General features: G+C 37.4%; 1 protein-coding gene across 1 annotated transcript; it reads left to right on the top strand.

Moving 5' to 3' along the window:
• Positions 1-12,454: 12,454 nt before the first annotated feature.
• vasna (vasorin a) lies at positions 12,455-35,312 on the top strand. Its single transcript, XM_051095074.1, has 2 exons — positions 12,455-12,674; positions 32,272-35,312. Exon 2 carries the CDS (start codon positions 32,440-32,442, stop codon positions 34,363-34,365), a length of 1,926 nt encoding a protein of 641 aa, XP_050951031.1. The 5' UTR covers positions 12,455-12,674; positions 32,272-32,439; the 3' UTR covers positions 34,366-35,312.
• The last annotated feature ends 35,243 nt before the right edge of the window (positions 35,313-70,555 follow it).

The raw sequence follows: 70,555 nt of genomic DNA, 5'->3' as shown, positions 1-70,555 counted from the left end.
TTAATAATCACCTAATGCCTTTCGTAAGGCGCGTTCATATCTGCTGGTATATCGTTTGACATCAGTAAGGTTTATATTGAATTTGGTCTTTATCATCTTAGTCTGTTTTGCCACATTAAGCGTTTGCTGGGCAAGTATAAAAGTGAAAGTTTGCGCATTGTGTTCATGGCCATATGCTTGCCTTGAAGTACATTAAATTAATAAACTATATTACAAATTTGATCGTTTAATGGCACTTATTGTATCTCAATACATTAAGCCATATCAAGTGTTAATGGTTTTCTATACGGGAGGAAAAAGCTTAACGAGAGACTTTGCACATTGCGTTCATATTCTGCTGCTCTGTGGCCACCGATTTGCGGGTCTTGTTTTTATCTGCTACAGATGACTTGCAGGACCCTGTATGTTATGCTAAATTAGTTTTAATCGTTTAAACACCACAGCATCTTGTCTCTACTGGCAACACGCACCATTTGTGTGGATTGCAAGTGACGTGCAGGTAGCTGAGAGTGCAGGTGGCTATTGTGAGTGACATTGTAATTTAGTTTCTTTTTTCTTGTCTTCACCACCTGGCTACTGTTGTAAAATGTTGAGAGATTCGATTAAAAAAATAATAAATATATAAAATAAAGTAAAAATAAAATCGACTGCAAGTGACGTCACTTCCGGAAGTGCAGGTGTCTGAGAGTGCAGGTGCATGTCTGCAGCCAGACCCTTCTCACTTCATCTGTGTCTGACAGAAGGTTTTGTCTTTCTAATGTGAGTCTTACAATTTATAACGAATAAATACCTTTGTAAAAGTGCAAAATAAAGTACTTGAACTCTGGAAAGATACTAAAACCGTTTTTTTTGTATTATTCTTGTGAATAGTACTGGTGGCGGGAATTACCATTAAAATTGCGCAGACATCAGCTGCTGGAGAGGAGGTGACTCGTCCAAAATTTCTCTCCATTTCTCGTCAGTTATACCAAAAAAGTTAGACAACTGCATCAGACTGGTTAAGTAACATTACCCACAGTCTACTTTTAAGTAAGTTTCTCAATATACAAACGGATATACAAGTGGATCTGAAAATCTTCACTCTGACGGGAAGTTCGGTTCCGGTGACCTGATACCGTGTGGATAAACGGCCAAACCGCACAGAAAAAGCCGCGGTTTTACAAATACCCGTGCACCTGAAACCTCGGACAAGTGCATAAGGACAGCCGCAAAAATAACTGTCCACACCTTTTCATTGCAATTTTTTTTTTCTGTTTTACAAAGGGCATTAATGTTGGGCGGGACTACACTTAATTAATTAGAAAATGATTTAATCATAAAAGCATGACCAGAATGAAAAGAACGTTTGTTCTTATGAAACGGCAGGCAGGACCTAGACCAGGAAGAATTCAAATGTTAAATTTACAAAACAAATTTGGGCTGGGCAATATGGTCAAAAAACATTATCACAATAAATTTCAGATTTTATTGTGCAGAGCAGATTTTTGCTCCTAAGTGAAAGCTGTAGAAATCAGATCATTATTGTGGTTTTAAACTACTCTGTATGGTCAGAACATGACAAGCACTTCATATTTTTTAATTCTTTACACTTTCCAGTCATTCCTTAACAAAATAAATATCTTAATAGAAAATGTTATTTCTTATTTTCTGCATGTTCTAATAAATGATATTGTTTCATATCAAGAAACAGGTTTGTGTTACCTGACCTCAGCATATTTTGCAGTGCAGGCTGCAATATTAATAATATTACATTTTCTTGTCTCTTAGAAAGGCACATTTGACAGTAGCTTGAGTTCACAGTAGTATAGCTTGAGTTAGGATGCAGATGAAAATATGTTCATTATCACAAAAAGTAACATCTGTAAAAAAAACTGTAACAATTACCTCTTTTTTATATGGTGAAATGTAATTAAGCTAACACAACATGCGATTCATAATGCACCAGTGTAACGATTTCTAGCCTGTTTTACTAAATATTTACATAGGAATTTGTCCTGCACACCCAGATGACATGAAATGCATAAAAAAAATGACCTTCGTTTGTTAAAGAGTTTTCTTTTTGTTTTGACTGAAAACATCATGTTTTTAGACATTCACGTTTATATGCTGCACCCTTCTGGTGACTGTTATGAATTACTTCAATTAAAGTTCAGACATGAATCATATAAGCGGTTCACATACTGGAGCTACATATAGGTAACGAATTAATGAATGGACCACAATAGAGCACTGATTGCTTTAAGCTTTTAACAGGTTTAACCAAAAGGTTTCCCAGATAGCACACATACATCTGCAAGATGTCTGTTAAAGATCACTTGATCTAGAAAGAATCTGCTGTGTTCAAACATCTAAAAATGGTCAGTTTTACATATTCAAAATCATAAACATCTTAAAGACATCTAATACACGTCTATTTGACATCTGATCCTATAGACGTATTGCAGATGAGCAAACACTCTAAAAAAAATACGTCTTCCAGATGTAAATGCAGATGTCAAATAGTATCAAGGTATTTCTGATACATGAAAAGATGGTGATGACAAGTTGTATACAGTATTTGAATGGAAAAGCCCAAAAACTCAGAAGCTGTGTGTCAAGATTAAGCATTTTAAATTACTAATAAAATATGACAACAGTGGTATCACACTTTTGGTTCTTATGCAAAAAAACAAAAAACAAAACAAAAAAACATATGAGTGGTCCATCTCCTCCGTTCATGCGGTCTTAAATTGGGACGAACCCTTGTTGGATAAGATCATCAACTTGATCTTAAAAAATCTTGGAAAATATTGTTTTCAAGAAACCAACTAGGAAAAAAAATCTTGTCTTAAAGACAAATAATTTTCATTTCTCCCACTGAGGCACACACTCTGCAGAAAAGTGCTAAAGTAGCATTCGTTTAGATATTTTAAGTATGAACCCTTTGAACTTTTCGGTATCGCTTTACATTTTACGTCTGCTAAAAGCTTCGCAATTTATGTTTTCATAAACAACCGGTGCCTCTGTTGTGACACCTCGTAAACTTTCTAAACACAAACAAGCGTCAGAACTGTTGTTTTTGAATCACACCCAAGCTTTTAAAAAACACACAAAGCTCTTCGTTAATTTCTTTAATTAAACCAGTTTGTCAACACACAGACTTCAAAGAAGGTGTGAAGTGCACACTTAAGTTTAAGTGGTAACATCTAAAACCTGTTTTTTATATGTCAAGCATGTTTACCCTGCTGAGACCTGAGTTGTTTTTTTAGCTACTCAGGATTTTCTTGCCAGATCTGAGGAGTGCACCTCTGTTTATTCATTGCATTGTGTCGTTAAATCCAAACCACAAGCAATAACAGCCGAGAACATTCCATTCACACACACCCAAACATTTATTTACAGAAAATTGTATACATATATATACATATATATATATACACTAGTCAACATTTGAAGTGGATCAAAAAAGTTCATCAAAGTTGTTCTAAAACAAGAAGGGGTATTGTTCAAAATTCATGTTTAACATGTAAGTCTGCTATTAATCAATGCTGTCATCAATGGAATTTCATGCCTTATTACTTTTTATGGTGCCCAGACATGAATGTTTGCCATTAGGTACCAACTGACCTGTCACGGGTGTTCGTAATTGGGAACTGCTCATCATTTAAGGCTCTGAAAACTTCACTTGAAGTCAGAAAACATTGAAAATGCCACATTTAGTGTGATTGCAGGATTCTGACCTTAACAGGGCTATTGGGATGCTGCAAGGAGGCATGACTAAGAGTGAAGTTGCAGATGCAGTGGGGACATCTCAAAGTGTCATTTCCAGAGCCTGGAACAGGTTCAGAAGGTTTGGTAGTGTGAGTAGGAAGCATGGTGGAGGCAGACAACAGGTCACAACACCAAATCAAGACCGATACTTGACCCTGCATGCCCGTAGAAATCATTTCATGACTGCTGTCAGCCTGCAAAATGACCTTCAGGATGCAACAGGGGTGCGAGTGTCCACTTAGACTGTGAGAAGACGACTTCATTAAGTTGGCTTGAGAGCCAGAAGACCAGCTGTGAGGGTGCCTCTTTCCAGAGCACACAAACTATCACGTCTGCAGTGGGCCAGAGAACACCGCAGGTGGATACTGAATCAGTGGGGTACAGTGCTTTTCACAGATGAGTCCCGGTTCTGTGTGAACTTCCTAGATAGGAGTGCGAGGGTCTGGCATCGTCCTGGGGAGAGAAATTTGCCGCAAAATGTTATACAAAATCCGCTATGACCGTATCAGCGGATCATCAGTCATGGTTTGGGGAGGCATCTTCATGGGTGGAAGGACAGAGCTTGTCATTACTGAAATAGGCAGCCTGACAGGCCAAAGGTATAGGGATGAAATCCTGAGACCAGTTGTGCAGCCATATGCTGGTGCAAGGTGGCCAGATTTCGTGCTTATGGATGACAACGCTGATGCACATCAAGCAAGACTGATGACTGAATTCTTGGAGGACATCTCAAGAATGGCCTTGAACCCCATTGAACACATTTGGGAGCAGCTAAAGTCAAGACTGCAAGCACGCTACGTCCCTCCAGGAACCCGTGTGGAGTTGCGAACAGCGTTGCTGGAGGAATGGCAAGCCATTCCTCAACAGAATATCCAAAACCTCATCTCAAGCATGCATAGGCGATGTGAGGCTGTGATCCATGTCAGAGGTGGTAACAGTGACTACTGACTGGCTATCTCGGCACATTACGTTTGTTGTTTCTTGTTCATGACTTGTTTGTTGCATTTGTTAAACCATTCAATTCATGTTTGTTTTACAGTATGAACTTTTTGATCTGCTGTAATGTGCAATAACATCTTTTTTTTTTCTTTCTTTCCTGTTTTGCATTCAATCTCTGACACTCCACACAGAGTGACTACAGTACAGTACAGTACAGTATCCAGTGCATCATCATTATGACCATTGTGCTGGCTCCTTAAGGCACTCCAAAGGCACCGCACTGCAGGAAATAATGTTTAAGAGGCATTTCTGGTCCATTGTGACTTCAGGTGAATGACAAAAGTACTGAACAACCAACAGTTTTTTGATGCACTGTTGTCATCATGAGTGTGTGACAAGCTTCTTCACACCTTGTGACAAACATTCATGTCTGGGCACCATCAAAAGTGATGAGGCATAAAATTCCATTGATGACAGCATTGATTAATAGCAGACTTACATGTTAAACATGAATTTTGAACAATACCACTTCTTGTTTCAGAACAACTTTGATGAACTTTTTTGATCCACTTCAAATGTTGACTACTGTATATAAAAAAATAGTATAACGTATACAATATAACATAATAAAACAATTAAAGGAGAACCAGTAGAGAGCCAAACTGAACTCAGACCTGCAGATAAAATATTTACTCAGGAGGCCTTTTCACTCTTTGCAACTGACAGGCAGCAGGAGGGGCTAGAGATTTCCGTAAAGCCTGTGGGTTCCCATGGCAAGCGATGAGGACATGTACATTGGATCTGTGGGAACGAAGGTAACCCTGAGGTCACAGACTGGGGTGGGAGGGGGCTGTACTCCTGGCCGTGTCATCATCATCATCAGCTGTGTGCTCACGGACAGTGCGTACAATCATTTAGCATTATCACACACACATATAGAATGCTGTATTGATAATCAGCCGTGCCGCTCTCACATGCTCTGAATGAGTGTGAACAAACACAGCTGTTCTCTGACGCCTCGGTAAAGTCCTGCTGCTGCCACACACACACACCTGCTGCAAACCTTTTACTGGAAAACTCCAAATCACTGCTGTAAGCAACAAAGTTCATGTTATATAATACACAACATAGTCCTCAATAAAATAGCATATACATTAGTTAAGCATTTCACCAAGCACATTTGACCAATTCCAAACCACAATTTTAACGCTTACTATTCATAATCATTTCTATGTGATCTGACGAGAGATATTCTGTTGGATCTGGTGTTACAGGAGCGGGGGAAACTCTCCAGAGATGTAACTAGCTGTGTTTAGATGCGTGGGAAACTCTGTGCGTGTGTTTGTGCAGATAAGGCACGGAGTAGTATGTGAAAAGCATGTGAGAGAGAGAGAGCGAGAGAGAGCATGTGAATGTGTTAGATCCGTTTGCTGTGTGTTAGCCAGGTGGTTCTATCATTACACATGCTCTTCTATTAATAAAGCAGAGGAGAGACGTTTACAGTCAAGATAGTTACACGTTGAACTGAACTGAACCCTGACAGATGAGCAAACAGAGATAGTGAGTCGGGTTCACACACATAAAGAGTGAAAATATGACTGAGAACAGAAATGGGAGACATTTGAGATCCATATACATGCCAAATAGGTGTACACTGATTAATATTATTATTGGTTTAGCCTCATTTGCCCTCTTTCCAGCATGCACCGGTGTATGAATAATTAATCTGGATTTACCCATCGCATTTAGTAACTTTCTGCCTTGTCATTCCAGTATGAGTTTGTTTCTCTATTTACAATAACTGGTTGGATTTAAGAAAACTAATTGAAATAATTGTTTTTAAAATGTTTTTGAAATGTTACCAGAATGATCCACAGCTGTGTTGTTTTTCTTGTTTAGTGATACTCTTGTTTGTCCTGAACAGTTAAACTACCCACTGTTTTTCAGAAAAATCCTTCAGGTCCCATAGATTCTTTGGTTTTGAAACATTTTCTTGTACTTGAACCCTTTCTAACAATGACTGTATGATTTTGAGATCCATCTTTTCACACTGAGGACAACTCAGGGACAGAAAGTTCAAACACTCATTGATGCTCCAGAAGAAAACACGATGCATTAAGAGCCGGGGGGTGAAAACTTTTGAATTTGAAGAATAGGGTAAATTTAACTTATTTTGTCTTCTGGGAAACATGTAAGGATCTTCTGTAGCTTCTGACGGGCAGTACTAAATGACAAAAATATGATATTTAGGCAAAATAAGATAAATGTACACATCTTCTTTCTGTTCAAAAGTTTTCACCCCCAGCTCTTAATGCATTGTTTTTTCCTTCTGGAGCATCAGTGAGTGTTTGAACCTTCTGTAATAGTTGCATATGAGTCTCTCAGTGTGAAAAGATGGATCTCAAAATCATACAGTCATTGTTTTAAAAGGTTTCAAATACACAAAAATGCTGAAAAACCAAAGTATTTGTTGGACCTGAAGAATAAACGGCAGGCAGTTTAAATGTTTAGGACAAATAAGGGACTCATGAACAACTATCACTAAACAAAAAACACAGCTGTGGATCATTCAGGTAACAACACAGTATTAAGAATCAAGTGCATGTAAACATTTGAACGGGTCATTTTTATAAATTCAGCTATTTTTATGAATTCAGTACTAAAAAAATAACATGCATTTTATATGATCCCTCATATTTTGATAAAATAATTAACATTGTGCAGATTCTGCAAGGTGTATGTAAACATTTGACCTCAACTGTACAACTTTCAAACTCAGAGTTTAGCATGGATGTAAATCTGACTTACGATCAATAGCCAGCTGTTCTGCTACTTTATGAAAAATACACATTGTAATCTACTGTATGTTAGATAAAAATGTTATCACAACCTTTTTACAATGTAGTAGAAAATGGAAGTGTGTGATAAAGCAAACACTATCACTCTCAGAGAAAGTGTGTGTGTGTGTGTGTGTGTGTGTGTACTGCAGCGTTCTGGCTGCCTGATCTTTTCTATCTGATAAGTGAGTAAAGTAAACATAAAGCAGAAAAGGGATAAAACAATTGTGGGGGAGGAATGAAAGGTAATAATGAGATTTAAAAGAGAGAAGGTAAAAAATCTGGTTGAATGAGAAAAATAAAACAGAAAGAGGGGAAGTGTGTGAGCTGATTTGTTGGTTTCTAACAGGCGGTATTTGGCCAAGGACCAGACGCTGTTTAACAGGCTCCCCTGGGGAACATGAACCAACACACACAAACACACACACAAACAGAGCTGCATGCTGCAGGCCAGATTCCATTCAGCAATTTCACTTTTTCCATGAGAAAAAAAACAAAAACAAAAAACAATGCAGCACCAAACAAAAGCTGGTGGTGTGAAATGACTTTAAGAGCAACTTACACTGTGTAAATACAGCTTTACACATTCCCGCAACTTGTGAAGACAAACATCTCACAAACATTTCAAACTAACCACACAGACAACAAGAACCACACAGCTCCAAAAATACAAGAGTTACTATAATATATACTATCTAAATCATGAAAACATGTTACGTTTCAAATTACAGAGTGCCAATCTATAATTCTGAAAAACGTTCGCATCAGTTCTGCTACAGCTGAGAGGACAGATGAGTCAGGATTTGAGTACAGGAGAGAAGGAGGGGAGAGAGAAAGATTACACAGAGTCAAGTCATTTCCGCTATGCTGAGGGGTCTGGCAGAGGTCAAAAACTGCAACACTGTTCTTGAACTTTTGATAATAACATTACAGAGCAAGAAAAAGAAAGAGGCATTTTGTTCCTAAACAAGCAGCCACGCTTTGAGTTTGAACCTCTGTTTCAGACATTTTACACTGTACAATCGATATCAGATCTGACCAGGTGATGGCGCTAAAACACATGTTTTTTTCAAAGGGTTGCATCCCCTGTCTCTCTATAAAATATAGACGGTATATGATTCTTGAGCAGCAAATGAGCATATTAGAATGATTTCTGAAAGAACATGTGACACTGAAACGGGAGTAATAGTGCTGGAAATTCATTATCTCATTACATGAATAAATTACATAATAGTGTATATATTTATAATTTATAATTGACATAACTTATGCTAGTCAGCTAAATTCAACTTGTTTTTACGATATTTTTTCACTGGAAAACGACAAAAATACTGGTTAAGAAATCACAAAATCCATTTTGATGCATATTTATTTCAATAACAAAAATTACTGTTAAAATGTGTTGAGCGTTATTTAAAAAATAAATTAGAGTTCGTGATGGTTAGAATGTTAGAAAGCTGGCAATACAGCACAACAGCTCACTGGTGTTTATACAGGTTTATTTTTTACTGAACCTTATTTATCTTGCTTTTTTGGGGAATGATTTCAATCATAGTAAGGGTTTCATGGCCTATTTTTGTTCTTTGGTTTGGTCATATTACTGGTTGCTCTACTGTACCTCTTCTTAATGCAATCCATTCCTACTCTGTCACAACTAACTCAACTCAAAAGAACTGGCTATATAGGATTTGGATTTCTTGGATGGCGTCTGCGAGTACTGCACGCTTACATGTGAGTGGGTTCATGACGTGCATGCATAAACTGTGAGGAAAATTTATAATCACTACGCTTTCGCCAAAGGCTAGTTGAAAAGTTCAGCACACTTATTCATTCAGTTACATAAAGCAGATCTGCTTTAAAGCATAACAATACACTCATACTACGGCTTAAGAGCTGAGTTTCATGTTTGGCCGACATTGTCAAAGTCATCTCATAAATATCCCAGAGGTACAAACAGAGAGCAAAACTGTTGACTTACAGGGCTAAAGCTAAAAATCCCCTTTAAGAATCAAAGCTTCGCTTACAAAGTCGAAAACTCACAAACCTAAAGTGTACACATACATTACTATGCGCTTATAAAAAAATTCAAAGGGAAGGTTAAACTTCATCTTTGAAAACAACTTATACGCATACCAACGGTCATATGCATCTCACATTACCAGCTAGCAGCGCTATACCAATTTAAATTAATTTGCCGTTTCTTACATCACTGTTTACAGCATTGTGATGTTGAGTTAAAAAATATTTGAGAAGTTCAAGTCCTGGTTGGGCATTTGGCACTGGTGCACCAGTCTCAGTGCAACTTTGAGGGAATGTCGGAAGTGTACTGTGACACCATTGATGATTTCTCAAGACACAAGCTATAAATAACTGTTTTCACACTAATACAACTAAGTGACAGATCTTTGAGCTTACAGGAGAAGTTCACTTTCAAAAACAAAGATTCACATATAATGTACTCACCCCCTTGTCGTCTGAGATGTTAATGTCTTTCTTTCTTCTGTCATAAAGAAATTATGTTTTTTGAGGAAAACATTTCTGCATTTTCTCCATATAATGGACTGGTATGGTGCCCCGATTTTGAACTTCCAAAAGGCAGTTTAAATGCGGCTTCAAACGATCCCCGTTTCATAAAACAAATACAATTTATATACTTTTTAATCACAAATGCTCATCTTACCTTTCTCTCCATGATCTCTGTGTATTCTTTATCAAGACAGTTAGGGTATGTCGAAAAACTCCAATCATATTTTCTCCCTCAACTTAAAAATAATTTCAAAATCAGAAGTTCCGACCCAGTCTTTACAAAGTGAACATGCAAAGAAGATCAAACACCCTTAACAAAAAAGGTAAAACAGCGATATAGGACGATTTTGATGTTGAGGGAGAACATGAGATGGGAGTTTTTCGACATACCCTAACTGTCATGAACCGGAACAAAAACAGTCCAAGTAGAGTAAGACAAGACGAGCGTGTGCCATTAAAAAGTATATAAATTGTATTCTTTTTTATTAAAATAGCCAATCGTTATGCTACATAAGACCCTTCATTCTCGGCTGGGACCGTTTACATCCGCATTTGGGATCGTTTGAAGCCGCATTTAAACTGTATTTTGGACATTCAAAATCGGGGCACCATAGCAGTCCATTATATGAAGAGAAAAATGCTGAAATGTTTTCCTTAAAAAACATAATTTCTTTACGACTGAAGAAAGAAAGACATAAACATCTTGGATGACATGGGAGTGAGTAAATTATTTGTAAATTGTTGTTCTGGAAGTGGACTTCCCCTTTAACATGACAAGCAAGCCTCCATGTAAGCGAAATATGCTACTCATAAAAACCCAGGAAAGAAAAATATATATGTTAACAATTTTCGCTAAAATACTGCTTACTGCTGTAAAAAAAAAAAAAAAAAAAGCAAATTCCCACATTTTTACTGTAAAAACTACAAGTGCACTAAAGGTGCGGTAAAATTGATCATTGTTCGGTTCATTTTCGCGGGAATTTAGAACATGCATTTAGCGTGAGGGCGAAAGACTTCCACACAGATTGAACAAAAAGCTGCTTGGTTTGAGAACCTTACGACAATTAAACATCGTTTTGCCACAAATAAACAAATAAAACATGGTTAATAGTTTAACCAAGGCATCTGTAGTAAAACTACGATTATACAAATGAAAATCAATACGCCAAAAAACATGGCTACTACACTTTTACTATAATAAAAATGATTTATTTTACTTACTTCTGTGTGAGTTCTGCTTCATCTACACTACTGACAATAAACAATACAAGTGTTGCCCGTGAAATGACCGCACCTTAACTATTGTATTCGTATAAAGAACTCTAATATTCCATTCTGCATACAGCACAATAGTGTACAATGTACACTACATTTCTAGTTTGGTATATTATTAGGAACTAGTGATGGGTCGTTCTTGAACGATTCGTTCATTTTGAACGAATCTTTAATGTGACTCGGGACGAACGAGTCGCCTCGGGGAGTGATTCGTTCAGTCGCGCATGCGCAACATCCTATTAGGTTCTGTACTGGAATTAGTTCACCTGTTTTAGAGTCGTTCGTTCACCTTATGGGGCTGTCACGTGATGAACGAACGACTCAAACCCGAGGACTCAAAAGATGAACTAATCAATTCTCCTTCCGGCTCAGACTGCATAGGTTAACATTACGGGGATGTCACGTGATGAACGAACGACTCAAACCCGAAGACTCAAAAGATGAACTAATCAATTCTCCTTCCGGCTCAGACTGCATAGGTTAACATACGGGGATGTCACGTGATGAACGAACGACTCAAACCCGAAGACTCAAAAGATGAACTAATCAATTCTCCTTCCGGCTCAGGCTGCATAGGTTAACATTACGGGGATGTCACGTGATGAACGAACGACTCAAACCCGAGGACTCGAGAGATGAACTAATCAATTCTCTTTCCGGCTCAGACTGCGTTGGTTAGCTAATTGGGCTGTCACGTGATGAACGAACAACTCAAACCCGAAAACTTGTCAGATAAGAGGCGAGGTGAGCGAATCATAGACTAAAGACCCAGGTAAACAATGAATGAATCTTTTCTGTTTCTTATAGCATTATAGTTTTATTTTGTTTGTAGTGTGATCAACGTTTGTGTAAGCAGTAGATGTGTTAGGGAGGTAAAACGTAACATTTTAATTATATTTTGCTAAAATGAACGAAATGAACGAAATGACTCGAAAAAAGATTCGTTCATTTTGCTGAACGAGACTCAAAGGACCGAGTCGGTAAAATGATCCGAACTTCCCATCACTATTAGGAACATACCCCTTATCACCACAGCCCGGCGACGGAGAGTTGTGTCAAGCCTGAGGAGTTTTGCTCCTCCTCCCTAAAACTCTGGAGGTGTTGCGCTCCTGCCATTCAGTAAAAACACCATAGTGCTCCTAAAGTTCAGACGTCTGGCTGGACGCAACCTGTGCGGATTGGGGAGGCTCTGTATGTGCACTGTATTGTGATGGTTGTCCAAGCTTCCCCTCAGAAGAAATTATTCCTGCTTAGGGTATGACCCTCCAAGAGTTTTGAAAGTCATTCTTTTGTGGTAACTTCTGGATAAAACAACGCACGTTTGCTTCACGTTTCGCATTTTTACAGGTAAGCAGTGCTGTGAACTGTTTCTAGACTGACAACGGCAGTGTAAACATTAATAAATCGCAGTCGTTAATAGACGAATTATGATGTGAACAAAACATTTCAGCGTGCTATACTGGAAATAACGTACTAATATGGAATTAATTTGTAATTCTGGAACGTTTGTTTACTCTTGTTGCGAAAACAAATTTTGACAGTTAACAACAACGTTAAAACGTTTCAACGTTTTACCTTGAGTTTCTTGCTGGTCTCCTGAGCTCTCAAAGTGGCTTCACTAAAGCATGTCTGTTTTAAAATTATGTTCTTCGTACCAGGTAACCCAAGCCAATATATCATATTGTGCAAGGACCGCTTGGTCAGTGATAAATTAAAGTACATTCCTCTGTTTATCTCATTGTCCCTTGCATAATGAACATAAACATAACAAAACATAACGAATGCACGCTAATGTGAAGGGATAAATCTTAATAGTGAGGTAGTAGGAAGTTATTAAGATGTGATTCTTAAAACACAACATCACTTTTATGTGTTAGGCTATATTATATTTTCATACATATACTACATTACATGTATTACATTAATTTATGTGTGCCAGTATGGTGGAGTGTTTTGTGGGCTGACATTCCTAATTACGGTTGAAGTGTTTTTACCTATGTACATGTGTGAACAGATTGTAACAGCTTTTAACCACAAAGTTAGATTAAACGTTAGTCTTGCTCTCCTGAGGAGATAACCTCAACAGTTCCATTCGTTGTCAGTTGCTATCTATCTACATCGCTTTTAGACAGCACAAATAGACTATTAATACGGTGCCACAGAACAGCTAGTGTTGCGTAAGACCAACATCAGCAGCACAATACTGAAAAAATACTAATTTTATAAAGTATTAGAGCATCTCCTTTTGTTAAGTTATATAAAAGGGTTAAAGAGTTGACAGTAAGATTATTGGTGGGCTGTAGTGACTGGCTTGTGTTGTTTATATACAGTATGTCAATGCAAAGCCTGTAGGAAATGCCTCCTAATATTGTCCCAGTTATGTCATTAAACCTTCACCCGGTTCTTTCTCACCCAAACTGGCAAGTAGTGGTTCTCAGGTGTAAATTAGTTTAGTTGCACATGGTGTAAAGTAGATTATGCTCATTTATTCTGGCTTTTAAACTCATTATCTTTGTTGCTTTAGAGACATCTCAACAGTTGAGGAGAAAAGTTTTGTGGAGGAGTTTATTAAGAAGTACTTTGGGGCAAGGGTTGAGTGACATGCTGAGATTTTGGCCATTCATTTTAGTGATTCTGAATAGTTCTGGTAATCCTCCCCAGCTGTACGCCACTTTTCTTTGCTCAGCGGTTGGTAAGCGGTCTGAAGGAGATGCTGAAATGGTCGTAACCTTTAAATACCCACTTGATTATCACAACATATAAAGTGTAGCATCTGTGAAGCTACCTATTATGCAGGTTTTAACATCCACGCTTAAAAATAGAGGTTCCAAAATGGGATTTTCGCAACTATGGGCTACCACAGAAGAACCATTTTTGGTTCTCCAAAGAACATTTCAGTGACCAGTTCTTAAAAGAACCACTTTTCTTAGTGTGAAGAACCACAGTGCAGAGATCCCATAGTTGTTAAAGATTCTTCATGAAACCATCAATGCCAATAAAGAACCAGTTTTTTTAAGAATGTACACTCCCTAAAGATGACTTTAGCTTTGTAATCTTTAGTAAGTTCTTTAGAAAACCATATTTTGCTGGCAGGAATTCAGAAACCAATGTTTTGGCCTAAAGATCCTGTAATGTCACAAACTGTTTTAAACTTTAACCATCAGAACCACATAAGCATCTCAAGAACTTGTAGAAAAACCAGAGATGTTGAGAACGATTTGAAGAACCTTAATATTTGGTAGTGTGCAGATGAAGTTTTAAGAATTTAACAGATTGCACAAGCACACATTCGTACTGCACTCAGCTGACCCTTTGAGCAGAAAACCCAAGTTATTATTTGTTTGTTTAGTGAGATATTGTTTATGAATGACGTCAAAGCAGACCCAGCTGCGAGTTAAGCTGATCCGTCATTAGAAATCTGGGCCGCATTCCTTATGTAATGTGTGATAATGACTGTAGTAAGCATGTTAACACGTTCTTCTCGTTTTTGTTCGGTCAGACTTAGAGATCAGCTGGCAGGCTGCCAGTCATCGTTTGGGAGAGGCAAACACGGAGGGGGCACTTAGGCTATGAAGGAGGGACAAGCGTATGAGAAAAGCAAAGACAGAGATATAGAAGGACAGCAAGCAAAAAGCACAGACAAACATTCCAGACGCGGTGCCTCAGCAATTTAATTAAAGGGACTAGTGGGACGTTATAGTGGGCATTCGGAGGTAAAGGCTTAACCCCCCTGGCCAGGCTTGGACTAATCCCAAGGGTCAGCTAATAAGTGTTCGGGTCATGCCACCATGACAACTAAATAGGGGAGTATCTCAAAAGGAGCTTCCCAGTCACAGTTAATAACTGCATGATGGACGTTAAGACACAGTGAGCAGGAATAAGTGTGTGCAGATGCTAAGTTAAGAATGGCCTTAATTACTCCATGGTAGAGTCAAGTGTGACATCTGAAGGTTATTTAGTTAAAAACACTTTGATTGTAAAGAGCGGGCCTTTTGTGTCTTGAGTGCGACTCTGGCTGTTGTTAAAGGTCAGATGGAAACTCTAGAAACACGTCACTTGTTGTTTGGATTATACCGATCACTCAAAATCAGAAAAATCTGTTGCAGTAGTGACTGCCAAAGCTTGAGCCCTCCTACTAAGACTGGGATTTGGTTTTCCTTTGGTTTCTTTCTCCTCAAAGTGTTGGGTAAACAAAGAGTTGCAATACAGGAGCATTAAGCACGAAACAATGGAACTACAACTTTACTAGTATCAAAAAGCTCAGAACAGGTTCAGTGTATTTCCTGCCACTTGTATTATGCTTTTAGTTACTGTTTGACAGATCTGAATTAGGATGATTAGTTTCTCAAGAACACAAATAGAAGTATGAAAAAAATAATATACACTACCAGTCGAAAGTTTTTGAACAGTAAGATTTTTAATGTTTTTTAAAGAAGTCTCTTCTGCTCACCAAACCTGCATTTATTTGATTCAAAATACAGCAAAACCAGTAATACTGTGAAATATTTTTACTACTTAAAATAACTGCTTTCTATTTAAATATATTTTAAAATGTAAGTTATTCCTGTGATCAAAGCTACTCCAGTTTTCAGTGTCACATGATCCTTCAGAAATCATTCTAATATGCTGATTTGCTACTCAAGAAACTATTTTATTATTAGCAAAATTAAAAAAATTTTTCCAGGATTCTTTGATGAATAAAGAGATCCAACACATTTATCTGAAATAAAAAGCTTTTGTAACATTATACACTATCCATTCAAAAGCCTGGAGTCAGTATAGTTTTTTTTTTTAATGTTATTTTTTATTTTTTAGGGAAAGAAATGATAGAAATAATACTTATATTCAGCAAGGATGCTTTAATTTGATCAAAAGTGATGATAAAGACATTTATAATGTTACAAAAGATTTCCGTTTCAGATAAATGTTGTTCTTTTAAACTTTCTATCCATCAAAGAAACCTGAAAAAAATCTACTCAGCTGTTTTCAACATAATAATAAATGTTTCCTGAGCAGCAAATCAGAATATTAGAATGATTTCTGAAGGATCATGCGACTGGAGTAATGATGCTAAAATTTCAGCTTTGAAGTCACAGGAATAAATTGCATTTTCAAATATATTAGAATAGAAAACAGTTATTTTAAATAGTAAACAATTCAACATTTTACTGTTTTTGCTGTACGTTGGATCAAATAAATGCAGGATTGGTGAGCAAAGAGACTTCCTTAAAAAACATTAAAAATCTTACTGTTCAAAAACTTTTGACTGGTAGTGTACATATACAGTATAATACATGTAAAATAAACATTCAGATCAGGATTGTCCATATTGTAGAAAATCTCCATGTTCTCCATCATCTGTTCAATTAAATTTTTATCCTTTTTGAGTTTAAGTTTCTTCAATAACGTCAACTTAGTCATAACTTAACTAAAAGTAGTAATGCTAGTATCTTAATGACATTTTCAGTAGCATGACAAGCTAAATGTCACTAATCATTACTATATTTTTAATTCTTGTGTTTTGTATTTGCATCTAATATAAATCCATCTTAAATGTAAGGAACTGTACTTGTATTTATTATAAATCTATCTTAAATGTAAACTTCCCCAGCACTGCTGACAAGAGATAAGGAAGGCTGGTGAAGAAAAGCTCCATCACTGTATTATCTCACGTTGTGGCTTTTAGGATTTATTTTATGTATGTTCTGCCATGGTGTCCACTTGTAAAAACACTGTTTAGATTGCAGCCCTGCTGTGTGTGCGATCATGAGCAGAGTGAAGGCAAGAACCAATGCCAAGAGAAACAAAGAAAAATAAACACACACATAAAGCATAACAGAGGTCAGAACAATGATCGAAATAAGCATGAATAAGATTGGATGCTACGCTAAAATACTTTAATATGCAGGGACAGCTAAACAAAAGCCATTTGTTGACTGAATCCCCTGAGAATTGTAAACACTCAGTGGTGCTTTCAAAACATACTGACCGAGAGCACATAGCAACACTAGCTCAGCCAATAGTGTGATTTTGGGGCGGAGCTATCTGTTTATCCAACCAATAGAAGACAAGAGGAGAAACCTGTTCAGAAACAATCAATGTTTTGACATTTTTGAGAGGGAATAACGCAGTTCAAGGATACAAACTCTAACGGAAAATGCCCCAGGTGCACATCTTTTTCACTCTCTGTAACGTCTTGAGGACAGAGAGTTATGGCCTTTGGCTGCATCTGTTGGGTGGTGTTCGGGTTTTCACAAGTCAAGAACAGCAAACATCCGTCTGCCGTCGTTCAAACGCAGGCACTCATGAGAGCACTGTTTGATCAAAGGGATCTGGTTCTCCGATTACTTTGGCTGAGTTATATTAAAGCTGTAACAGTGAGTTCTTATACAAACACACTAAACATACACATAACTGGTGAGGAAGATGCTCAAAAATACATACTGTGTTCAAAAAAGGCCTGTCTTATTCATTACATTGATCGAAAAGGACAGTAACTACACTTATACACTTACAGCGTTTCAAAAGATTTGTACTTTACATTATTTTTTTTACCTTTGATGAACACCATTTCTTCAGCCATACAAAAAAAAAAAATCTTTTGTGTCCAATGTTGTCTAAATAACATTTATGTAAGCTAATTTCCACCACCAAATTTTCTTGTAATTCTAACTTTTGCAAGTTATAAGTGCAAAATTGTGAAATAAAAAGTTGTGTTTATTTTTTTTATTTTATTCAGTGATGCAAACAAGCTTCCATAAGTATTGGACCCCACTGACTTTCATTGTATGGACAAAAAATCTCACATCTTTTAAGATGTAAGTGACGCCTGTTTTGAATGGCTAATCCCTTTGCATATTCACATGTTCAAGTCACACAACTTACTTGAGAATACCGACAGAGTCACACTGAGGTCATTTGTACACTTTAATCGATCAGTGTCACAATTGAATGGTCTCAGAACAAATTCATCAGCAGACTGCCAGGACAGGATCAGATAAGCCTTTAAAACACACAGACGTACACATTGTGTGGACTGTCTTTCTTTGCTTTTCAGTCAGCTGCAACAGTACACAAACAGATCAGTGTGCTGGAGACTGACAGAGAACTTCCCTATAGTATTTAGTTACTTTAGCCACGCTTACACCATGTCTACACATTACAAGCAACAGCTACATCATTCAAAGAAGGTAAATGTTCTCCCAGGGAGCCCCAATGTCACCGTGCGTGGTACAAACAGGTCGGGACAGGCAGAGAAATTGATTTGGTCTTGTTCCAACATACCTCATCATCACTGGAGTTGAACCGACTGTGGTATCACATTCGTTTATTTGTTTTAATGGGCTGTCGGTTGTAAATAGATCTGCTGGGTAATTTAGGGCTGAGGTGTTTTGCTGTACTATTTTTCGTATTTGGTTAGTTGCTTCTTTGTTTAAAAGGCAGCTGCTTTTGAGTTGTATGACGAGTTTGGTGACCTGATGTGGACCTTCAGTGCAAGCAAGAACATCTGACTTTTTCAATAAAGAAGATCACATGCTTAGTATCACAAATGTGATTATTTGATTAATGGCCTAGAAACCGTGCAGAATCTTACTGTAGTTCAGATTTGAGATTTGGTCTGACAGACTTTAGTGAAGTCTTTAGAGCCCCCAATGCAGAAAACACTCAAGCTGACACAGCTGGTCAGAAGACAGGACACCCCTGCGGGGCAAGAAAGGGGGCGGTGGGGCGATTTGTTCCAGCACGTCCCAGCCGGGAGTTTTCTTCCTTTTATGCTTCGTTCAAATCAATCTTTCAACTACAGGCACACTAAATTCATATTCAAATTCACATTAAAGTTAAAGTTCACTTAAAAATATACATACATTTTGCTGAAAATGTATACAAGGTGTAGAGAAGTTTGGATTTGGAGACGTTTCTAAATTACTTGCTCACCAGTGGATGCTCTGCAGTGAATGGGTGCAAACAGGTGATAAAAACATGACAATAATCTACAATTAGTCCAACAATTAACACTGCGTTTTTTTTACAAAACAGATCGATCAAGATGATTTGAAATTCAAAATGTCACTTCTGGTTTAAAGTCCATATAAACCCCTGTAGTACTTTCACATCAAAATACACCAACATGTTTGTTTAGAACCATTTCGGACTGTTTTCATTGTAAATGGTGCTTGATCTGTGCATATTTCTCTCCTGATTCAGACAGGTCAATGTTTTCACTGGATTTAGCAATATTATGGATAAAGGACTGGCTATTTTTGCTGAAAGCAACAGTTTAAAGTTTAAAACATGTTAATGATGGTTTTGCTTCTTACAAACATGCTTTTTCTCCTTTTCTTAATATGTTAATTGATAGATTAAAGTAGTGTGGATTATTTTGCTGATCTTACTCTGAATCTTACTCTGACAGCACCCGTACTCTACCCATCCTAACTTCAGGTTCACACTTAATTTAAATTCAAATTAATTAAATGTACTTAACTGGCATGACAATTTTTCATACCATTTTTTGTTAATTCCTATTTTGAGTTTAAAGAAAATAATGATTTAATTGAACTTTTTAAGCAATATTTTTTTCACTTAGACTAATTCAGTCCAATTCACTTCTCATTCACATTTATCGGTTTCATATCCGAATTCAAACAATTTTTTTCTCCCTGATCTCATGATGAAAGCGTACCTGTTGCGCAAGACGCAAAAGTACATATCACTGCCGTTACCAACAGAAATGTCCACTAGAGGTAAAACAGCGAGGACTTAATCGTTTTTGTACGCAGTTATGATTACAGCTCCATATGTTTCGTTTTCCGGATGTAACAAGTTTGCTCGGTAGCTCAGCCAGCACGGAATTGGACTTAGGATGCAGAATCCTTGGGTACGAATCCTGTGAAAAACATGACTTATGATGAAAGAGCTGAAAGATGAGAGATCGATAGACAAGCTAAAACGACATAGTTGCAATCACATTTTTACGTCACATTTGCTTTTGTTCATCGGTTTAGGTGTAGTGCAGATGGTACGTTATTTTAAAACGTCACGGAGCATTAGAGTTATAGAGCCACTCAACAGTTTTCGTCATGAGATCAGGTTGAATGTTTTCCATGCAATCGTTTTTTTATGATTTACGCTGATTTCATTTTGTTTTTCTCTCTGTAAACCTCAGTTCAATTTAATTAATGTTCCGATTTTGGTTCACATTCAGTTCATATTCACATGTAAATTCATTTGATGTACTGTAGTGAAAACTAAAGACAGTTTTCCATGCAATAGTTTACGTTAGTTACGTTCCACACCTGTGCAGTGTGAGTAAACATCTGCTGGACTCTTTGATTGCAGATCAGTTTGAAACATCATTTAACGCTCAGGGCTTTGACTGGTGACTAGCGCTTGAAATCTGTGTAAATGCGTGTGAGTCATGGCATTAAGATCTATGGCGTCAGGCCAACAGCATTTTGACACCTATTATGTGTTACGCAGTAGACGGAACAACAATAAAGAATGTGCTAACTTGAATAACTTGCTGGTGAATGTGTTGAGCAGGTGTACGATTATACACCTCAGTCAGATAAATATGTTCGTATGCTGCGTGTGTGTTTGTTTTTCTTTGAGAGATGTCAAGGTGAAAGCTGTTATGATTCGCACTATTACTCACAGATTTGGTCTGAAAGTAAGCCAGAAAAACAAAGCTTAGAAACGACAAGGAACCTGTCCCGACCAACTAAACCTGCAGATAGTAAGAGAGAGAAAGAGACATGTATAGACAAGAACAAACAGCTCTTCCTCACTCTTCATTTATCACAACACAAAGCAAGTACAGTTTGCCCCTTACAGTGATAGTAAATAGATCAATGATTGATTGCATATTTATATATGGGCCATTCTACAGAATTTGCGCAAACTGCTGTCCCACAACCAAAAAACACATTTAAAAAGCATTTAAGTATTTAAATCTTAGATATTTACTATGTTTCCTCCTTTTATTATCTGTTGAAACCCACAATAATATTGTAAAATATCAGTAAGCTTACTATTTATAAAATAATCATTTAGTGGGTACTTCAAAATAAATATTTGTTCTATAGTTTCTTCGTAAGTTTATGTAAAAAAAAAAAAAAAAAGTGTCCTGCATTTTCACATCACATCAGTGTATGTTTTAGTCCATTGGCTGAGACTGATTTTAACTACACCCCTACATTTATGATCAGGAAATTTGTGTGTAACTTAAATGTCACTACCAAACACCGTCTTTCTATAATTAAACATATTTTTTTGGAAGTTATTCCATAACATTTAGTTTTTATTTGTGTGCATTGTGCTAGCTAACCATGTGTTGATTAGCATCTTTGAGCTACGTTTAAAAGTATCTAAAATTGTCACTACCGAAACCAGTAAAAAAAAAAAAAAAAAACGTAACAATCACGACCAAAGCATTTGGTGAAGTTTCGGTAGTGACATAGTTTTTTGGAGTGTTATCCTATAAAATTGTCACCACTGTAACAGTCACGACCCAAACATTTGCTGAAGTTTCGGTGGTGAAATTCTTTTTTTTTTTTTTTTGGGGGTGTTATCTCATAAAATTTTCACTACCATAACAGTCACAACTAAAACATTTGGTGAAGTTTCGGTAGCGACATCATTGTTTTTTTTTGTGTGTTTTATCCCATAAATTTTCACTACTGTAACAGTCATGAACGAAACATTTGGTGAAGTTTCGGTAGTGATATCTTTGTTTTTTTTTGGGGTGTTATCCCATAAAATTTTCACTACTGTAACAGTCACGACTAAAACATTTGGTCAAGTTTCGGTAGTGACATCTTTGTTTTTTTTTTTGTTTTTTTTGGGTGTTATCCCCTAAAATTTTCACTACTGTAACAGTCACGACTAAAACATTTGGTGAAGTTTCGGTAGTGACATCTTTGTTTTTTTTTTGGGTGTTATCCCCTAAAATTTTCACTACTGTAACAGTCACGACTAAAACATTTGGTGAAGTTTCGGTAGTGGCATCTTTGTTTTTTTGGGGGGTGTTATCCCATAAAATTTTCACTACTGTAACAGTCACGACTAAAACATTTGGTCAAGTTTGGTAGTGACATTTTCGTTTTTTTTTTGGTAGTGACATTTTCGTTTTTTTTTTTTTGGGTGATATCCCATAAAATTGTTAGTACTGTAACAGTCACGACCGAAATATTTGCTGAAGTTTTGGTGGTGATATCTTTGTTTTTTTTTGGGTGGGTGTTATCCCATAAAATTTTCACTACTGTAACAGTCACGACTAAAACATTTGGTCAAGTTTCGGTAGTGACATCTTTGTTTTTTTTTGTGTGTTTTATCTCATAAATTTCCACTACTGTAACAGTCACGACTAAAACATTTGGTCAAGTTTGGTAGTGACATTTTCGTTTTTTTTTTTTGGGGTGATATCCCATAAAATTGTTACTACTGTAACAGTCACGACCGAAACATTTGCTGAAGTTTTGGTGGTGATATCTTTGTTTTTTTTGGGGGGTGTTATCCCATAAAATTTTCACTACTGTAACAGTCACGAACGAAACATTTGGTGAAGTTTCGGTAGTGACATTTTTGTTTTTTTTGGGGTGTTATCCCATAAAATTTTCACTACTAAAACATTTGGTGAAGTTTCGATAGTGACATTTTTGTTTTTTTGGGGGTGTTATCCCATAAAATTTTCACTACTGTAACAGTCACGACTGAAACATTTGGTGAAGTTTCGGTAGTGACATCATTGTTTTTTGGGGTGTTATCCCATAAAATAGTCACTACCATAACAGTGACGACTAAAACATGGGATGTTTTGTCAAAAATAAAGTTATTGAATAATGTCAATGTCTATTTGGATGTTTTAATGATTAACTGAGAGGACAGTTAAAATGATATTAATATTTGAGGCTTATTTGAATCTATTTTGAATGTAGTTACAATAAACAAGCTTTCATGCTTTAAAAGAGATACAAAGCATTATAAAAGTTGTTCATAAATCTCAATACAACTATTGAGCATTTCATAACCATAATATTAAGACATGCTGTTAGAGAATATAACTTTATTCTTACAATAAAATAAAAGGTAATCTTACTACTATCACAGCTATTTCCACAGCAACATTTTTTTGCCTAATGGGGTATGAAAATAAACTTAAACAGGTTTTAATATCTGCATGCAAATGTGTTTCTGAACTAAATTCAACATGTTTTATGGATGTCTACATATTTAAATTGGAAAACTGTATTTTTTGGAGTGCACATTCATAAGGAGAGAGGCACAGGTCAAATATGAATCATGCACATGCAATGCCATGCCTTAAGATTATGCCACCTGACAGCATGCTAGTCATAGCAGCAACATATTACAGGTAGTCCAGTCGCGATCGCACTGAACTTTCAAATGCAGCCCTTCAGAAAGAAATGTACAACACAAAAGGATGCTAAGAACACTAAATGACATTTGTCCTAAACACACCCATTCTAAAATGCTTCTCGTACCAGACATGCTACAGTTTCCAGGCATAGTTTTTACCACAGTAGATAGATCGATAGATCGATAGATAGATAGATAGATAGATAGATAGATAGATAGATAGCACCTTTGTAACAGTATATGACAGGCTGGCGTGTGTCAGCGGCATGTGTAAGTTGGTCTACTTTGGTCTTTTGTCTTGTTAAGTTTCTCACGTTTCACACAGAAATGCGGTCTCCTCGCCGATGTGCATGGCTAGCAGGTGTGCACATGCACACAGAGTAGATTGTAACTTGAACTGCCTGCAGGCCCTGGGCAAAGTTGGGGGAGGATGGTCTACCTTTATTGCACCCAGTCTGGTTTAAGCCACTCTCCGCCTTTTTAGTGTCTTTTGTTTGTTTGGAGGGTGTTTGTATGAATGCTTTGGGTGAAACTACTTGTTATAAGGACCTAATTATGGTTATTTAATAATAGTCCAATGAAATATGAACCTAAAATTTGAGTTCTTGACATTGTAACAAAGTAAATAAATTACATTTAGAGACAACAGAGTAAAAAAATAGGTAGGAAAACTTTAAGGGTATGTTCACCCAAAAATGAAAATTCGGTCATTAATAACTCACCCTCATGTTGTTCCAAACCCATAAGACCTTCGTTCATCTTTGGAAAAGAAATTAAGATATTTTTCATGAGAGCTTTCTGACCTTGCATAGACAGCAACGTAACCGACAAGTTCAAAGCCCAGAAAGGTAGTAAGGACATTGTTAAAATAGTCAGTGTAAGATCAGTGGTTCAACCTTAATTTAATGAAGCTACGTGAATACTTTTTGTGCGCAAAGAAAACAAAAATAACGACTTTATTCAACTATTTATTCTCTTATGTGTCAGTCTTCAACGCATGCTTTAATGATGTCCTTACTACCTTTTTGGGCCTTGAATGTGGTAGTTATGTTGCTGTCTAAACAGGGTCAGAAAGCTCTCGGACTTTATTAAAAATATCTTAATTTGTGCTCTGAAGATGAATAAAGAGTTTACAGGTTTGGAACGACATGTAGGTGAGTAGTCAATAACCGAATTTTCATTTTTGGGTGAACTATCCCTTCAAACACCCATACCCAAGATCTCAATAACATCACACACTGTGCACAGATTTTCTCTTTAGCTAGAGACTCTGGATCTCTCTCATTTGCCCCTTTAACGTTTTGAACTTTACATAGTGTGCACCAAGTCTAGTACTTGAAAGGCTCTAAATCAGGGATGTCAAACTCAGTTCCTGTAGGGCCAAATCCCTGCGGAGTTTTGTTCCAACACACATACTATGCAGTTTTCAATTAAGCCTGAGGGACTTCATTAGTTGGATCAGGTGTGTTTAATTAGGGTTGCATCTAAACTCTGCAGGGCTGTGGCCCTCCAGGACTGGAGTTTGACACCCCTGCTCTAAATAAAGTAAAAAAAGCCTATACATTTAGAGCTCTTAATTGTTGAGCTGTACAGTTTATGTGCATGGGTCACATCATTTGCTCTTAGAAATAGTCATGTACCCCATGCCTTTATCAAAACTGACTTACAGAAACTGTAACCCTGGAGCTTTCTTTGCTCAACAGCACCATTAAATAGCTTATGACTCAATCCTTGACTAATTTGATTATTAATACATATTATATGGTAGAAATGTTTGAGCTATTATTGTGACATTTGACTTGCTGCACACTTTGTTAAGTTGTTATGGTCACTTGTGAAATTTAGAGACACGTGAGAGCTCACAATTCTTTAGTACAGGAAGTGGAAAGCCTGAGCTCAGTATGTGATGTTGTTGAGATCACTTCTAAACTTTTGAGGAGACAAATGTGAGAGATCCAGAGTCTCTAGCTAAGAAAAAAGATCTGAGCATAATTTGTGATGTTGATGAGATCTTTTATATCTTTATATCTGTTAGTATTTACAATATTAGTAAAAGTTTAACGCTTCGCTTAAAATAAAATTGAAGACATCTGAAGACAAAGCTGATACGTAAATGAGACATATAAGAGAATCACCCCTTAATATCCTGAGCGTACAGTAACCTCTGTCAGAGTATTAGCCTTGTGGGAAGGCACAACCACACCTCAAACAGCATGAGTTTGGGTCCCAGCTAAAGGTACTTTCCTACCTCTGTACCTTTCTCACATCTCCCACGGTTTCCTGTCTCACCTCCTACTGTTCTATTAAAGGTAAAATACCTAAGTGTAAGCAAAAAACAAAACAAAACATTTTTATGATAGTATTTTGAAAGATAATACAAGACAATAAAGAGATTTTCTCAGTTTTTCTCAGAACTTTGTCATGTCTCAATTGTGTCTACTTTTATTCTTCCTGAAGACATTTTAGGAGAAACATCTGAGACACTGCTGATACTACAATGAGAGATATATGAGAATCACAAAAGTCTCAGCTTAGAGCTTAGAAGGAGCAAACTCTGAGCAATAAAATGTTCCTAAAATGGAGTTTTGAAAGAGATTGCAGCTAGATTCTTTGAAGACCACATTTCAGCAAATTGATTTTTGGCTTTTTTAAAGTCACACAGCTGACCTCAAAGTATTTCTTCATTCCCAATTTTCAATGGATAAAATCTATCCAAAAAAAGACGGGTTGCACACGCTGAAAAGTGTGGACTTGCAGTAAACTAGAGCTACAACATTAATGTGAAGAAATATTTGAGTTCATATTGAGATCTCAACACAGAGAAAATATTTTTTAGTCTCTATTTTCTCTGCATTTACTTGTACTGATGTCTATGGAGAAACAGTTAAGATGCGATCTGAAGCAATCTTATTTGTGATTTTAGTGCTAGTTGAGGACAGCGAGGACTTGGCTCTGGCTCTGCTTTAGAAGCTTCTGTTGTGGTCGAAGTGAAGCATGAGGAAAAATCACAGTTGCCTTGATGAATCTGTTTCGTATTGTAAATCAGCCACATGTTCATGAGCACGATTCAAGCATGCGTAAACACAAACAGCTGCTTACGGGCAAGTACGCACTCGTACAGAATCCACATTTAACTGCACATGCCTGTTTCTCTTTTGGTTTCCCTCCCTGACATCCTCCCCCTACTCTAATCGCAAAACAGTTACTTAATGGGAGCACGCTGTCACCTGGAGAGACCGTCCCAGTGCATTCTGGGTAACACAATCCAGCTGTGCTTAGGCGCTGCTGACGGAAATGTGTATTTATCTGTGTGTCAATATGTGTGTGTGGCTGAGTAATCTCAGGACAGCAGCATTACAAGTATGTTATTTAAAGAAACACACATTCACACCTCTGTCTGTATGAGGAAATGTTAAATGATGAGTGTGTTTGTGTGTGTCCTACATTTTTACAACAGGCCAACTGCTAGAGTCAAGCTACTATTTAGATAAAGTAATCACACTACAGATACTAAGAATAAGTAGTTGGTTACACTGCAAACTACTAGCATTTTGCAGTTAGTTAAACTAATAACAAAAAAAAATAGCAGTTAACACTAACAAAAATAGTTAGCTAAGCTACATGTAAGCTATTATCAAAAAAATGTAACTACACTACAACCTGCGAATGGTAAGAGTTAGCTACACTAGCAAAAACTGCAGCTAAATACCTTGGTTAGTAGCTTGTGGTGTATCTAAATATCTAACAAGTTAGCAAGACCACAAGCTAGTAACTAGCAGTTAGCTATACCATATGCTACTTGCAAAAACTGTAGCTAAATATTTTTATTATTAGTAGCCTGTCATATAGATAAATGTCTTGTTAATTATTAATAGTTAGCTACACTACAATCTATCAACATTAAGTAGCTAACTACTTTAAGATAACTATTTAAGGAGATGTTTTATTCGATATCTCTAAAAACAAATATCTACCAGATATGGTCGCCGTGATATTGCCAAATAAGACATGTTCCTGGATCAACATCTTTTGTTGATCCTGGATCAACATTACTCTCCAAAAATATATACTTAACCCAGTCCTTACCCCTAAACTTAACCCTATCCATAATTTATTCCTAATATCAGAGGGAAATGATAGCTGATTAAAAAGGGTGTAGAAAAATCTGATCATAAGCCTAAAACTGACATTTCCTGAAAAGTTATTCCTTAATTCTTATTGGTTAATTGAAATGTTGTTCCAGGATCAACAAGGATGTTGATCCAGGAACATGTTGTACTTGGTGAAATCACATTCACCACCAGATATAGAGCGTTCAGCAGTATTAGACTAGAACAGATAGGTTATATTTACATAAATACAACTAATAACTAACTACCAACAGCCATGTTTTATTCAACGCATGTCCTGATTTTGCTGAGTTAGATGTGTTTCTGGGTCAACATATTTTGTTGACCCTGGAACAACATTTTAATCCAAAAATTTAATCTTGACCTCATCCCTACACCTAAACCTAACCTTACCCATGAGTAATCCCTAAAATCAGAGGAAATGATAGATGAATGACACTGATATACAAGCACCAAACACTGATTGTAAGCCTAAACTTCACAAAAACGATAAACTGTTTATTCAAATCTGATTGGTTAATCACAATGTTGTTCCAGGGTCAACAAAGATGTTGATCCAGGAACATGTCGTACTTGGTAAAATCAGGTTCTGCTTCATTCAACAGCAGTATTTAACAAAATGCTTCAAATTTAGTCAAACTTCTGAAAGAAATAAAAAAAAGGGATAAAATCAGCCTAAGATGGTTGGTAGGTTTTGCCTGGTTATAGCTGGTTTAAGCTGGTCAGCAGGCTGGTTTTAGAGGGGCTTTGGCTTCTTTTTTTAGCTGGTCAGGCTGGGAGACCAGCTGGTCAACCAGCTAAAACCAGCACTGTCCATCTTCATTTTCAGCAGGATAAAGTTTACATTAAATCAGTAAATCTTTTTTGTACTGGTTAAATTCATGAACCGAATCACTGAAAATAAATCACGTCCTAATGCTACCCTTGTTGGATATGCTGGTTAGGTATGGTTTGACGCATGGTAGCTGGTTTATGCTGGTCCTTAGTTGGTCATGAGCTGGTTTAAGGTGGTCCTGAGCTGGTTATGAGCTAGTCCTGAGTAGGAGTTACTTGCATAGGACCAGCATGTGACCAGGTTAAACCAGCTCAGGTCCAGCTTAAACTAGCTCAAACCAGCTGCCATGCTTCAAAACATACCAATGTGACAGCAAAACCAGCATATGTTTTTTTTTTTAAACAGGGACAGTACATGTCCATATCTCTTGTTTGAAAAAGTTAACAATTAAGCTACTGTCACACTACATAATTAAGTTAAGTTTAGTTTACTTAGTTCCCCAACAACTGTTTTACTGTCTTTGGACTCTCTTCATGACGAAGACATTCATAAAGTACACACATACTGTAATTTATTTATTATTAAGTTTTCGGTTTCGGCTGTATTTATTTAGAACTTCACCATTCAAAAGCAGTTTTAAAAGAAGGATAAAGGATGAAAAGGAACGAGTGAAAAACAAAACCCACACAAATACAAAATTCTATATAAACGGGGTCATTCGAGGTATCTGATATTGTCTCTCTCCACTTTCCAAATCTCGTTTTATCCCCCTCTCCAAGTCTTCTCTCTCATCACCGACTAATATTAAAAAACATTCTTTCAGAAGTAATGAGAAGTCTAAGAAGTATACAAACGGATGTTGTTTTTTTGGTTTCGTTCGGCTGGGCATTCATTCATCATTCACGGCTTATAAATAAAACAAAGCTGAGCCAAACCCAGAGGGAGTGTGTGTGTGTGTGTGTGTGTGTGTGTTGGAGTGATACCTGTGTTGATTTTTGGGTGTGTGTAAGCATGCCGGTGTTCTCGTGTCTGGCGAGAGGCTAAAAAAATGCCGTAAATCAACAGACAGACTTAAAGAGATAGTTCAGTGAAAACAATTAAAACGTTACCCAATTTTGTCCATACAATGAAATTCAATGGGGTCCAAAACAACTTTATTTGACTTTCATTGTAAAATTTCAAAATTTCTACTTTTGTGAAGATGATAGACAATTCTAATTAAATTTTAATTTTTAGGTGAACTGTCCCTTAATCCCTTAATAAATAGCGTTCTGTAAATTTGCTAATTAGTATTAAAAAAGTGACTAAGGTTAAGATCACGCTGATGTGTGACCTATAAAGAAAACAAAAGCCTCAATGGCGTTCAGCTCTGCTTCACCTTCTGCACCTCATGCCATCCTCGTCAAACCTGTTTTCATGCAATCAGTTCTGACAGAAGATTGGCAAACAAGTACATGAACCCTTAAACAAATAAAGAAGAGTGAGAGAGAGAAATGTCAAACCCTTAGGAGGCCTCATGCCTTCCTGTGATGAAGATGGATTTTTAGGGTTATTGCAAAATTCCTGCCGTGCCGGTGGGATTGTGCATATGCCGGAGAAAAAAGGGAGAATGGAAGGAGGGTGAAAAAAGATAGGAGAGAAAAGAAGGGAAGGTAGCAACCCCCTTTAATGAAAAAAGCTCTAGTTTCTGTTCAAAGTCAAGCAAGAGTCCAAACACGTTGAGCCAAAGTGAAGGGACAAAGCTAAACATACAAGAGATTTTTAAATGGCAGCTAAAAACACAGTCTCTAAAATGTTACCTAATATATCAAATTAACTGGAGAGGGTAACTGAAAGATGAATTATCTGACTAAGATGAAATGGTAGAATAATTATAATTTTAACAATTGGACTAAATTGAATGGCAGATCATGTAATCACAAGACAAATTCATACAAACTCGCTCTCCTTCCCATCCCTAGAGGAAGGTCAGGCTTAAGCTATTCATCTGGTAGCTGGTTTCTAGCCGATCCCAGCTGGCAATTAGCTGGTAGACCAACTTGTACCAGTACCAAACTGGCTAGTCAAGCTGCTTTGTGAAAACCAGTGCCTGGTTGATCAGCCATTAACTAGCTTGGACCAGCTAATAAATAGATATCATGTTCCAAAACACAGCGACCCAACAATGAGTCAAGCAGGCTTCTTTTACGAGAACATTATCAGATCAGATTAAAACAAAACAGAGTGAGCAAATATAATCACAAGACTATGAGCAAATATAATCACAAACTGTCCTAATAACCATGGCATTGGCCTTCAAGGGGAGGAAGGAACGAATGGGCAGAGAAAAAAGATAAACGTTTGATGTGAGAAAAAGCGACTCACAAAAGGAAACTCAGAAAGAAGAAAAGGATGAAAAGAGTGAGAGTACCTGCCAAACGAATGGTTGTTTATCTCCCTCAATAGACTGGCCCTTTAGCAGCCAGAACTGTTCCTTGTTGGAACAGAAAACTATTCTTTGTACTCACAAACATACACATTGTTCAACGGTGGAGAAGATGGCAGAGGCTTGGCCTTGCCCTTTGTTCACCAGGAAATCAAAGAGATTGTCGAACAATCAGCAAAAAGGGACACACACAAAATGACACTTTCATTAAAATTAAGGGGAACCACTTGGAGCACTTAAGCTGGTAATTATTTATTTTTTCTTTTTAATTTTAGAAAGCTACTTATGTTCAGACAAGCTGTTTCAATAAAGAATCAAACAGGTTTGTGTGTGTGCGCTAGACGCTGAAATGCTGGGTGGGCTCCTCTAAGGACACATTCTGGGATGAGGTCTAAACTCTATGAGATGAACTCATTAAGCAAACAGTGGAAAGAGTGAAACTGAGTGCAAGGCAGGTCAACAGACATTCGGTCAGTTGGGCCATATACCACAGCCATTGTTGGATAATTTCAGAAGGAAAATAAAGCCAAAAGTTGTTTAGCCACACCATGAAACAAGCTTTAATTATAGCGCAGAGTCATGCACCTATTTGTTCATTTTTACCAAGGAGGCACCAGTGACTAATTCAGAACTGACACTTTTACAAACGTTCTGCCACAGTGTTTCAGACCAAGCAGTACTTGTGCAATGTAAATATCAAACTTGCATTGAGCAAGACCATTCTGGTCAACACAACTGGAGGTCTGCCCTGCAGGATGGTTGTTGTTGTTGTGTAAAGATGGAGTTTCAAAGCCTTGGCAAAAGCTTCCAAGTTTGCCATTTGTATAAATAAGCCATGTAAAGAAATTGTTTAAAACTGGTTATGCTTCAAGACCCATATTTAGACTGTGCACACTGTCCCAGAAGAGTACCAAAATTGTTTAGCATGGAGAAGCATCTGAGCATCAAACACTGAAATGTTGTTTATTAATTCTACCATGATCTGTGTAGACCAGGGGTGTCCCACCCTGCTCCTAGAGGGCAAATGTCCCGCAGAGTTTAGCCCCAATCTGCTCCAGTGTTAAAAAAGTTGTTTCAGGTGTGTTTAATTAGGTTTGGAGTTGAACTCTGCAAGACTGGACAGGACAGTAGCCCTCCAGGAACAGGACTGGACACCCATGTCAAAAGGCTCATATACACAATTAAAATATCAAGATGCATTTTTGACATTGGGTTTCTGTTTTTTTTTCATTGCAGGATTCAATCCAAGGCCAGACAGTGATTGACGATGCGGCCAATATCTCCCCTCTCTCTCATCTCATTTTGTTTCACTTACTGTGTGGATCTCTGAGCAGCAGATGTCCTCAAGAGTGCTCGTGCAGCATCCCTGGTTCCATCTTCTGCGTCCAGCGGAACTTGAGCTACATGCCTCGTGGCCTCCCCTCTTCCACAAAGGACCTCTACGTCTTTCAGAACAACATCAAAACCTTGCAACAGCAGGACTTTGTAGAGCTTGGCGAGCTTGGAATGCTGGACTTGAGTCAGAATGCCCTCAACGAAGTCCCTGATGGGGTGTTTAGCCCACTCTCCTCTCTGCACAACCTCGATCTCTCCTCAAACCACATTATCCACATTTCCAAAGACAGCTTTGCTGGACTGGTCAACCTGGAAAGGCTGTATCTCTACAACAATCGCATTCAGAGCATCCACCCAGCTGCCTTTGAGGGACTAGAGAACTTACTGGAGCTGAAGCTACAGGGGAATCAGATAAGTGTGCTGCCAGCTCTGCAACTGCCAAGACTACTCCACTTGGACCTTAGTTATAATAGCATCCCACCTATTGGACCTCAAGATTTACAGACACCACACCTTGAGTCACTCAAAATAGCTGGGCTGCGGCTGACCAGTCTGGATGAGGGGCTGCTAAGCAGCCTGGAGAACCTACATGTTCTGGATGTCTCCCAGAACCTGCTTGTAGAGATGCAACCTACACTGAAGGCAATGGGGGGTCTACGAAACCTCAATTTAACAGGGAATCCCTTGGGATCCCTAAAACGAGAGGACTTCCAAAATCTGGTTAACTTGCTAGAGCTTGACTTGAGCAACCTAAATTTGCAAGGCTTCCCTGAAGGCTTCTTCAACCTTTTCCCCAAACTTGAGAAGCTCACTGCTGCTGAAAACCCCTTTAACTGCCTCTGCCCACTGGCCTGGTTTCCAGCATGGCTAAAAGATGTAAATGTAGAACTGTTGAGAATGGAAGAGACTCGTTGCCACTTTCCACCAATAAACTCGGGAAAGGTTTTGGCAAAGTTGGAGCATAAAGATTTTGGCTGTCCCACGACAACAATTGAGTTAACAAGCGCAGGGACAAGTAGTACTACAAGCAAGCCCACAAACTCAACCACACCATCAGGCACAACACATGCCATTTCCCCAGCACCACCAAGTGAGATGCCCTTGGTAGACTTCAACAGCTTCCCTCTTTCCCAGACCACTGCCATCCCCAGAGAAATCATAGAAGATTCTGAAGAAGAGGACATTATTTGCCCTTCCAATATCTGTTTAAATGGGGGAACATGCGTGTTTGACTCTAATGGGATGGTTGTTTGCTTGTGCCCGCCTTCGATGTCAGGACTCTACTGTGAGATTCAAAATCCAAGCTTTCTTCCTCCACCTTCACCGAGAGTTTCTATCGAGACCGTTGCTACAGTCCAGCCCAACACAATCAGCTCCCTTCACATAACCAGCACTTCCATTACACTAGACCTTCACCGTTACATTCAGACAAGACCGCACATCCGTGGAATCCGTCTGACTTACCGAAACTTGTCAGGCCCCGACCGGCGACCACTACAGCTGAATGTGCCTCCAACTTACCCAGAATACACGCTTAGAGGACTACAGCCAAATAGCACCTATTCTGTATGTGCTAGTCCTCTGGGAGAGCCTGTCCATGTCTCAGTCAGTGCCTGCATGGAGGCTAGGACAGCAGGAATCCCACCATCATCCCACGAGCCAAGTGTTGACAGGACCGAACCTTCTTCCTCTCTCATACCCATCGTGGCAGCTGTGGCGGTGGTGATGATTGTGGCCATCATAGCTACTGTGGTGGTCTTTCGCCGCAGGAGGAGATCTAAGGCTCCAGTAGATATGGACTTACATGAGACATCTACTCTGGAGTTAGAGGGAGTAAAAACCAGTCCAGAGAATGGTCTAATGCATCCAAAACAACCCGACATCACCCCTTGCCCATCTTTAGCACAAAATAGCTTGGAATACGAGGCACCTTTAATACAAGGACAGTGTCCAGCCAACAATAATGTAGCTTGTATGAAACCTTTGTACGTATAAAAGCCATATTGTGCTATTCATACCTCCAGCCCACAGAGGGCAATGTGCTCCATGACTCCTGCAGGCGGGTGCGATGCAGACACTACATAGACTCTGGTGGGTTGGGTGAACATTTTTAATGCATCCCAGCCAAACGCTTAAACTGACTGCCAGTATTTAAACCAGGCGCATTTGCCATCAACATTTTTTACAGATGCCTTCAAGTGCCTTTTATAACCATAAATATCAGACTCTATCAAGAATTTCTCTCTAAGAAGTAGCCAGACATTACTGATCACAGTATTGATAGGCTGGAAAAGAGGTTTCTTTAGAGGTAGCTCATGAATTATGTAGCTGGCTCTGGAATTGGTAGACAGGAGTCAAAAGGTCATGCCTGGACGCCTGGACATTTTTTTTTGTCCAGAAACAAATTGCACTGATCAGAGACACTGGGACTGTGCCTAAGAGGTGCCTGTAGAAGCTGAAAGTGATCAGCCTCTTAAACGATGCTACAAATAGGTTTTATACAGCATCAAAGCATCCCTCTGTCCCTCTACCCCATCTGTCCCGCACAGGAGATTATTTGCTGTGAAAAGAAAAAACATGAAGAGACATTTTCTTACCTTGTCTAGTTTACGCTGTTATGTTAAAACTGTGTTTATATGTTTTTGTATTTTTAAAGGAACAGTTCACCAAAAATGAATTCTGGTGTTGACTCACCCTCACGTCATTCCAAAACCGATCTTTGTAGAAAGAAAGTCACATGAGTTTGGAAAGAGATTAGGGTGTGTAAATGAAAACAGAATTGTCATTTTTGGGTGAACTTTTTCTATGTCCCTTTTTGTGTTTAGTTGTTGTGTTTGTTTTGACTTGTAAACATGAGACTGTAGCAGACATTCTTTCTCCTCTCACTTGAGTGCAACAAGTTAAAATGCTTTTACTTCTAAATAAAAACAAACACACTTTTACATGAGTGAAGCCTTCATCCTGCATCTGACAAAGAAACACTTTGCAAGACTATAAACACCCGCAGCCATTGTTGACCTCCAACAAATTCCACACATTAACAAACACGCAAGTACTATATAAGGATATCAATAACAAACGCTTTTAACAAAGCTGTTTTTTTTCGTGCCAGCTTTTCTAAAAATGTTCTGTAGTCATGATTCAGACTGGGCCCCAAACACAGACTAACTAGTGGAAGGCTTCAAAGCCAGGTTTTTTTGTATTCGTTTCCAAGCTGAACGCAGATGTCTTTGCTCATTTGTTTCAACCAGACTATGAAAACTTACAGAAGCGTACTATGACACAGTGATGGTATCAAGTGGTAATACCATGGTACAGAGTGATAAAAAAAAAATTCTATGCCAAAAAAACTTTCGAATTCAGTTTGTTTAGCAAAATTAATCACCTCAGCTTGAATCTTCAAGCTTTTACTTAAAAAAAAATATATAACAAGATCCAAGTACAACGAGACTGATAGTTTTTCTCTGTGAAATTGCGAACATGTCGAAGCCAAAAGTGTCACTGTGGAATTGCATGTTTATGAGTATTATCAATGCAGTAAATTTGTGTTAAGAGAAATGGAGCCAGTAATCTAATCCAAAGTGAGGAAAGGTCAATTGTCAAATTATCCCCATTCTCAGCAGCCTCTTTTTTAGCCCCACATCTCACATATTTGTGACCGCATGCAGTATGTGCGCTGAAGATGTCAGCGTCTAGCACATCTAACCGTTTGAACTGGAAAGAGGAACAGCTTTACACAGCATGAGGGGCTTCAAATATTTGAAACATTTTCAAAACCGCTTTCAAGTCCCATGCTTACTTTGGGATGCTTGTTGTTTCTCTCTTTTGTTGTGCACAAAGCCAAGTCTTCTCCTTTTTTTGGATGTAAAAAGTGTACTCTTTGGAAGAAAAATGTGACATCTGTTGAGAAAATAAAATGGAAAAAACACTCTTCTGTGACTGTTATTCTCCGCCGAAGCATTATGCTTGTACTATGTAACTCAAACAGCGTGACCGCAAAGATCTAATGTATACCAATGTTTCTGTGCTGTTCTGGATTTTTGGAGGTTTAATCTTTAAATTGAAGGCTTTAGTTTAAATCAAGACAAACATTTTGAGAATTTTTCATGAATTATCTGAAAATTGAGTGAAATTAAGCTATTTACTAATACAGTGTTTTGTTTCTTCATTACATGGAACTCTAGAACACATGATTTAGAGTCTATGTTTACAATAGTAACACAAAGATATGTAAAGTCTGTTTTTTTATTTTAGTAAATGGATGTATTAAGTGGGATAACGTACAGCCAAGATGTTTTTAAATAGCAAAACAAACCCCTTCGCTTCATTACACTCCTTCACATTGAGGTCCTAATCATCTTGTCAGGGTTTGTTTTGTCATAATCACCCGCAAAGAAAAGCAACAAGAGGAAAAAATGGCCTCTACGTCTTGTTTTGTTCATGCCTAAAAATGAAGGAATGGAAAAATTGAATGGGCAGGCATTGAAAAGCTCCTGCCAGAAACGCAGTTTTTGTATGTTGTGGCAGAATGACAACGTTTAATTAAGACTGGGCTTAAATGAGGACTTTAGCAAGCGTTTAAACTCCAGAGAAGAAGTTGAATCCAAGACCAAGAGTCTGAGATGAAATGAAGACAAAGACAATAATGTTTCTGGAGCAGAACATGCAGTTCATTCGTAGCACATTTGTGTGGATGTATGTCACAGCACACTGTGAAACGGTCCCAGCGGACGCCTTTCAAAATGAGCCTTAAATCAGTTAAAAAAACTAAACGCAGCAGCGCGTCTAATGTGGTTCCCATTATACAGCGCTCAGTAGGGAAAACGGGGAACGACGGAGGAATTTTATTTATTTGAAAAAGCTGGCACTGATAATACAGGGTCAGGGTTGCAGGGGGTCACAACGTGGAGGAAGGTAGAAAAGAGGAGGTGCGTGGAGTGTAAGAAGGTATGGGGAGGTGGGGGATGGATGAAATTTGAGTTCAGACTGATGGTTGGGTCTGATAATGGCTCAAACGGGCCCCTCGTTCAGCGGCCCCCTCCTGCGCTCATACGCAGGTCAGCGCTGGCAGATATACAGCATCAAACTCCACACTTCTCAGAACAAATCTGAGGTAAAGAGGGGGAAGGAGAGCGAGGAAGATGAAAACGGCAAATAAAAAGAATGAATCAGGTTGCGTGGACCATTAACTGTAAAGACAGATAAGATAAAGTGGACTTGAATGCTAAATTGCCGGTGACTATCAAAGACACAGCAACAGCAGATTTAGCTTTTGGAAAGACCAGCCTATGCTGAAGTTTAAACAGGCATTTAAAAAAGCTGTCAGAGCGATACCTCCATGTGCGTCAGACTCCCAAATTGAGGTTCTTTGCCTGTCTTATCTTATATCATCCCATAACAATGAACTGGAGATTTCAGTGAATTGAGTCAAAACGCGCTCATGAAGCAGAGCTATTATCGTTAACTAAAGCTAAAATCATAAACTGAAAGGCAAATGTATATATTTACTAGGGTATTGGGACTGGATGCTCCGGCACGGTGGCCTCTCCCTCACAGCCAGCGAACCCAAGGCAGTTACTAAGGTTGTCCTGGAACCATTTTGTCGTGTGTCACAAATCCAATGATGCTGGTAGTGACGATTCTCTTTGACGAATCAGTGATCGGTGATTAGTATCGGTACGGCTTGCTTAGAACCCAAGAACTAGGGTGACCACCTCTACCGCACAGCATTTTCACCCCTTGTCCCAGACACTGCATAGTAAGAAAATGTCCCGCATTTTCATAAGTCTGTTGGTTTTAAATTATTATATTAGAAAACGCTTTCTCTCGCTTGCATGTGTGCGCTCAGAAACATTATTCAGCGCATATGACAACGGATGTAATCAGTATTTACATAGCATAACAGTAGAAAATGTATCTATCTCACACGTTGCACATTGTCCTGCAAAATCACATCTATGTCCCGCAACAGATCTATTGGCAGGTGGTCACCCCACTCAGAACTGAGGTGGTACCATTTAAGCGAGCCGTACCAAGTCGTACAATGTGGTTGAAAAAGTGTCACGTAGTCATGCCGAGTCGTACCATGCAGTGAAAAAGAACCACATGCATGCAGCTCAGTCCATCCCAGAGCCAAAAGCGGACCTGTGATTATTCTGTGGTCCGCAGATCCAGTTCCCACGCAAGTCCCCACCCTCAAACCCTTGTCTTCTTCGCTGGTCATGTCTGGATATTTAGATGCTCCAGTTCAAGTCCTGAGACCTTTCTCTTGCGATGTTCCTGTCTGATTTCCTGGTCCCATTTCCTCTGCTGATTTTGGCCAGTTCCCTGGATCCGTCGGCCCCACTGGTGTCGTTCAGCTCCTCAACTATGCCCCCGGTACAGCTTCGCCTTGGGCTTCCCGTTCACCAGCTTAGTGCGAGTCCCCGGCTACATGTCAGGTCTCAAGGCCCATGTTGCCACCTCAATCTGTCAGCCTTTCTGCTCCGCCCCGGCTCTGCATTCCCTTGTCTCCACTGTGACCTGTCTGTGCTGGGACTCCTCTGGGCTCCTTTGTCCCTTTAGATCAACCTTGATCAGTTGCTGCTCAGTCTACGCCACTAGCTCCATAAAACTTTGCCTTGGGGTTCCTGTCCACCAGCTCAGCGTGAGGCTGAGATGCCGGCTACACCTCAGGCCTCCAGACCCATGTCTCCACTCCACTTGGACTCCTCCAGGCTACTTCGTCTTTCCGGATTAATCTCAGTCATTTATTGCTCACCTGGCTCCTCCCTTCCTCCAGTTTCCCCATCATCCTCGCTCGCTCTGTCATTGCCCCGGTCAGTCAAGTCCTTGTCTATGCCTCAGTTACATGAGCCAGCAACTCCACCTTAGGCTTCCAGGCCATCATCATTGCACTAGTCCATCTGCCTCTCAGCTCTGCCAGTTCCTCCATGTACCCTGGTTCTGCCTTCAAAGGTCAGTCCCTGTCTTCCACCCAGCCCTTCAGCCAAAGCTCCACCCTGGCCTGCTGCTCCTGTTTCTTGTCCTTCACCAGTTCCACGCCCTCCTCCAAAGCCTCTGCCCTCTTTCTTCAGGTGGACTCACTGTTACGGTGCAATGTTTGGTTTAATTCTGTTCCTGTTGTGCCTGTCTAAGTTCTTATTAGTTTCTTTGGTTACTTATTAGTTATTTATTCCATTCACCTGCTGTTCATGTACTCAGTTCCCTAGTTTAGTCTGTGTATATACACTGCCTGTATTTCAGTTCTTTGTCCAATCTGGTGAACTGAAATTGTAAAATTATGCTATAACATCACTGAAAGTTAAAATCATGTGAATTATTATTATTTTTTAATTAATCACTTTAAATTAATCATACCTAAACTCCTCTTCCTTGCAGGCTTATCATTTGTCTTTTGCTTGTAGGCCTAACATTTGTATGCTTTTGAGAACAAAAATGTATCAGCACTTTAGTTAGTGTGTTGCAATAACGGATGCATTTGGACAAGACGACTAGACGTCTGTCTGAATATAAAAATAACCTTGAGCTGAAGTAATCACAAAATCTAATTGGTTTTGCCAATAACAAAGGGGAGGTTTGCTGAACTGCACGTAAGAAGAACCAGTTATATTAGAATTTTTTTTTTTTTATTATAAAAAAAAGATTTAAAAAAATTATTTAATCTTTTCCATGCACTTATGCTATATAACTGTTGTATTCTGTGGTATCCCAGCTCTTCCAAGCTTTGTAATGGCAGTGAATGGGTGTTGAGATTTTGAAGTCCAATAAAGTGCATCAATCCATGATAAAAAGTACTCCACACAGCTCCAGGGGGTTAATAAAGGCCTTCTGTAGCAAATCAATGCATTTGTGTAAGAAAAATATCCAAATATAAGACTTTATAAACCATAATCTCTAGCTTTCGCTAACTGTAATATATAACAGGAAATGTTGCTTAAACTCGCTTTAATGCTTTATCTCTTTTTTGGGTCAGCTATACATATAATAAGCATATGCTGCAGTTTTGTCTGTCACTTTAAATGCTCAATCTCTGTAAATGATGCAGATTCTGATTATCTGTCAATTTTAGTGTGCATCAGCTGGAAAATGTGTTCTGAGAGTGATTCTATAAATACCATTCCTCTGTGTTGTTTTTGTGATTCAGACTTTTTGCAGAAGTGACGCCACAGGCACGTTTTTCCAATGAGTCTAGGTTGGTTGGCAGAGATGCCAACAGTTGTTATGGTAGAAACGGCCAGTAACAGTCAGGTTTAAAACCATGTCTGTAAGATAAAGTAAACCTGGTTACATAGCATATGTGCGGGGGTACCAGGAAAGTACATGACGCAATTGTGTGTTTACATAGAGCTGACTTCTGAAAGCACCATCCAGTGCTTTAGTTCCTCCACTTAAAAAAGCAGCCAAACCTCCAAAGTATGATTTAGATGGGCTGCTTTAACTAGCAGGGCTGTGTGCAGCTGTTATGATTATGAATTAAGATAACAAAGGCTGAGAGAGCTTAGTTCAGCAGCGCTCCTACAATTGATGACAGCTCTGAACAGGCCAAGACCGCAACACAAAAGATGATTAGCATAAAGACAAAACCATGCTAGTGAAAAAAGTTTTTGATAACTAAACTTAAAATGAGAGGGTGCAAAAGAACAAATGAAACAACATTTAAACAGCCTTACAATAAACTTCATAATGTATGGCTTTTATATTTAGACTTCATGAATGATGAAAATAAAACAAAAAACAAAAACATTTAAAATACAAAAAGAACAAAAAATAATGTATTCACTTAACTAGTTTTGAATTTTTGCTTTGAATTTAAGAGTATATATGTATTAAAAATCGCATTGTTGAGAGAAAAAAAATCACAATATAATGTAATAATGTAAATTACTAGTAATAAAACAATGTTCATAAACATTATAAACACTATATTTTAGTACCACTCATTCATAACAAATTCTTTACATTTTAGCAGTATTTAGAACAGGAATTAAAAATATAAATAAAGAAGAAAACAAACTGTACACTGCAAAAAATTAATAAATAAATAAATAAATTACTCGTCATGTTTGTCAAATTCCCAAATCAAGTCATACTGAAAAGCAAAATTTAGTCTTGCAATATTTAGACATATTTAGTTTTGTCCTGTCTAGTCTTGTTTAGTCTTAAGGTCCTTGCACACCGAGTACTACATTGTTGTATGCGTTTTTACGTATTTGTCAAAATACGTCACACACAGAATGTTGCAGTTGCTCTGAATTGTCAAAACACTTATCAACTTGCCACGGATGTGAAAAAATAGTAAATTTAACCAGATTTGAATTTTTATATGACAGATGAAAGTTTCGATGCAGCGTGTGAACGTGATTGACACAACGTATTTATTTTTTTATTTTTTAACACGTAAAAAATTTCTGACAAGAATTTTACAGACTAGCCTTGTTTCCTAAAAACAAAACAAAACAAAAAAAAATTAAGTGACTTAATGCTTAAAACAAGGGAACAAATCTGTCAGCAAGCTAAGGAAGATAAGAAAAACTTAATTCATAAGGAAAATATATTTCTTATTTTAAGCACAAATTTACTTAACAGCTATAAAGAAAACAAGATAGTTCATCCAAAAATGAAGATTCTGACATCATTTACTCACCCTCAAATTGTTTCAAAACCATACAATTTGTTTTCCTTTTGTATAACAGAAAAAAAAAAAAGATATTTTGAAGAAAGTAACTAAACAGTTGACGCTCGCCATTGACTTCCATAGTATTTTCTTCCATACAATGGAAGTCAATGGCTACGTCAACTGTTTGGTTACCAACATTCTTCAAAATATCTTCTCATGCAGGTTTGGAACAAATTGAAAGTGAGCAAATAATGATTTTCATTTTTGGATAAACAATCACTGTAATGTCCTTCATTTTGCATCTTAAGTAAATGTATCTTGTTTTAAGAATGTTAGATATTTCCACTGGAAAACAAGACAATTATAAACAACGTTTATTATAAGCGCCAAACCTAAATATACACACCACAGATGTGCACTACCTACTTTTCTCCGTGACCGGGATGGATAAAGACTCTGCAACACACATTACCGCCTCAGGGCTCGTACCCCCACGTCTGACCTTTAACCTCGTGCAATAAGGTGCGCCGCTGAGGCACGTCAGGGACATTCTCATGCACGCGTGCTCACATGCCGTGGTTTTTATGTACAAGACTACTTGTTGCTGCAACCACAAGACTTTCAATTTCTATAGTGGCTGCTCAAGGCCTCTGGGCTGCTTTATACGAGGTTCAATTTAGCTACAAAATGGCCACCCGCAAAATAAACCCCCTTTTTTATGGGCGCTAGTCAAGAACAATATAACGCAGGTTAAGACATGCTTGGGGCCGTGTGTGAGGGGGGGGCACGGAGCGCTGCTAGTGTCGCGGTTGGTATGCCAATGACAAACGCTCTCTGACAAGCAGATGCGTTCCACATGATGTAAACAGCTACTAAATGCAAAACAGACTGGAGATTTTCTCAGATTTGCAAAAATGGTAGTCTTGAAAGCTGTAAGGATGACAGACGATTCAGTAATGTTTTGCATCTGCTTTTTTAGAATGTTCTTTTCTCAAAAAGCGAGGCAAAAATCCCCCAACTGATATCTACAGTAAGTCTGAGGTCAAGGTCAGTGAAACTCTCACATACCCAGTCCTCTCATCCCATGCAGGTGCCAGCTTCAAGGTGCACAACACAAATAAAAACAATACAAACATTCGCAATGGCCTTGGAAGTGCCCATATCTCTTTGTATCACAGGACGGGCCAGATAACCTCACAATTATCCATCTGTCCACAGCGCTCTCTGTTGAACACAATGACCTCTTTTCCTTAGAGACAGAGGATAATGTGCTTGAGTGTATGTTAACTTCCTCTGGTACTACTGAATGTGCACTGAGGAAATGATTGCATTGAACAAGACATAGTATAGGAGAAGGAGAAATAATGACGTTTACATCTACAAATGTATATCCGCATTCATGTGGCCCCTTACGTACGATAATATAGAAAATATGCCAAAGAAATAAAAAAGGTGTTTCTAAAATAGCGTACTTAGTAGGGGTGTAATGATACACGTATTTGTACCGAACCGTCACGGTTCTGTGCATGAGGCCTTACAACGAATACAGGCAATTCACCCTCAATCCAGAAGGGGGTGCCCGCAGTAATGCAACTCTGTTTGATAACCGCAGACAGAAGAGCGAATGCCAGGAGTTGCGTACTTGAAAACAAAGCCCACTAGACAGTGACCATGTGCTGATTCTGAACGCGTCTCTCACTGACAAAGTATAACGTTACTTTAAAGGCTTGCACACTCAACTCTCTGCAAAATGGAGCTTTGTGCTCTTGTATCCTACGTCTCTCATTCAGCACAAATCCAAATATTCCATAATATTTCCATATTTGCGATGCATCCAAATGAGAAACTATTATTTATTATGTAAATAGACTTTTTCTACTTCAGTCGCGTTGTAAGGGTGACACAGTGAGGCGGGCGCGCTGATGTATGGTTCACTGTATTTTATGTTTTATAAAGTGCCAACTGCGCTGTCAAGTTAGCAATAATAGAAGCCTGGAACTGATATGTTTTGTGTTTGTGTGCGCCTGCGCGATTACTTCAACTTTCCTCATACCAGCAAAATCAACTTAAACCAAAAACAAATGGGATGGCACTTTCTTCCATTTGAGTTTCCCTTCTGTCACAAAACTGAACTGAATCAAATATAGGCTACGTTATATGTCACACAGTTTTTTCCTTTGTCTATCAGTTAAATAAAGTATTCATTCCTCGTATGTATATATGTACTGCAGATTTTATAGCATATATATGACATTAATTTTATGTAATATTTAGTATTTTCATATGTAGGTGGAAAAAATTGTAATTTGTACTACTGTCTGTTTAAAATAAATTAAAAGAAACCTAGCACCTAGCACAAAGAAACCTTTTTTTGTTTTTTTTTCTGTTGTACCAAAATCGTATCGAACCGTGACCCTCAAACCGAGGTGCGTACCGAAACGTGACATCTGTGTACCGTTACACCCCTATAACTTGGTACTCAAAATATGTTTGAAATTAGGCAGCGGCTATTTGCACTAAGTGTAAAAAGCGACATCTTAGCAAGATATGTTATTTACACTAAGTACAAATAGCTATAGATTTTATTTACGTTGTGTTAACATAGTATTTTCTGCTATTCATGATACTTATTGCAAATAGACGCAAATATCTGCACCTCAGTATTGTAGTATATTAAAACGGTATGCAGTAATAACGTATTAAATGTAAATTATAGTTTTAATTCAGTTTATTAAATGGATGCTGCCTTTTTTGGGACAATAAGCCCTCCCTACCCCTACCCTAACCCTAACCGATATATTATTTTCAACTTTTTAATTATTTCACTCATTTTTATTGAAAATAAATGCCTTTCGGATATGATATCAGATTCGAAAAGGGAGAAAAAAAAGTTTGCCAGAGGGCGGATTCAAACCTGGGTCGATTACATCAAAGTACAAACTTTATCCTCTGCACCACTATAGCTGATGATTGCTAGACGTCTTTTGTAGTGTTGACTAGCCCAATCACACATTGGTGGGCGGAGTTAGTGTAAATAGCCTCTGCCAACAAGGCGGGCTATTTGCACTTAATGTAAATAGACACTGACCTAAAGGCATATATATGTGCATAAGTGCACCAGACGTCTAGGCAGTTTTATAGTAAAATAGTACAGTTTTATAGTACGGTTTTATAGTATAGTACAGTATTATAGCATGTTCCTGACATAAAGACTTTTCCAAACAGTATTTTATGCTACATTACATTACAAAAAAACCCCAAGGTAGCATCTCAAATATCCTTCTTAGACAAGAAAATCACAGAATGCACATGCACACTTAATATCAAAAATATGCTCAGTGTAACACTGTTGCCATGGGTTGTATTTCATGTCTGCAAGTTGAAGCGATCCCAAAAACGTGATACTTATCCCTTAGAATGCAAATTTTACTAGGGGAATCCCACCAAAAAAACTTGTATTTTAGCCTGTGGAATGAGATTTTTAACGGGGGACACCCCCTCGAAACACAATTGGCCTAGTTTTGAGTAGCAATTGTACGTTTTTTGTTGTGAAAACCTGGCAACCATGAAGTTAATATGTGACAAAATATTAATTGCTGCAGTCTATGTAATTACTGTCACCGTCCCACTAGCGGGACGCCTTCACTGTATTACAATTAAATCTAATCATGACAAACTATATATCGTTGGAAAGGTCCAAGACTTCTAAATAGATATTTTACCTCAGTTTTTGGTTACAAATTATGTAGGAACAGTAATACATTGACTTACAACAAGAGTGCGCCTCAAAAAAATCTACATCATAACATTTATTTTTATAGCAACTATGGATAAAAAAACTATTTTGTAAAATATTTATTTTATATACAAATAAAACAAATAGTACAGTACATTTTTTTACCATAAATTTAAACTTATATACTTTTTTATAGTTTCATTTTTTTTAAAAAAAAGTTCACTGAATAATCTGCAGATTGTCTCCTTTAAAAAGAGACCAACTTTAGGTCTTTATTAAAAAGCGTTGGCTAGTGCAGTTTCACATCTATGTTCAAAAATGGTGGGGATGAAAGTGTTTCGTTAATTTGAATGAATTATTAAACGTTTTGTATTTACACAAGTTTTTAATATTAAATAAAAGTGGTTTGAATGAATGATTGAATGACTCATTTATTTACTGGATGAATCAGTGTTTTTGAACGAATCTCTTTATTCTATGATAAATTTTTTAACAGTTACTTGTTTCTACCTAGTGGTAAAAATGTAATCGACACAAATGTTATTTGAAGCGGCAATTATTTTCAAAAGATGACTCGCTCTATTACCAAAGACATCAATGTTTACATCTGAACTATGACCTTTAATCCCAGTATTAGATTAAATAGACAGAAATAAAACTGGGTATTTGAAAAGACAAAAAGTAGACTACGGTAAAACTGTCTGCTCTCTGTGTCAGCGGCAGCGCGAAAGTTTCGGATGTTCCGGTTCCGGTTTCAAAGGTCTAATATACATACGAGAATCACTGTCATTTAGAAATGAGATCGCGTGGGTGTTTGAATCGAGATCACAATCTTTTAACGAATAATTTTACAGCTCTAGTGTTAATTTCAGTTGTCAGTTCTATTTTAGCTCCATTTTTGGAGTTGAAAAAAATGTAGGTAGAGGCATGTATTTCCAGTAAGCTTAGGTTAGCTAATTGTATCACGACGACAATGCACTAAATGGTCTTTTGGGAGCATTTAAAGTGATATTATCTTCATCAAATGAAGCCTGAGCATGCTTCTGAGTTCTCGTATTGTGAAGTCCGAATTTAAAAGGTCTGGTCGAACAATCATTGAGATCTCTGTGAGAAAGAAGCCGAGAGGAAAGATGCTTGGCATATCGCGCAGTCCTCAAGTTTTCCTGACAATTTCGTATTCTCTTCGGGGAAAAGCTCAAGTACACGAGGAGAAAGCTGCCAAACTTGCAAACTCTTCACGAGCGCCTCACACTACACGGCTCATAATGAAAATCATCCGTATGAATTTTGCAGCCGCTGACAAACTCAAGACCAGGATGAGATCTATTAAAGTTTAGTGAGTTTCTGCACCATGAACTCAAGACTCCAGATATAATCAGTGGTGCTATCACTCTATATCACAACATCCACCCAAGAGACAGATGAGAATCGATCACTGAGCCTAAAACGGATGTTTGCAGAATCTTGGTAAAGTACTTCCACTGGACGGGTAATTGTTGAGAAAAAGGTTTAGGCAAGTAGATTAAAATTAGCCAAGCTTCAGGATCAAATAACCTGAGTAAACATGAATGTGATCAAGATCCTGTATTGGTGTCCATGTTCACATTTCCTGAGGCGTTTTAGGTGTAACAAATTCACATATTATGTTTCCAGGAACCATGTAGTCATTTTCTCCGGACTGTATTAAGATTACACATCTCCAAACTTCCGGTGAAACCCTTTTTTTCCTGTCTGAGTGAGCAGTCCTTGGTCAGAAAAAGCTGCAAAGAGCTGCAAACTAGACTTTTCTGTCAAAAGTGTGGTTGTCCATGTAAAATACCACCCAATTACAACATCACAACTGGAGTCGTTTGATGCTGACAGCATGTGTGGAGCTTCATTGGACACCCTGACAGTGAAGGATGGAAGGAAGAGGATGAGGGCAGCAGCCACAGTCTTTTTTTTCCCAGAGTGGGCGGCTGTGAGCACCAGGGTGTTCTGCCAAGATGTAGCCTGACTCAGCCGTCCTCCTGCCCCTGTTCTCTCGCTCACACACTCATCCTGTGTGATCTATAAATCCTGTCACAGTTGCGCCGCAGATGGAGTGTTTTATTAGAGGCTAACGAAATCCAGGGATCAAATCAGTCACGCGGCCTGATAGGAAAAGATGCTCCTGGCACTGTTATATATTAGTGTCATTAATATACTGTTATGGTTTTCGTTAATACTTTGAATTTGTTTTTATTTTCCATTTTCATTTTGAACTTTGTTAAAAATTCTTTTGTGAACCCGGACCACAAAACCAGTCATAAGGGTTCATTTTTTGAAATTGAGAATTATACCTCATTGATGTGAGGGTGCAAAAAAATCTAAATAATGAGAAAATCACCTTTAAAATTGTCCAAATGAAGTTCTTAGCAATGCATATTACTAATCAAAAATTACGTTTTGATATATTTACAGTAGGAAATTTACAAAATATCTTCATGGAACATGATCTTTATTTAACATCCTAATGATTTTTGGCATAAAAGAAAAACTGAAGATTTTGACCCATGCAATGTATTTTGGCTATTGCTACAAATATACCCGTGCTACTTAAGACTGGTTTTGTGGTCCAGGGTCACTTTTTTTTCTTTTCATTTTTATTTCAGTTTTACACAGTAAAAATTTGTTGCTGCTTGATTATTTATTTATTTATTTATTTTTTTAATCAAATCAGTTGTACAAATCATTACAAGTAATATTAAATGGACTTGAAAAACACAAGTTGAATCTTTTAATACTTACAAAATCAAGTTGAAATTGGTTAAAATTAGTTTGTTGAGTTAAAGTAATGTACAAACATATGATACCATGACACACTGATCATATGACATACTGATCATATAATTCAGTGAGTTATTGTAGTATTTCGACTAGTGCTGGGCAACGATTAATCGCATCCAAAATAAAAGTTTATGTGTGTACTGTGAATATTTACTATGTATACATAAATACACACACATACAGTATATATTTTGAACATATTTACATGTATTTTCACATATATATTTACATTCATGTAATATATATTAGATATAAATATATTCAATATATAAACATAACATTTTTCTTAAATATATATGCATGTGTGTGTATTTATATTATATACATAATAAATATACACAGTACACACACACACATATTATGTACACAAAAAAAAAACGTATATTTTGTATGCGATTAATCGTTGCCCAACACTAATTTCGACTTAAACTAAACAAAAAAAAATTACAAATTTAATCAAAAATACAAATCTAGGGAAGGTAAATAATTGCTTTCGCAGGTTTTATGAAGGTAAATTTAAGACTTTTTTTAAGACCTTTTTAAGATTAACTTATTTATAAAACTAAAAATGTAAAATAATAATAAATGAATTAATAAATGTAATCAATTAATAATAATAATAATAATAATAATAATAATAAGTCAACACATTCTCCGAAAGTAAATGTCTTGTTTAAGCAATAATCCTGGACCACAAAATCAGTCTTAAGTAGCACGGGTATATTTGTAGCAATAGCCAAAATACATTGTATGGGACAAAATTATTGATTTATTGAAAGATCATGTTCCATGAAGATATTTTGTAAATTTCCTACTGTAAATATATATCAAAACTTAATTTTTGATTAGTAATATGCATTTCTTAGAACTTAATTTGGACAACTTTAAAGATAATTTTCTCAATATTTAGATTTTTTTTTTTTTTTTGCACCCTCAGATTCCAAACTTTCAAATAGTTGTATGTCGGCCAAATAGTGTCCTGTCCTAACAAACCATACATCAATGGAAAGCTTATTTATTCATGATGTATAAATGACTGGTTTTGCAGAAGTTTGAGGAAGTTTTAATGTTGTACCAGAAAACAAATCAAAAATACTGAGGAAAATATTCTTTTTTTTGCACTGTATGCAACATTTAATGCCATTACTTTATGAATTTCAGATGTTCTGCTCTGACTTGAGACCATTTTAAGACTGCTGAAGGGAGAATTAAGACTTCAAGGCATGCAGAAACCCTTGAGAAGCACTTAATTGCCACTGCAACAAATTTTAATGGCTTCTTTTTTATTTTCTTCAAGCTAAATTTAATTTCCAATTTCTTTGATGTTGTAATAGTGAAACATGACCCCGGCAAGTTTTCCTTGTGTTTTGTGAGTTGCAACCATTGTCAAAAGTTCAGATTGTATATCTCCAAACTTCACACAGTTGACTCTGACCTAAAGCTGCACTTTGATTCTCCCCCCACACGCCAAACACAAACTTCTTCTCCTTTCTACAGCCTGCAGAGCTTCCCATCTGTCTTTCATAGCAAAATCTCACTGCGGCAAGAGACGAATGGGTGATAAACAAGGGCGAAGGAGAGAAAAGGAAAGAGAATGGGAGAGCTGGCAGTATGTGTTATGCGCCACAGATTGTTAGCGAGGAACTCCAGACGTCAGCATTTGATTGCAGTCTGTATGAAATGAGGATCAATTACACCTGAATGAGACATATATATATACACACACACACACACTCAGAGGTCAGTGAACAGACGCCTCATAACCTTTGACCCTAAACCAAACAAGCGTTGTGAATGACAGGCGTTGATGCCTGCAGCCCACCTACACCTCACACACGCTGGAGCTGTGTTACACATCACGGTGACTTCTCGCAATGGTGGAAGGTGAATAATTAGGATGATGAAATTCAAAACGGCTGCTGGGACTGGAGACATGCTTCATCTACGGTGGAGAATGTTCTGGTGAAGTGTGTAACAGCGTTGCTGCAAAACACAGTCTTATGCCTCTGTAAAAGTGGCACACTTTTGAAAATAAAGGTTGCAAAAGGGAGTTTTCATAGTGATGAAATGAAAGAACAATACAGGAAAACATTACAGGATTTTTCTCCATATAGTGGACTTCATTGGGGATCAAACTGCAGTTTCATTGCAGCTTCAAAAGGCTCTACACGTTGTTCATGAGTCTCTTGTTTGTCCTAAACAATTAAACTGCCTGCCACAAATTCTTTGGTTTTGCAGCATTTTTGTGTAACTGAACCCTTTCCAATAATGACTGTATGATCTTGAGATCCATCTTTTCACACTGAGGACAACTGAGGGACTCATATGCAACTATTACAGAAGGTTCAAACTCTCACTGATGCTCCAGAAGGAAACGCAATGCATTAAGAGGCGGGGGTGAAAACTTTTGGAATTTGAAGATCAGGGTAGATTTAACTTATTTTATCTTGTGGGAAACATGTAAGTATCTTCTGAAGGGCAGTACTAAATGGGAAAAAAAAAAGATGTTTAGGGAAAATAAGAAAAATGTACACATCTTCATTCTGTTCAAAAGTTTTCACTCCCTCGCTCTTAATGCATTTTTCCTTTTAGAGCATCAGTGAGTGTTTAAACCTTCTGTAATAGTTGCACATGAGTCCCTCAGTTGTCCTCAGTGTGAAAGGATGGATCTCAAAATCATACAGTCATTGTTGGAAAGGGTTCAAATGCACAAAAATGCTGCAAAACCAAATAATTTGTGGGACCTGAAGGATTTTTCTGAAGAACAACAAAAGTTTAACTGTTCAGGACAAACAAGGGACTCACAAACAACTATCACTAAAAACAAACAAACAAACAAACAAACAAACAAACAAAAAAAAACTCAGTTGTGTATCATTCAGGAAACAGTTGTTAAGAATCAAGTGCATGTAAACTTTTGAACAGGGTCTTTTTTTTGAAAATAAAATTATTATTTTCTCTTGTGGACTATATGTAAATATCTTTTATGTAAAAATATCTTATTCAAGTCAGTACTAAATAAAAAATAACATGCATTTTGTATGATCCCTCTTATTTTGGTCAAATAATTAATATTTATAAGTTTGGAACAACATGAGTGTAAATGAATGATGAGAAAATTTACATTTTTTGACAGTTTTTCCTGAACTTCATTTACATTTTTTTTTTTTTCATCTGGCAGATGTTTTTATACAAATGAGAGCTTTAGTTAACAAATGAGCAGAAAACGCAATTTCTCTTCTAAACCATCTGTCAAAAAAAGACATTTGTTAGTGCACTGATCTGCACTATGATATCACCTTTCCACATGCTGAAAATAATAATCACATTTTCCTTCCCCTTTCTGATTAAATGATACTTCTGCAATCTGTTCTGAATTTGAGAGCCGTGGCTCACGGAAAATGTCACGCTCCATCATGCGATGTGATCTGCACTTGGAGAGGAACGTTGTTTGTTTAAACTACGTATGAATTGGTCTTTCTATTAGGACAGATTAATCAGGAAACGTCTATTATTTCTCAGACAAAGACTGTTTTTAGCTTTTAATAGGCTCCCATGGATTTCTGCAAGAACAGATTTTCACAAATCGCCTCTGCTGAGGAACACGGTATGTTCTCCTTCACGTTTCACTCATCTTATAACTCTTCACATAAACACCTTGATGTCTCCATTGGGAAACTTTCTTGAAAGCAAATGAACTCAAGTCAAGAAATTATAAAAGAAATCACTTAAACACTTGCACCTGTTGGGCAGTGTTTAAAAAAAGCCATACAATGGAAAGCAGAGAACTGTGGGCTAAATATTTAGTTAAACCACGATGCTTATATGGTTGAATCAGCAATGAGGGTTTAATTTTATCTCAAGAAAACAAACTTGCGTGATTGTGCAGAAAGCTGGAAAGCTTGTTGAGATAAGAAAGTTCCGGCCGTTAGTGATAATGATATAAAGAGCTAAATCATGGCTAGATATAAATCATAATGCTAAAAAAAAGTTTCTCCCATTTTTCCACTATGATAATGTTTACATCCACAACAATATTCCAACATCAATCAGAATTTGGTCATATTCTGATTAAGTCATAACCAGATTATTAAGATTATTAAACAGATTATTAAATCAGTATTTCAGATTTGTATCCAAAAAAAGTTTGTGTTTACATAATAACATATGTATACATAATTTATATGTATACAACAGTTAGCAGAAGCTAGAGATTACGGTTTCTAAAGTTTTAAATATGGATATTTTTCTTACACAAACGCACCGATTCACTTCACAAGGCCTTTATTAACCCTTTGGAGCCATGTGGAGTATTTTTATGATGGATAAATGCACTTTATTGGACTTCAGAATTTCAACACCCATTCACTTCCACTATAAATCTTTGATGAACCAGGACATTTTTTAATATAACTGATTGTATTCGCCTGAAACAAGAAAGTCATATACACCTATAGGATGATTTGAGGGTGAGTAAATCATTTTTGGGGGAACTATCCCTTTAACTAGAAATTTTGTTAGTGTAAACACACATCTAAATCAATTTTAACACTGGAAAGTGATTTAAAAAGACATTTGTCACATTTGTCATTTTTACTCAGGAAGAACTATCAAATGTGGTGGTGTTTTAGCCAAACAAGCAGATGATGATTGCGGTCATTGACATCATCGTCTTTGGTAGTCGCAGAATGCATCTGAATGAGCTTTGGCTCTAGAGCAAAGACAATCTTCATGGCCTTGAGGGAAAAGGACAACACGTCCCTCAGCCCCCGCACACTCGCTCCACCGCAGGACTGAAGCGAGGGATGAAGTGAAGGAATAACAGGATTTATGAGGATGTAACGCAACACCCTCAGATCTTTAAAGACAGGCTTGTAAGATTAACACTTCATTAGTAGCGAAAGCGAGAGTAGGACAAACGGAGAAAAGAATGAAAACTCATTCATCATCGAGATGACATGCAGCACCAGTTTAGCATTTAATCAGACTGACGGGACTGACTAGAACATCTCACGTTGGTTTGGCTCTGTAAAGTGTCTTTGTAGACAGGAACTCAGTCTGAACATACCAGCTGAATGATCTCCACATGTCTTCAAATGTCTCCATAAAGATAATAAAAGATGAAAACTCACAATGTGGCGCCCAACTCATGGTCAACAGGGGATTTGGTTGTTTATAACGAGAGCTATCTAGTTTTGTTGCATCACTTCTTAGTTGTTTTGAAATTCAACAAATTGTTGAAATTGTTCAATAAAAACTGTTTATATGTATTTGTGACATTGATGTAAAGACGTAACGTGACAACCTGATCTCATGACAAAAACCTGTGGAAACTTTTTTTGCAATAAGCGTAATACGTACCAATAAGTACATATAACTGCAGTTTCCAACAGAAATTAACACTAGAGGCGGTAAAACTGTAAGCACTTGTAATCAATTTCATACACAGTTATGATTACAGCTCCATATGTTTTGCTTGCCGGACATAACATGCTTGCTCAGTAGCTCAGCCAGCACAGAATTGGACTTAGGATGTGGAATCCCTGGGTCTACCAATCCCGTGACAAACATGACTCACAATAATAAAAAAAAAAAGCTGAAAGATGAGAGATTGGAAAATCAAGCTAAAATGGCATGCTAGGGATTGCGTTTTTATGTCACTTTTGCTTTTGTTCATACTATCGGGTGCATTTTAAAAAAGAATTTGTTGATTCAACTTAAAATATTTTGTTACCCGGCTTCCCTTTAAAATTTTAAGTTCAGTCAACTCAAAAAAAGTTTAGTCAGCTTGAAATGTTAAGTTGTACTGAGTGACAAGAGTTCATTGAACTTAAAATTTTAATGCAGCTGGGTAACAAGCCCAGCTTTTAAGTTTAACAAACCGAACTGTTTGTTTAGTCAACTCTAATATCTACTTAGTACAACTTAACATTTCAAGTTGACTAAACTTATTTGAGTTGACTGAACTTAAAATTTTAAGTCTGCAGGGTAACAAATTATTTTAAGTTGACTCAACAAATTGTGTTTTTTGTTTTTTACAGTGTGGGTTTAAGTGTAGTGTAGATGGTATGTTATTTTAAAACGTCACGGAGTGGGGAAAAAAATGAACGCTCTTTTAGTGCCACTCAGTGGACATTACACATCGAATATGTCACGAAAATTACATAGCAGTGCATATTTCACGTCTTTCACTACTTTAATTTAAACTGTTTCAGTAGCTCTTCTATTCAGTTTTATTGTAGTTAGTTCCTATGGGAATACATGTATTTCTGTTTTATTTTGTAAGCTTTAGTGTTAAATTTACAATTTGGCTAACAATAGCACAATAAATTTTCACTGGAAAAGCCCCACAATGGCCTAATAAATGTACAAAGTCTTAATCAAATCAAACTATTTGTTCAGTATAAAAACAACAGTCAATGGAAAGTCCCCACTATGGTAATGTGAGCGTATAGTACCTGAAACAGTGCATACGGATGTGCACCTCTAACATCACACACTCCACATACTTCATAACTTAAAGAAAGCAGAGACCGAAAGAAGAGAAAGAGTCTTTCAGACACGCATTGCCGTGCAGAAACAGAAAACACACTGCCATCTGTGAATTCATGGCTCCAAATGTGCATAAATCAAGCATGAGAATTTTCTCAGTCAAAGTGATGATCCATCTGCAAGCGTCTGTAATGGTTCTGATCAGTTGCAAGAGGCGCCACAGAATCGCTGGCATCAGAAAGCCGACACATGTGCGCCAATACAGGCCAACGCTCACAAGCTGAGAAGAAAGTATGTTTCACGTGAGTGTAGCTAATTTTTGGTTGAATATAAATGCTTAGAATTTTTTTGTGTACAAGTGTGAAGGCCACAAAGTATGGTTACATTTATTGTTGTTTGTGGGATATTTGCTGGCGAAATCCACTAATTTCAAAAACAATCTGCACAATGGGGAATTTCGCGTAAGGGGGAAATTTTTTCACACACTGATTTTGCAACAGATACAAGTTGGTCACTCAAATTCACCACGCTGACCAGCTGCTTTAGCTGTGCTTCGTTCATTACTCAAAAAAGAAAACAGACCTTTTTACGCACAAAACGTCACTGAACTGTAACCACACCTGCATTCTTCAAAGTACATTCTATAGCGTTCCACAAACCAAAATAAAGTAACACAGATTTGAAACGACTGATCGCATGTTCATTTTTAAGTGGACTATCCCTATCTTCTGTTTCTACAGTAAATGTTTCCAAAAAATTTGGTTTAATTCAGGTCAAGCTTGGTTTTGAGGATATGCCAGTGACCCACCACACGACCACAGTGGCAAACAAGCTCATCAGCAAAATATCTGATTACCATCTGCTTCACTTTCACTTCACTACGTCTACAAAGCCACAATCTCGGAGAAACTGTTGCACCAGTGTAGGCAGGAATACAAAAACAGGGTGGATAAACAAAAACTTCCAGAGTTTCAGAGAACAACAAGAACTTGAGGCCCATACTTAAACCCTTGTGTTGTGTTCAAATCCCTGTCACAGTCATGCGACATTATCACCAAATATTGGTAGCAATCTTTTTGTCAGCTTGTTTTCTTTCAGTTATGACTGCTATAACAATAGATTTAAAAGCTATTTGTTGTAGGCCGGCCATGTTTGACTGGGAACACCAGTGTGATTTATTTATTTATTTTTTTAATTTTGTACAAAATAAAAGCTTTTCAAAACAAATTTCTTGGTTAAACATTAGAGCATACTAGTGTGAAAAACAGTACAACATTCATATTTTATTTAATATTGACAAAATTATCCACAAATAACGCTTTTTTCACTCATAAACTGAGGTACACAAGCTCAGATTAATGAGGCCTACGAAAAATCAGTTCCAAAAATATTTGGAACATTTGGTGATAATATTGCATAACAAGAGATTTATAAGCTATTTGTTGCAGGCCAGTCATTTTTGACCGGAAACACCACAAGTGTGAATTTTTTAAAATTCTGTACAAAATAAAAGCTTTTAAAAACAAATTTATTGGTTAACCATTAGAGCATGCTAGTCTGATTGAATAGTGCAATTTTTTTTTTCATATTTTATTTAATATTGACAAAATTATCCACAAATAACACTTTTTTTTTACTCAAAAACTGAGGTATGTAAACTCAGATTAATGAAGCCTACGAAAAATCTGTTCCAAAAATAAACACAAAACCAGTTCTAATTGAAAGAAAGCAAGCTGACAAAAAGATTGATACCAATATTTGGGGATAATATTGCATAGCAAGAGATTTATAAGCTATTTGTTGTAGGCTGATCATTTTTGATCGGGAACACCACAAGTGTAATTTTTTTATTTTAAAATGTACAAAATTAAAGTTTTTCAAAACAGATTTCTTGTTTAAACATTAGAGCATACTACTGTGAAAAACAGTGCAAAATTTGTTCATATTTCATTTAATATTTACAAAATTATCCACAAATAACGCTTTTTTCACTCAAAAACTGAGGTACGTAAACTCAGATTAATGAGGCCTACGAAAAATCTGTTCCAAAAATAAACACAAAACCAGTCCTGAAAGAGAACAAGCTGACAAAAAGATTGATACCAATATTTGGTTATAATATTGCATAACAAGAAATTTATAAGCTATTTATTGTAGGCCACTAATTTTTGACCGGGAACACAAGAAGTGTAACAGAGTTGAATAAATTAAAAAACTTTTACGAAAAATAACAATTTTTGCAGTGGAAGTAGTGTTAAACTGTGTGAACAAATTCAGTATATCAGTCCAATGCAATAACGTTAAGTAACATTTTCGGGAGAAAGAAAATTCTCACCGGGTCAAAATGACCCGAACACAACATGAGGGTTAACTACAAACTAACTTTTCTCCCTTGGATTCTTTCTAATTATCTCTAAAGGGAGTTAAAACTGTGGTCTTGGAGAAGAGCAGCTTGGAAATCTCTACAGCAGAAAAAGTCAAAGAGGTTTGGGACAACATGAGGGTGAATAAACAATGACACAACTTTTCTTTTTGGATGACCTTTCGCTTTGAAACCCAAAATCTCTGGAGTCAGAGTTCTGCATCCTTGCTGAGCCCATAAGGACTTTCTAGATGTTTCACAATCGTTCTTACTGGTGTTTTTGTTCGGATCCCATTTGCCAAGGTGCTTATGCTGAGGGAAGTATCAGGCGGGCCAAATCCCTGACATGATTGTGAAACTCAGATGGCTGTATACGAACTGCGTAAGCTGCTTTGTGTTGAAGATCTGGCTCGACGCACACACTCCGCTCTACATTCAAAGCTGGAATCCACTGTGCCTCATTAAGCCTGAGAAGTTACTCCACCACAAATGAGAAAATCAGGCAAAAACGTTAAACGCAGAGGGAACGAAAACTGGGTCTATCTTTCATTCATTCATTAGCTGTTTTCGATTTTCCACCCAGCCAAGAGAGAGATTGCTTCAAGCCCTGCTGTACCGCTGCTCCTTTGAGTATCCGTGTGTGGTGGATGGGGTTTCAAAACTCCAAACGTTAAGGCGAAAACCTGTGCCAGATCGCAAAAGGGAGATGAAAAATTTACTTCTTTTGACATATGCGTACTTCAAAATGAGAAAAGCTGTGGTGTTTTCTCACAGTATATGAATAACTCTGACTTTACAGCTCCCCTTGTACACAAACAGATCTGGGAAAGTTCGGGCTGCTGAGTGAAGACATGATAGAAGAACCATGAGAACGTTACTCACTTCTGCTGAAGCCTTTGTCATTTTCATTAGAACCGGATTCAGGTATTATTACAACATAACTTCAAAGTAAAGCAGTGTTAATTCTGACAGCAATTTTTGATTTAGTCTTAGCCATAGTCATATTTTAATCATCTGAACTGTTTTAGTTTTAGTCTAGTTTTAGTCGACTAACTCTACAGTAGATTTAATCGGGTAAAATCGAATGGGTTTAGTTACGGTATGATGCATTTATTAAGCATTTCTCTAAAATAATCAAACTCATTGAATAGGTTTGATATTAAGCTTTTATCATAATAGACCTAGATTTACCTGCCTTGACATGCAACATAGCATTATATTGAAATGAAACCACTTCTCATAAAGAAACAAGAATATGATATTCTTTTCAATGAAATGCCAGTGGTTATATAGGCTAATTATGCATTTTTTTATAAAAGTGCTCACATACACCAGTGTTGCCAAGTCTGCAGTTTTCCCGCAGAATTGGGATACTTTAACACTGTTGCCACGGGTTGTTTTTCCCAATAACATGATATTTAACCCCTGGCATGCGAAATTTACCAGGGGAACCCCTGCAAAAAACTTGCTTTTTATCCTGTGGAATACGACTTTTAATGGGGGACCTCCTTGAAACGCGACTGGGCTAGTTTTGGGATAGTTTTCAGTAGCAATTGGGTGGGTTTTGTAGTGAAAACCTGGCAACCCTGTGATACATGTCCAATATTCTCCCAACTGTTTATGTTCGCATAAGACGTTACCGAGTGCGTTTACGTGAACACTCATCAAAATGGATAATTCAACATAATTTTGTGTGCATTTCTCCATTCGCACGAAGCAAAAAGTGCACGCTGATTCGGTGCGTGCGCACTCAGAAAACCGAACCGAAATGAGTTCTTTTTTGCGTCGTCAAATTTATCCACGTCTGCTTTTCTTTTACTCCCAGATATTGACATTTTTTAACGTTTTATGAGACGTGCAGCAAATATATTCTAGCTTATGTCCCGCCAGACAGATCAATATAAATGAGCAGGGTTGCCAGGTTTTCACAACAAAACCCTCTCAATAGCTACTCACATCTAGTCCAGAAGGGGGGCGCTTTGTGGGAGTTCTCCCAGTAAAAATTGCATTACAGGGGGGTAAAATACACGTTTTTTGACAAGATTCCCCTGGCAAAATTAGCATTCCAAGGGCTAAATATTACGTTTTTGGGGGTTGCTTCAACGGACATTAAAAATCACGCACGACTACAGTGTTAAAGTAGCTTGGACTTGTCAACCGTGGCTATGATACAGTTCAAATGTGCGCATCTAACCTACTAACCATGCAGCAGATTCGTTCAGAATTCAGAATTTTTTTTTCGTCTGTAAAAAAAATAGGCCGTTGACGAAAATTATTTGTCAACGAAATTAACACTGAAGTAAAGAAGCTAAAGTTAAACTACTAACGTTAACTACTGTTAATGTTTGACTAGATACGATTTATTTGGCAAATCAGCAAATCAGAATGATTTCTGAAGAATTACGCGACATGTGGCTGGTTTTAGCTGGTCATCCAGCCTGGTCTTAGCTCGTCATAGCTGCTCAGCAGGCTTGTTTTAGAGGGGTTTTGGACACTTCCTTAGCTGGTCAGGCTGGGAGACCGGCTGGAACAACCAGCTAAAACCAACTTGACCAGCCTGGCCAGGCTGGGAGACCAGCTAAAACCAGCTACTTCCAGCTTAAACCAGCTAAGACCACCCAACCAGTTTAGGCTGGTTTAGCTGTTTGTTCAGCAGGGATCAGAAGAATTAATTCAATCAATGCAGGCTTGGTGAGCATGAAAGAGACTTCCTTCAAAATCATTAAAAAAATCTGGATGACCACAAGCTTTTGTCACATCAATATGGTACCATTCAAGTCTTTGACTTGAAAAAGTCCCCTGTTGTAGAGAGTTCAGTTAAATTCTGCAAGTTCCACCCTTCAATTTCCATTCGTCCGTGAGGAGAAATCCCCCATGTTTTAATGCTGATGGATTTTTGGGTGACATTGCAATATTTTGTGGTTTGAATGCATATATGTATGAGTCACTGCGTTTGCAAGTGTGTAGAAAGAAAATCCACAGCCCCAGAAAACACAAAACCACCTGGGCTCAGAAAGCCAGAACACAAGAGTCAATATTATCACAGATGAGCGATGGGCGCCAGTGGCCTACCAGAGGGGGTGAAAAATTACGGCTGATAAAGAAGTGGGCAATTCTAAACAGCACAATGATGACACAAACTTTCATTTTTAGGTAAACTATTCATGATTTGGGATGGGTTGTAGACCCTGTAAATGTTTGTGTGGGTAATGAGTGGGTTGTATGTAAGGTTGCATGGAGGCATATGGTTTTCTGTGGAGTAATATATGCACTTCGGGCCCTGTAAGCACTTCTGAATTTCCCTTTCTTCCATCGCAACCACACACACACATATTTTCCCTCAATCTGGGCCCTTACTCACCCACTCACTCCCGCTTTCTTCTGGCAACCGACCAGCTCAACACACTGCACAACATAAACCACGACAGTATGATTTAAATGAGCATGGATCTGAGTAGACAACCTCCACACGGTCCTGCCAGGTACTTTCCTTTGTCCACTCCACCTCCTTCTCTTCTCCCTCTATCTGTCTTGTTCCCCCTCCCTTCCTTCATAAGGGATTCATTCCTCCTCCATAAAGCATGAGGTACTTTTGAATATCTGCCTGCCTACATTCCACCCACCCACTTCGTCTTTCTCCCTCCTCTGCATCCCTCCACAAAGACCACAGAGGGATAAGACTGAAGATATGGAGAACATACAGAAGTATCTGTAGTTGATTCATCCGTTTCATTCTTTCATTTCCTGTTTCTCTCTACTTCTCATAATTGGAAACAGACCTCTGTTTCACCTCTTATTCCCGGCCACTGTTCTCATTCTTTCTGAAGCTCTATCATTTATTCCTGCAGTCTGCACACTGATATTCACCCTGTAAGTATTAATATGGAATACTTCAGGAATACTTGATTCTGATTGGTCAGTTGTGTAGTCAGACATTTTTATATGACCTCTAAACTGTATGATTCTGCCAAACATCTGATTTTGTATATAGCTGTGCTAGAGTTAATTACATTTATTTGTTAACTGATAATCATTTATGACTGTACATTATCCTTAACTTACGTAAATGTAAAAATGCTTTCTCTGCTCCAACTCTACTGGTCCATTCACTATACAAGGAAGAAAGTCACTTGGCCACAAGGTGGCGCTGTGCTCAATTTTCTCAGACAACCTCAGGACATGGTTTCAATGACACATACCAAGTTTCGTCACGATATGTCAATGCCTTTGCAAAAATTTGGTGCATCCATCCATCATAAAAAGTACTTCACATGACTCCCAGGGTTAATAAAGGCCTTCTGAAGTGAATCGATGCGTTTGTGTAAGAAAAATATCTCTAGCTATCACTAACTGTCGTACGCACGTTCACGAGAGAGTGGCGTTCCGGCGGATGATGTAGGCTGTAGGCGTAAAGGAAGCTCTGGTGAAAATATGCTAGTCTGTTGAGAACGAAGTTTTGTTTAGAGCAAAGGAAAAGGTCTCCTCTTGGCTTGTGGAGTACTTTTTATGATGGATGGCTGCACTTTATTGGACTTCAAAATCTCAACATCCATTCACTGCCATTATAAAGCGTGAAAGAGCCAGGACATTTTTTAATATAACTTTGATTGTATTTGTCTGAAAGAAGAAAGTCATATACACCTAGGATGGCTTTAGGGTAAGTAAATCATGGGGTAATTTTCATTTTTGTGTGAACTATACCTTTAATTCTAGTTTAAGTGTAGTAATAGTGTGCTGAATTCCCTGGTACACTGTAAAAAACAATTTGTTGAGTCAACTTAAAATAATTTGTAACCTGGCTGCCTTAAAATTTTAAGTTCAGTCAACTCAAAAAAAGTTTATTCAGCTTGAAATGTTAAATTATACTAAGCGACAACTTAGATATTTGAGTTGAATCAACTTAAAATTTCAAGGCAGCTGGGTTACTTACCCATCTGTTAAGTTTAGCAAACACAAATATCTAAGTTGTTACTTAGTACAACTTAACATTTCAAGTTGACTAAACGTATTTTGAGTTGACTGAACTTAAAATTTTAAGGCAGCCAGGTTACAAATTATTTTAAGTTGACTCAACAAATTGTGTTTTTTATTTTTTACAGTGTAGGGGAAAGGGGAGACTGAGAGATGGAGGGAAAAGAGAAAAGTGAGCCATGGAGGGAGGGAAAGAGAGAGAGGAAGCTGGGGTGATGTCTCCCTTGACCAAATGCGGTTAAATATAGCTCCATCGAGAAAGTTTCATCCAAAGACTTTCTCTGTTTGTTTTGAGTTTGTTCTGTTTTGGGGTGGGGGCAGGATGGGGGTTGGGGGATCTTCCCACGGCCCAAACGAGTGGGACAAGTAAATCCGACAAAGGATGAAGAGAACGAGGATGGAAGAAAATGATATAGAACTGGAGAAGTCCCAAACGGTCCAACCTTCCAAACAGTTTTCTTCTCATTCATTAACACAGTCCAGACCTGTGAGTTGGTGTTTGAGAGTTCATATGTACAACATCCTTGTTGAAAAGACCAGTATATGTAATGCTTTGGATTCCCATCTTTGATGTGGAAGCGTTGGCGCTACATCGCTTCGCCAAAAAGAATTTCTTCAGCAAGCTTCGCCATGCCTGGTTCACCAGCATTTTTTAATTCACCAGGTAGACCAAAACAAAAACAAGCACTAACAAGCCTAGAAATTCATGGGAACCATCTTGTGCTTTCTGAATACTGGTTGGCCAAGAAAGTCTTTATGGTTAAGCAAGACGTCATGCTTTATGGTGGGAACACCAGTATCCCAAAACACAACATGTTAGGGCGGTCTTGTAAGCAGAGTGGAAATGTGATATGACTGGGATGTTACCAAGATGGCCACCAAATGGACCCACTTTTAAATGAAGGGTTATTTTCAAATCTAGTCAACATTCAGAATGCTAATGTTAAGTCAACATTAACATCAGCATATTAAGAATGCTAAGTCAACATTCAGAATGCTAATGTTGACTAAACTAATAAACACAAATCCAGCGAATATAGAGATCATTCTGCACATGCAGCAGCCTGAGTGACTGCAGGTTTCATGAGACACGAAGACAGTAGCCACCATTTCGTCAACTTCACACGTCATTTAGACTATTTAGACTACATGTATTGACAAAATCTAAAAAATGTGATGTTTTATGTAAATATTTATAAGAGTTTCAAAAGTTAAATGTTCAAAGAAAAGTGGCTATTTAAGTTAAGTATACGTCAAGCTCACGCATTAACACTGAATAAATATTTGCAGTTAGATTGAATGTATCAAAATGTATATATTAAAAAGGTGTAAACATTTTATTAAAAAATGTCTACATTTATACACAAACGTACAACATGTATCCACATAAAAACAACGAATAAGCGTTTTATAATTATATATGCATGGGAAATAATCTGTTTAAGTTAAGGGAACGTAGTCTTTCACCTTGTTTAAATCATAAAACATTTAATGTCAAAAGCTGTATTACTATAATGTGCATTAGATTTAATTTTGGCGTTTTTAATTTCAGATTTTTTAAAACACTTTATAAAGCTTTAACAACTTAATGTTTTATTAACATTTTTACAATAATATATACATATGACAATTATTTCAGAAACTGTATGTTGTTTGTTTTATTTTTTTCAAAGTTTATAATTTATTACAAAGATAAAACATTTACAATTTAATCTTTTAAAATGTAATCAAATTAAAATTAAACTATTCTTTTTAATTTTGACAACCAAAGTGCTCTACAGCAGAAGTTTCTTTAAAAATTGAAACATGGCCTACTACTACAACTTTGAGAAGTAGATTCTACTGTACAATATAATAATATGTAATATATTTGCCACTATTTCAAGTTAACGGAACTCTTATTTTGACAGGCTGTCGAGAGGACGTTTGACTTGTGTATACAGTAGAATATGACGATAGTTTTTGAAGACAAGACACAGACAATAGTCCACATCGCGATTTGATTAGGTGTGCTAAACCACTTTAGATTTATTTATCCAAAACTTGCCAAATTTCTTGACATTCCGCATTATACAGGAAATTCCACTTTGACTGGATTCCGCGATTCCACCCGCATTTTTCCCACGTCAAATTTATTTTGTGGACACCCTGACTATGTGTTATGGACCACCAAGGGACCCCACCTTTGAGAACCCCTGGTTTAGTGTATAATGCTCATTTTCTTCTTTGCAATCATACAAGATCAGCAGCTGTATGATGTCTAGTGTTTTCAAATCTGTCCAAATCTGTGATTGTTGAGGAGAAGGTCCATGATATTTCTGGATTGGAATTAACTTCTGGACTCCTGCTATCGCTTTAGGGTCCCATTTCCAAACCACAATAAACAAAACAGACTGGAAAATCATGCTCTCTGAATGAAAGATGACTGATGCTACACCAAGAGGAGTTGAGGAGCAGGTCAGAGTTTGTTACTGTTGGAGTCTTCAATGGCATATTGGAGGAGATCTGTGGGAGACGGGAGTCTTGCGATACAGATGTAACTGGCAAGAAGAGCAGACGGGGGAGTGTTCCCGCTGCCCAGCGATCCATCAGCACCGCATTCTCACCAGTGTAGATTTTCAGCAGCTGGCACTGCACTCATACACACTCTCGCACACACCATAAACCTTTTATTTCCTGTCCCTATCACTTGCATAAATCGCATAAACACTCTGGTGATGAAAGATATGATAAGGATGAGAAGAAACAGAGCGGATCATATTGAAAACACAGCAGTTTTTCAGAAAGGTTAAGGTAGTGACGACTGATATGCTACACTAACTGATATGATTGGGTCACGCTCTCTCCAAGAATAGCTGCAAGCTCATTTTCTTCTGGTCACCTAACACTGTTGGCGAGTGGCGCAACACCGTGACAAAACTAGATCATGCGCTTGTGGTGTAGATTGATTATAATGGCAGCAATCTTGCTTAGTCTTGTTACACCATTATACTGCGGTGTTGACAAGGTGACTGTCTGCAAACTTAGCCTGTAAACATAAAAACTGTTTATGCTTTATGTACGTGTTATTTCACACATGTCAGATCAACTTTGTGCTATACTGAAATAAAGCAACCTCACTTGCTGTCAGCTCTTCTATACAGTTTCATCCATCATTTGGGTGTGCTATGAGCAAGAGTGTGTTCCTAAAATGGCAATTCGAAGTCATTATTGTTTTTGTGCATTCTTAAAGGAACGGTTTACCCAAAAATGAAAATTCTGTCATTTATTACTCACCCTCATGTCGTTCCAAACCTGTAAGACCTTTGTTCATCTTAGGAACACAATTTAAGATATGTTTGATGAAATCCGAGAGCTTTCTGACCCTGCATAGACAGCAACGCAACTGACACTTTCAAGGCCCAGAAAGGTAGAAAGGACATTGTTAAAATAGTTCATGTGACCCCAGTGGTTCAACAGTAATGTTATAAAGCTACGAGAATACTTTTTGTGCGCAAAGAAAACAACAATAAAGACTTTGTTTAACAATTTCTTCTGTGAAGAAATCACGTGACTTTGAAAATTAAATTTTCAACTATAATTTAATTATTTACAGTTAAAGATCAAAAGGTACACTTGAAGTCAAAAGTTTACATGCACCTTGTAGAAACTGCAAAACGTTAATTATTTTACCAAAAAAGAGGCATCTTACAAAATGCTTGATGTTTTTTATTTAGTACTGACCTGAATAATATATTTCACATAAATGATGTTTACATTCATTCCACAAGAGAAAATAATAGTTGAATTTATAAAAATGACCCTGTTCAAAAGTTTACATACACTTGACTCTTAATACTATATTGTTACCTGAATGATTCACAGCTCTTTTTTGTTTTTAGTTATAGTTGTTCATGAGTCCCTTGTTTGTCCTGAACAGTTAAACGGCCCACTGTCTATCAGAAAAGTCCTTCAAGTCCCATTTTTTTTTTTTTCAGCATTTTTGTGTATTTGAACCCTTTGCAACAATGATTGTATGATTTTGAGACCCATCTTTTCACACTGAGGACAACTGAGGGACTCATATGCAACTATTACAAAAGGTTCAAATGCTCACTGATGCTTTAGAAGGGAAAACAATGCATTAAGAATGGGGGGTGAAAACTTTTGAAATGAATGAAGATGTGTACATTTTTCTTATTTTGCCTAAACATCCTTTTTTTTACATTTAGTACTGCCCTTCAGAAGCTACAGAAGATACTTGCATGTTTCCCAGAATACAAAATAAGTTACATATACCCAGATCTTTAAATTCCAAAAGTTTTCACCCCCCAGCTCTTAATGCATCGTGTTTCTTTCTGGAGCATCAGTGACTGTTTGAACCTTCTGTAATAGTTGCATATGAGTCCCTCAGTTGTCCTCAGTGTGAAAAAAGGATCTCACAATCATACAGTCACTGGAAAGGGTTCAAACACACAAAAATTATGAAAATCCAAAGAATTTGTGGGACCTGAAAGATTTTTCTAAAGAACAGCAGGCAGTTTAACTGTTTAGGACAAACAAGGTACTCATGAACAACTATCACTAAACAAAAAAACACAGTTGTGGATCATTCAGGTAACAACACAGTGTTAAGAATCAAATGTATGTAAACTTTTGAACAGGGTCATTTGTGTGAATTCAACTTTTATTTTATGTGGACTAAATGTAAATGTCTTATATGTGAAATATCTTATTCAGGTCAGTATTAAATAAAAAATATCATGCATTTGTATGATCCCTCCTATTTTGGTAAAATAATTAACATTTTGCAGATTCTGCAAGGTGTATGTAAACTTATAAACATAGCACTATGATACTCTTTTACTGATGTTTCACAGTGCAGTTTAAAAGGAAGTGCTATTCTTTGCCTACACTATTTTTTCTTTAAAACAAACATACAGTAAATCTGTTGACACATACACACTGACACACCAACGAGATAGTGATGTTTGACTCTCAACACATTACAGTCAGCAAACACGTTCTTAATTACACTGGCAAAAAACTCAGCCAATAAAACTCAGAATGTACAAAGGCATAAAGTGACAGCAAATAAACAAATGTTTGAACAAAAGCACCATAAAAGCAATGATGACACATGTGAATATCTAAGGCCAGGCCTATACTGTCTTTTTACAGCTTTGGTAAGAGGAAGAACAACTGTGTGTTCACAAACAAAGTCCTCTGCAAATTTGCTGACATGTCTGTGATGCTGCATTTAACTTAAATCCTCATTTCGCTCTGGGAAAAGCTAACCTGGACTAACTTCTAACAACAATGACAGCAAACTGAATTATGCACATTATGTTTCTGGCTCTGAAAGACATAAAGAGGTGGAAACTGATGTTTTTCAGGAAAGTGCCATGCCCTATATTTAATGTCACAAGCCGAGTGATATATCTTCCTTCAAGGTTGCAATTACTTGTATGAAAGTAGTAATTGGCAAAACTGCACACCTAACTCCACAAAATACACAAGTACGTGTAAGATAATGCTTTTATAATATGTCTACAGGATGCCTACTACGTCTTTAATGGAAAAACGGTTACTAATTGTGTACATGTCAGCTGTAGTATCAAGGTGCTGAAAGCCAGTTAAGTTTAATAACTAGGCTTTTGACAAAAAAAAAACAAAAACAATAAAAAAAAATAAATAAATAAAATGAAATAAAAAAGAGAGAAAATGTGCTATAATCATGCAAATATAGCTTGCTTGTAACAGCTTATTTGCAGCTAATGTGACAGAAACCGATTTTTGAGCTTTCATGGATGTAATTTATCTGCATTTATAGTCACATTAAAGGGATAGCTCACACAAAAATGAAACTGAAAAAACGCTATGATTTACTCACCCTCAAGCCATCACATGACTTTCTTCTTTCAGACAAATACAATTGGAGTTATATTAAAAAATGTCCTGGCTCTACTAAGCTTTATAATGGCAGTGAATGGGTGTTGAGATTTTGAAGTCCAATAAAGTGCATCTATCCATCATAAAAAGTACTCCACATGACTCCAGGGGGTTAATAAAGGCTTAATAAAGACCTTCTGAAGTCAACTGATGTGTTTCTGTAAGAAAAATGTCCATATTTAAAACTTCATAATGTCCTGGCTCTTTCAAGCTTTATAACGGCAGTGAATGGGTGTCGAGATTTTGAAGTCCAAAATACTGCATCCCTACATCATAAAAAGTACTTCACATGACTCCAGGGGGTTAATAAAGGCTTTCTGAAGTGAATCGATCCATTTGTGCAAGAAAAATATCCATATTTAAAATTTTATAATGTCCTGGCTCTTTCAAACTTTATAATGGCAGTGAATGGGTGTTGAGATTTTGAAGTCCAATAAAGTTCATCCATCCATCATAAAAAGTGCTCCACACAACTCAGTGAGGTTAATAAAGACCTCCTGAAGCGAAATGATGCGTTTCTGTAAGAATAATTTCCATATTTAAAATTTTATAATGTCCTGGCTCTTCCAAGCTTTATAATGGCAGTGAATGGATGTCCAGATTTTGAAGTTAAATAAAGTGCATCCATCCATCATAAAAAGTGCTGCACACAGCTCCAGGGGAATTAATAAAGGCTTTCTGAAGTGAATCGATGCATTTGTGTAAGAAAAACGTAGGACGTAGGTGTAGCGAGAATATACTAGTCTCGTAAGAACCGATTTTTGTTTTTGTTGGCTTGTGGAGAACTTTTTATGATGGATGGATGCACTTTACTAAACTTAAAAATCTCAACACCCATTCACTTCCATTATAAAAACGAGTCTCCTCTTGGTTTATATCAAAATCCTCCGGCATTTTTCTTTACAAATCCTTGTTTTGTAATTTGTGTTTTGTTTTGCACTTTCCCCTGTGCTTTTGCTTGTCACTTCTCACTGGAGCTTACACTACACCTACATCCTACATCATCCGCTGGAACGCCACTCTTTCATGAACACACATTCCACAGTTAGTGGAAGCTAGATATTACAGTTTTAAATACTGATTATTTTTCTTACACAACGCATCGATTCACTTCAGAAGGCCTTTATTAAACCCCTGGAGCCATTTGGGTTTTTTTTTTTTTTTTGATGGATGCATGCACTTTTTTGGGCTTAAAAATCTTAACACCCATTCACTGCCATTATAAATCTGGGAAGAGCCAAGGCATTTTTTAATATAACTCCAATTATATTCATCAGAAAGAAGAAAGTACATCTAGGATGGCTTGAGGGTGAGTAAATTTTTAAAACGTTTTATTTCAGACAAGGTGTCAAGTACCACTTTATACTATGTTTCTGAATTATGGCGAGAGATTTCATTTAATGTAGATTAATCTAAGTTTGATCTAAATGCCAGATACTCCGTGGCGCCATTTAGGTCTCACATTAAAACGTTCATCAGCTCAAAGAGGTTGCACTCCTTCACCTCTCCTCTGCAGCAGCTACATGTCTTTCTATGTGCTTGTTTCTCTTCTGCTTTTTCGAAACTAATCGTCATGTTGGCGGTACATCCCTGCACACGTCATTTCATGGTCCATAATAAGCCAGTACCTGGATTGTCTCCCAAAACAACAGAAAACATTCACCTCAGCGTTCCAGCTGCGTATTGCTGGATCTTTCATTGAGTGTGTATATGCACGTGTATGTAGTCTGTATGCATTAACATTTCCTCAATTGTTATTCCAATAAGATGACTAAAAATCCTAGTTCGCCGTACAACAGGATTCTTCAAAACTAACAGCACAGCTGTTTCAACAGAACTCAACAATGAACCCCTGTGACTTCAGGCATTTACTTGCTCCCTTTGTCCTCGTTTTCTTCAACACTTTCTTCTTCTATGATCTCACACCTTTTGCCGTTGTGAAAATGACCAGCTGTAAATACTATGTCGAGTTCTGGCTCATTAACAGTGAAAGGTAAAGATGTGAAATACAAAGTGAAATAACAGAAACTGAATTCATAAAGTAGCGCAAAAATGTGGCCTTATTCACTAACCACCTGCAACTTTTGTACATTGAGACTATGGTGTATTTAAGCTGTCTATTGCTATAGCAAAGCTTAACAACTTCTTACTGAAAAAAACAAAACAAAAAACAAACAAAAAACAGCTAAAACCAGCCTAAGCTGATTGGCTGGTCTCCCAAGCTGTTTTTAAAGTTATTTTGGTCACTTTTTAGCTGGTCGGGCTG

The sequence above is a fragment of the Labeo rohita genome, chromosome 22 (genome assembly GCF_022985175.1).
Source record: "Labeo rohita strain BAU-BD-2019 chromosome 22, IGBB_LRoh.1.0, whole genome shotgun sequence".
Taxonomy (NCBI): domain Eukaryota; kingdom Metazoa; phylum Chordata; class Actinopteri; order Cypriniformes; family Cyprinidae; genus Labeo; species Labeo rohita.
This window is presented reverse-complemented; position numbering and strand designations above follow the sequence as displayed.

Coding starts and splice junctions, on each gene's coding strand:
- vasna (XM_051095074.1), top strand. CDS start 32,440: ATGCCTCGTGGCCTCCCCTCTTCCACAAAGGACCTCTACGTCTTTCAG.